General features: G+C 38.9%; 1 protein-coding gene and 1 pseudogene across 2 annotated transcripts; one reads left to right on the top strand and one right to left on the bottom strand.

Moving 5' to 3' along the window:
• The first annotated feature begins 12,755 nt into the window (after positions 1-12,755).
• On the top strand, positions 12,756-51,438 carry LOC138156595 (protein disulfide-isomerase A4-like). 2 transcript variants are annotated; one of them, XM_069081989.1, is made up of 10 exons: positions 12,756-13,053; positions 27,066-27,243; positions 32,263-32,468; positions 34,445-34,583; positions 35,895-36,100; positions 36,310-36,468; positions 38,961-39,112; positions 47,686-47,842; positions 48,685-48,918; positions 50,658-51,438. In XM_069081989.1, exons 1-10 carry the CDS (start codon positions 12,972-12,974, stop codon positions 51,071-51,073), a joined length of 1,929 nt encoding a protein of 642 aa, XP_068938090.1. In that variant the 5' UTR covers positions 12,756-12,971; the 3' UTR covers positions 51,074-51,438. The 2 variants fall into 2 exon arrangements, with proteins under 2 accessions (XP_068938090.1, XP_068938082.1); XM_069081981.1 differs by having other exon boundaries at positions 12,764-13,059.
• Positions 44,643-46,391, bottom strand: LOC138156603 (14-3-3 protein zeta/delta pseudogene; annotated as a pseudogene).
• Positions 51,439-72,089: the final 20,651 nt, after the last annotated feature.

Below are 72,089 nucleotides of genomic sequence, written 5' to 3'. Positions count from 1 at the left end.
AAAAGGAGGGAGGAATGGAATAATGTGTTCCAAAGAGCACTAGAATTCAGGATACAGCCCAGGGTTACCTATCCTGCAAATCTGAGCTTAACCATACAGTACCAAAAATGTATATTCAATAACAAAGAAAGGTCTGAAACATTTTTAGAAAGAAAACCAGAACTGAAGACATTATTCACCTCTTGAACACACCAAATAACAAATGCAGGAGGGGTGAATAAATGCAACTGACAATAACAGCAAGAGAGTGACAAAAGAGAGATCTGTAAGAGACATCTTTCTAAATGTACACAAGGAGGCAGAGGTGAAGGTAGAAATCCAGTAGAGGTAACAGTGAAGAAGGAGACTGGGTATTATTGATAGAACCTGGTAACACTCCCTAGAGGTGAATGTTTCTTTTGTGGGACTACATTACAACACGGGAGGATACATAAAAGTACATCAGGGGAACAAGGGAAGAGGAATGAGTGGTGCACTGGGGTCAAACCAAGGGTTAGCAGTGAGGAGAAGGTATCCTCTGTGTACAAAGAAAGAGAACAGCCTAGAAAGGAATAGGTGAGGAGGAAGGGGGAAAGGTTGAAAAGGGAAGGAAAAGAAGGAGGCCTTTTTTTGGAGGTGAGATGAGGTTCCAATGATGAATGCTCCTGTTAGTGAAGAGAGATGCTCAGTGAGGAAGATGAAGACTGGGAGATTTGGTGCTTAAAAAGTCTACTTGCCCTGTATCAAATCTGAAAACAATCAAAAAGTCAAGGGGTTATGTAACCACTGTTAACTCTAAAAATACCAAAGAGTTCACACAGGTTACCACAATCCGGTAACTCTAAGAAATAAAAAAAAAATTAAAAGAAAAAAACAAGATAAACACAGGAGCTAACAGTGGTCATAAATGAAAAGCTTTCTTTATTCTGTTGGAGGAGAGAAACTAGACACATGTGTCAGGGCCCCTCTAGGAGGCTATCTGCTTTAGTGAGGTCAAATCTTAATATATATAGCAATGGCTACACAGTGAACTGTACCCCTGCAATGAGGGGGAGCAGCAAAAATGAGACAAGTATGATTCATATCAGGGATTTATGACCAGAACATGAATTAATTTTTTTGACTAGGTAAAGAGGCCATTCCCTGCCTCATTTCTTATTAAATCTTAATCACTGAATGGTCATTGCCTCAGTTAAATTGAGACTTATTAAAGACTTTACCTTAAAAAAACCAAAGTTCCCCACTGCATTATGGGCCATCTCCAGCTAGACTGATCTATATCTGGCCACTGGACCCAGATGGCTCTGGAGGAGAGAGTGAGGCCTCACTTAAATCCAGTTTATTTGCATGTCATGGCATCACTTCCCTCTTGCTATGGTCGTCTTCGAGAACAAAGGACAAACCACCACCACCACCCAGCCAGACAGGCCTGGCCCCCTCCTGACCCAGTGCCTTTGCATTGCTCCCCCACATCACGAAGAATACTCTCTTTTGGATGATAGAATCTCTCTCTTCCTTCAGGGCCGTGCTGAAGAATACCTTCTACATGAAGCCTTCTTTGCACCCCTCCACTGCTTGTGCCCCACCTCTCACACTATCGTGGACTTACCTACTTCATATTTATCCTCTTTATATTTATTCCATATTTACTTCTATATGTACTTATCTCTTGTCTTAGAAGATAAGCTGCTTGTGAGTAGGGGTTGATTTATTAATTGTAATAATAACAGCTGACATTTATATAGTGCTTTGAGGTTTCTAAAGTGCTTTACAAATATTTTATACAAATAAAAATACCTCATTTTATCCTCACAATAACCCTGGGAGGTAAGTGCTACCATTGTCTCCATTTTGTAGATAGAACCTGAGGCAGACATAAGTTAAGTGACTTACTCAGGGTCACACAGCTAAAAAGTGTTTGAGGTCAGATCTTGCTGACCCCCAAGTCCAGAACTTTACCCACTCTGCACCACACTGTCTCATAAATTATATTTGTTTCTTCAGCACCTAGCCCAATGCTTGGCACATAGGTAGCACTTAAAAAATATTTGCGGACTGATTGACCCTCTTCTACTACCCCTACCTCTAACCTAGAAGAGCTACTGCTAAGAAGACTAAGGCCCAGCACTCCTACCCTTGATCCTAGAACACTATGGAGATATCCTACTATCCTAGAACCACATGGAGATCATGACGAACAAATCTCACATTTAAGAGTTAAGAAGGTTTTAGAGGAGCCCAAATCCCTCCCACATACCCCACCAAATATCCAAAGAGAACTCCAAGCAGAAGAATAGGGAAGAAAACTAAAAAGGATCCTTTCCAGGTAGGCACCTCTACTCTATCTAGAATTGCATAAACACCATGAAGAAATTCAGTGGATTAAGAGGGGCCCAAGAGGTAAACTCCACAATAGGTACCATTACAGCTTCTGAGAAAAAAAATGGCTTGACCTGAGTTCAGGTAAAAATCCTTTTGGGGTCTTTGCTGTACTGTGGCAAGAGTCCTCTAAATGGAGTCAGAGGTTCAAATAAAACCCTGTTCTGTCACTCACTACCTCTATCATGTTAGGTATGTCACTCAGCCTCCCTGGGCCTCACTTTCCCCATCCATAAAATAAGGATGTTGGATCAGATGACTTCTCAGGTTCCTTTAAACTCTTGATCTATATGTGATACTATGATCCTGACCCACAGCCACAAGAGCCATAGCTGGGCTCATCTATCAAACTGCCTAACTCTTAGCCCCTCAGCACCCTCGCTGATGAGAAGCAGATGAAACAAGTGTGTACAGTCACCTTGGACAACATTAGAATTCACCTTAGGCTGCAGAATCTTTGTGTTTTTCAGCACATCCAGCAAGTCTGAGTTCGTAGATAGAGGTATTTTCCCAGCGTAACTTCTGGTCACAGAATTTCTAATGATGCTGTCATTAGCCAAGGAGCAAGAATCTTTCTTACACTAACAGTGGTGTTTATATCATACAGGTGAAGGTCTAAGTGAAATGTGCACTGTCCTTTAGGACACTTGTCAGTTTAAATGAGGCCATAAACTGGGCCACGATGAACTGTGTCTGCAAAGCTGCAAAGAACTTCATGTCACCTAAGTCACCACGAAAAATGCCAGCTTGGCCTTTGTCGCAATGGAAGGCTTTACCTGTAAACAGATTTTCCTTCTTTTAACTCACATCAAGGTTGGCTGGCAAAGTATCAGACTGAGCCAGGAGATTGGAGGTTTAGTCCCTACTCTACCACTAAGCAGCCCTGTGACCTTAGGCAGTCACATGACTGGTGAGTCAATTCTCTTATCTGCAATTCTTAAAGGGGGGAAGAGGGGAAGCAGCACCAAAAGAGAAATACACATAAGGCATTCTGAAAGCTTAAAGTACACGTAAAATGTATTTTTCATCATTAGTATTACACTGTTTGATTAGTAATGAGGTTGATGTCTGAAAAATGAGTAAAAAAATGAGGGCAGAAGCTCTGTTAAATGTTTAGCAAAAAATGAATAAAGCAGATGAACTTAATGTTCTATTTAGACTGCTAATCACCACACCCGTTCCAAATAGTTATTAGTAGCATCAAGTTCTATACTTCTAGCCATGTAAGGAGGCATCTGATGCCAGCTCTATGCTATGTTCTTGCCTGACTAGGCATGTCTCCAACCCTTTGCTCAAAAGATGAAGAGTTTTAAAAACTACTGCCTCTACCTAGGTGCTTTTACCTATCACCTCCAGTGGAATATATTACCATTCTAAAAGTAAAAACTAAACTAATAGCTAAACCTCTATCAATGGATCATAAATCTTTATTAAGAGTTCTCACAATCCTTAAAGCAAGACAGGTAATGAAAAGAAAGTCCCTCCATTCCACTTCTACCACTTAAAGCTTTTCTAGTCCAGGTTCCATTCACAGCCATTAAATGAGTTGGGCTGGTGGGAGGGCCAGGGACAAAACTTCAGTCTCTGAAAAGGGTGGAGAAGGCATACTAATACTGAAGCAAATGGGATACCAGGTAGCTACCTACGCATGGAGCAGGGTGTGTGTGGGGGTGGGGTGGGGAGGGCAGAGAAAGTAGGACCCAGTTTCTATACAACTTGATATCAATAGTACACCACAGCAGCTCAGCTATTTAAGCCAGGCTATGGTTAGCAAGGCTGACTTGATGCTTTGCTGGTGAATTACTCGTCTGTGGCTCTTTACAAATTCCCTATAAGATAAAGTCTGGGAAATTAAGGTAGATAACCATTTTGGGGCCAAACTCCTGTGAGAAGTTATTGGGATCTTCACTGCACCCATGACTTCTTCCCATGGAAGACACTCCTATGACTTCTTCCCATTTTAATATGGAGGCTGCCAAAAGAAAAGACTCCCTAAAATCAATCTGGGTTTAATTTGTAGCCATTGTCTCACCCTGGGGTCTGGGAAGCTTCCTTTGACAATGAAGAGCAGGAAGAGAACAAGAAAAGTACAAAGCTTACTTTGCAGATCAGAAAGCTGGGGCTTAGAAAGACTAAAAGATTTGTCCAGGATCACATAGCTAGTAAGTGTCTGACCTGGGTTTCAAACCCAGGTCTCTCTTGACTCCAAGGTCATTAGTCTTTTCCCCACCCCATGTTGTCCCTCTCCACAATAACCAGTATGTTAAAGAAGCATGGATCAGTTGTCCCGAGGTGCCCCAGCTATAGAGAATCATTACTTCAGGAGGTATCATTCAGATGCAGCTGTCTCTGGCCTTGTCACAACGGTATCATCATCGCCCTGAGATTTTTGCTTTCTTTGTAAGACTTCAGACAGTTCTTCACACAGCCCAGTGCACAAGACTTTCCCCAGAGACTCAGATACAGACATATGAGGAAACCAGACTTCCCCTCTGCTTGCCACAAGGCCTCACTTAGCTCTCTTGGCCTCTTTACTATTTTTAAAAACTTGTTTCATTATTAACTAAAAAAATCATCACCTAACATTTGCATATACAAAAAGTCAGGAAAATAGTATTTATATGACAATGTCAATCTATTACATATAGCTTGGTTTTTAGGAATATGTATTAAATTTAACATGGTAGTTTGTATTGCCCTGCTTGATCTTGTCCCCTTTTGAATTTCCTTCTGCTCTCTTTTGTGTATTTTAAAATAATTTCAATGACCCTTTAAAAAAAATTTTAATTTGAATGACTATTACTAATCTTTCACTTCTATCCTAACTCAGATAAAAGCTCTCCCTTGTAACAAAGAAGAATTGTTAAGTACAACAAATTTGAAATAGGTGTGCCTGACTATTCTGTAGGTATATTCTAAACCAATTATCTAAATTGGAAAAAAGACATGAAGAATAACATAATAATAGTAGGAGACTAATGTTCCTTTCTCAGAAAAACTGTGACAGAGATAAACAAAAGGAAAAATATAGAATTGAACAATTTGTTGGAGAAATTATAGCTAAAAGATTTATTGTACCTTCTGAACATACCAGTAAAGAATATACATATTTCTCAGCAGCATATCTCAATTTTACAAAAATTGTAAATTTTTGTATGAGGGTGCAGAGAAATTGTAACTAAATACAAAAAGGCAGAAATGCTAAACATATCCTTATGGCAATATGACAATATAAGCATAAGGAAATAAAATAATAATGAGTTCTGGTGAATACAAACAAAAGACATAGACCCAAATGGAAACAATAATGAAATTCTAAATAATAAGAGGGTCAAATAATAAATCATAGAAACAATTCATAATTATGAGACAAAATAGCTACATTTCTGGAATGTATTATAGTTCTCAGAGGAATTAATTATATTCCTAGGAATATACATTAACAAAATGTATGAGGATCAATTAATTGAAGATGAATTTTTAAAAATTAGCCAATAGACACAAAAGAAGAAATCTTGAAAATTAGAGTTGAAATGGTTAAATTAGAAACCAAAAACATTACAGAACTGACCAACAAAATTTAAAGCTGGCTGTCTGAAAAGACTAACAAAACTTTAGTCAACGTGATTAAAAAGAGGGCAAAAAAACCAAATCAAATAAGTAAAAAAATAAACAAGGAGACATATCAGCTCATATACTTCAACCATTTATATGTCAAGGAATGTCCCTTATTTTTATATATTTGTATTTATTCTATAATATATATATATATATCTTTGAGTACCAGGTATTTATTGGAGAAATTTGTTGCAGATTTTTTTCCAGTTAACTATTTCCTTTCTAATCGTAACTGCATTGTTTTTGTTTGTACAAAACCTTTTCAAATTTGTATAATAAAATTGTCCATTCAGTCTCTTGCGATTCTCTTTGTCCCTGCCTCCCTTTCATTCTAAGAAATAGTTCCACCAACAGTATATTATCAACCTAAACATCAGCCCAGAAGTCCAGGCTCTCCCTACTTTAATCTACTAAGGCCCACAGATAACCTGAGAATGAGAAAGAGGCTGATATCCCATACTCCAGCTATTGACAATGAAATGCTCCAAATAAGCCCTCTCTTTTACACTACTGTTATAAGGGTGTAGTAATCTTTAATGTACCATATACTAATTTATCTTTGTTCCTAATATTTTGTGGGTTTATCATCCTAATTTAATACTTGAGGATACAGAGACATTTGTTCAATGGAATACTACTGCAATATGGAACACTTGCTATAGAATACTGATGCTACCAAATTAAAGAAATTGTAATTAGAAAAGAAATTTCCCACCACACCCTAAGAAACAGAGGTGGGAGGTATCAAAAGGCAAAGCCCCAGGGACAGCTGAGTCCCTAAGAATAAGCCAGTATAGCTTTATTTAAAACATATTCTTCATGTGTGAAATTTTTAGTGTTTATTGATATTCCCCCCCCTCATCTACCAATCACTGCTTCTCTTTCACCCCAACCTTCTCTTAAAACAAAGAAAAACAAAGAAGTGATGTATTAATATGATATAGTAGAATAAATAAGGTTATCTGAAGTCAGATAACCTTAGAACAAATCCAGCTTCCAATATTTATTCTGTGTGACCTTGAGCAGGTCACTGACATTCTCTGGGTTCTAGTTTCCTCATCAGTAAAAAATGAGGAAACTGGATTAGAACCATTATAGCACTGAATTCATAATACTATTGAGTTAAGCAAAACAAACTGACCCCTCCTCAGCAGTGTTATTGGGTCAAAGGGTATGAATAACTTTTTCTCAAATAATTTCAAATCCATTTCCAGGGATGTTGGACCAGCTTCCAGTATATTCATGACACTGACTTCCCACAACACATTTTTTTACCTTTGCTAATTTGACAGGTATAAGGTAAAACCTCAGTTGTCAATATGTATTCCTTATTACTTGGGGCATTTTTGCAAATTGTTACCAGTAGTTTTTATTTTATCTTCTGAAAATTATTCCTGTCATTCACTTATCTGCTGAAGCATGGCTCTTCATCTTATATATTTATATCAATTCCCTATATATCTTGGACATCAATCAAAGATGTTTGATGAAAAAATTTTCCCCTATTGGTCATTGCAAGCATCTTAAAAAGAGGCTTGGCTCCTCATGAGGCTAGGTTATAAAATGAAAGGCCCATCTACCAGGTGGGATATACTCTAAGCAAGGGAGTGAGTAGAACAGGCAGATACCATGTAGAAAAGGAAGGACAATTATGGTTACCTCCATGGTGAGTCAGGTCAGAGGCCTGTGATAGAGTATGCAGGAGCTGGTGGTTCCTAAGAATAGACACGGTTAAGAAATTGAAAGTTAGCAATAGTTTGTAAGAGGAGGTGGTGTTCAGTGAAAATTGTCACAAAGACCTTCACAAACAAGCTTCCTTTGGTGAAATTGGCTTGGGTTTTTAGTGGGCTATGAACTCAATATGAGTTAACTGTGCTAGGGTAGTAAAAATTTTCCTGTAACTTTAGGTTACATTGAGAGAGAAAGAGTTTTCAGGACCCCAGAGTGATATATACTCTGTCTCAGCCAGATCAGATCTCAAGTACTGTGTTCAATTCTAGATGCCACATTTTAGGAAGATCATTGATAAGTTTGATGGACAACATATAAAAATATAAGCATATAACAATCTGTTGAAGAGAATATTTGCAAGGAAAATCCAAGATTAAGGGGAGTAGGATAGCTATCTTCAAATAATTGAAGAGTTTTTAGAAGGAAGGATTGATCTATTTGACTCTGGGCAATGAGTAGAAGTTGTAGAAGGGTGCTTTAATCTGTTGTAAGGGAAAAACTTAACAATTAGAGATATCCAAGAATGGAATGAGCACCCCCTCATTCGAGGCTTTTGAGTAAAGGCTGAAGGTTATAGGGAAGGTTATAGAAGAGTTATAGAGGCTTTTCAGGTCCTTCTCAATGCTATGATTCTTCCAATTAATTCATCTCTTAAGACATGGGACTAGGAGGCCTGAAAAAGTTCTAAGATGATTCCAGAATTGGAGCTGGATAAAGGCCGTTTTTTAAAGTGCCTTTTAATTGCTATTCTGTTTTTACATCATCTACATTTCCCATTATATTCCTTCCTTCTTCACTGCCCAAAAAAGGGGAAAAAAAGTTTAGCAAAAGTAATGTATACAAGTCCCTGCCTTTGCAAAGAAAGGGAAGTGAAAAGCAGTAACTTTTAAAGAAACATGCTATATGCCTGGCACATAGTTAAGTACTTGATATACTCCCCTATATTTGTATTTTTTTGCACCTTACTCTAATTGAAATATATAAAATTCAACCCATCCTGGGGGTACTTGCTGTGTCTTCCACAACAATGTGGAGAGATGAGCTTATACTTAGGAGTCAGAAAGCCAGAGTTTTTTAAGTTCTGGTTATCACTCAGTAGCTGTGTAATTTTGGATAAGTCAGTCTTTTTTGAGCCTCAGTTTCCTCTTCTATAAAATGAGTTGTGAAGATCAAGTAAGCAAATACACTGCAAAACACATTACTGATAAGGAAGCATCATATAGTGGAAAGGGTCAAGTCCAGGTTCTCACACTTATGAGCTATGAGACAAGTCAAATTCTCTTTAGTTTCCCTATCTGAAAAAATGGGAAAAATCGTACTGGTACACCCCCTAATTTGTCAGGGCTATAAGGAAGCACTCTTAATTATGTTACTCATAACTGTTCTTAACTGTGGATACCAGCTGCTTTTTTACATTTTAAAACACGATTTAATCAGAGTTCCCTATAGAAATAGAGTGTTGTGTTGTACTTGTTTGAGATGTTGCTCTCCCTTCTTTCCTAACTTCCTCAGTTTCTGGCTACATTGTATTTTGTGGAGACATCATTCTTTTATTTTTTTGCTTTTTGGAGAGCAATTGGGGTTAAGCGACTTGCCCAAGGTCGAACGGCTAGTAAGTGTTAAGTGTCTGAGGCTGGATTTGAACTCTGATCCTCCAGACTCCCGGGCCAGTGCTCTATTCACTGAGCCACCTAGCCATCCCTGAGACGTCATTCTTTTAGAGCCATCATCTCTAGTCCGTAGGATCATATCAAGTCTATAATTTCTCTGAATTTTTGAAATCTGCTTCCCTAAAGTCTGGGGGGGGGGGCTTTCTTAACCTTGAGACAAAGAAATTTTTTAAGAAATTTAACTATTTCAATATCATTTGTTTCCTTTGCAATTCTATTTGTTTAAAAACATTCTGGGAAGATCTTACCACATTGTAAAAAGGGTCCATGACATAAAAAAGGCTAACCCCTGGTCTAAGGTATGTGTATGATAATGCTCAGCCTTCCTACAAAACTTGTCTAAGATGACACTAATTTTGAAGTTCTGTGACCATACTATTTTTTTTTCCAAAGGTTCCTCTATCACCCACTAATTCTTGTTTTTCAGAATTTAGTCCATTTACTTCCTCAGTCTTCTCTAAGTCAGCTATGTGTACCAGGAATTTAACACATCCTATTTATTTTTTTTTAGCAGACTAAGACTTCTTGGAGCTGGTTAGATAGCTGAAGGCCTCCCAGGGTTCCAATGGCTTGCCCTCTCTAACAGTATTGTGACTTATACTGGAATAATTCCTCTACTTCTCTTGGCAAAAACAGATAAAATAGAGGGAAACATTTCATAACTTCACACTATTTAAAGATGGCTTTATATGGTTCACAAGTCATCATAGGGAAGGAAAGGGAGGGGAGAGGAAGAGGGAATCTTATTAAAGTTTATTCTTTAAAGAGTAACACTTGATAGAACATTCCTCCCACAATGTATCTGACATCTTTCCCTTCTCATAGCCAATTAACAAGTACTGTCATTCTTCCTTGGCAGTGTCTCATGAATCTTCCATTTCCTTTCAATTCCCATTGTGCTATTTTGTTTAAGCCTTATATCACTTCATACAGGGACAAATTAAATAGCTACATATAGTTTTCCTGTTTATAGTCCTTTTTGCCTGTACTACAACGAACACCATCAGCAGTTTTATCTTCCTTAAAGACTGATTTCATCACTTCACTCCCAGTGATACCAAATAAAATCCTAACTCCTCAACTTTCATCTCAAGCTATTTTTCAGCTTTTCAAAAAAAAAAAAATCCTCATTCCCATATACCCTTTGCTCCATACTGGTCTCTTATACCCCTGGAAATATGCCTTGCTCTTGTCCTCCTTAAAATGCTGTTCCCTGCCCCCCTCTAAATCTTACTTCCTCCTTGACACTTTTCCCTGAGACAGCCCTCCTGCCCCTCTTCATCCTTTTAACAACTACAGCACTTTGTGTCTCGATCACTTTGTGTTCGATCAACTCTCCTCGGCCAGAGGCTGCACTTGATTCATCTTAGTATTCCTTCCCCAGCATCTAGCATAATTCTTTAACCACTATTGGTGCTCAATAAACATCTGTTGATTGCTTTCTTAGCTGTCTTTAGGTTCCCTCCAGAGACTTGATATTCTGGTCCAAAAATGAAAACTTCAAATGCTGCCTTAAGGTCATATGGACTTCTCTCCACCAAGATTGCTTTTTCAGTCATGTGCCATATTCTATAGTATTATGACCCTAGTTGGTGGCATTTTCAGGCTGTCCTAAGACTTAGCATTGGAGTCAGAGGATCAGGGTTCAAAAATTTTGGTTGTTATTGCCTAACTTTGGACAAGCCAATTAATCTTTCTGGGTACCAGTTTCTTCATCCCTTAAATAAGGTGTCTGGACCAGATCTTTCTCCAAAATCCGTACCAGCTCTGAATTCTCTGGGATCTGGGAATCTTCAGGGAATAGTACAAGTTCCACCCCTTATACTGATCTTCCCTGATGAAATATTAAGATGACTAAAGTTTAAATTTCCTCCAAGGAGGGAAAAAAAATAACCTATATTTAGAAAGTTAACTATCTCCCACCACTTGCACTGAAAACTACAGCTGAAAATTCTCCAAAGGAGATTCATCAAAATAGGCTAAAGTCGCACAAATACCTCAGGTCGGAATCTCTAATTCTAGAGGCCAACGCTGTTTATTTCCTTCCTCTTACTTAGTACTTGGCACAAAATGGCATTATTTGTTCGTAATACAGTTCTTAGCATTGCTGCGTTACACAGCTCCTTAAGGTCAAGAATCCTCACTGGCACATTCCTTCGGCTAATACATGCTAGCATCTATTGAGCTCCAGTTACTATTTGCTAGGCCCTGCATTAAGTGCTGGGGATACAAAGAAAGACCAAAAAACTCACACATACACACACTCAACCCACCCCCAAGTCCCAGCTCTCACGGAATTCATGGCACTAACCTAACTATGAAATTCTGGATAACGTTTCTGCAGTCTTTCTATAAAGGAGTTTAAACCACTAGTTAGTTGCCAAACTAGTCTGCCCTGGGGGCGGGTAACTCCCTAGAAGCCACGTGCGCGTGGCTGGACCAAAGTGGGCTTGGTTATTTCTGAAATTCTCTACGGCTGGCTCTTCTCCGCCACATCTTCACCTCTACGAAGCCTTCCTCCGGCCCAGGGTCAGCCCTCTCCCCTCCACCACGGTAGGTAATTAAAAAACCCCTTTCTTCCGTAGCAGAAGGTAAAAGGAATGCCCACTTTGCGACATCGAAGCCGCTCTAAAGGTCGCTCGCGCCCGCGGTTTCATTTCCCTAATGCCTCTGGGGTGAGCTATCCGGCCATCTCCCCACGGCTTTGCCGCGAGGCCGAACGCAGGAAGGCTGCAAGATCAGCGGATCCTGGAGCGCGTACACGCGTTATTCGCGCATAGGGCCAGGCCTCAGGCTGGGAAGCCCCGCGATCCGGCAGCCCGGCCCCCAGCCCTGCCCCCCAGTCTGGCCAATGGCCACCTGAGGAGTAGCCTAGTCCCGCGCGGCGCGAGCTGAACGGCCTGGGGCAAGCGGAAGCAACAGCCTTCGCCGCTCGCCGCCGTCACCCCACCCCCAGCGCCCCTAGTCCCGCTTTGTTCTCTCCTCACTCCTCCTCGCGGACTCTCGAAGAGAACCGAGTGGCAGCCGCTGATTGGTAGCCACCAGGCAGCCAATCAGAGAGAGGCACCTCAGAGCAGGCTCGGGGCTTTTAAATACCCTCGTTTCGCCCTGGGATGGAGACAAGGGGAGGGGCGTGTACAAAACAGGAAAAGGAGTTGGGCCCGAGGGGCGGGGAGAGGAAGGAAGGAAACCCCGAAGGCGACTCTTTAAAGCGGTGGCGCAAGTGCTGATCTAGCGGATTCGTGGAGTTGCGGGGTTGGCTCCTACGAGTGGCTGAACTGAAGGGAGGGGAAAAGGTGGGCGTGGACCTTTTAAAAGGACTTCACCACGCGCCGTTTCAACGGACGCTCGGCTGGGATTGGCTGAGCTGCCGGAGCTTCCTTCCCCTGCTGGCCAATCCCCGAGGAGAACTTCCTAGAGGCTTTTTCTCTTTCTCCTCCACGCTTTTATCACTCCAGTAGGGCAGGGGAGAGGCGGAGGCGCGCCTGAGCGCTGGGAGCTAGAGCCAGAAGCTGCAGAGCCAGAAAGAGAGCGAGAAGGAGGAGCAGTCAGGAGAAGTGACCGCATCTGGGCCGGTTGGCAGCAGCTTCCCCAATGAGGCTCCGCAAACCCTGCCTGCTGGTCCTCCTCTTGGGACTGGCCCAGCTGTTGGTGCTGGCGAGCGCCCATGAAGCGGGTGAGGGTGAGTTTGCGGCGGGGACCCGAGGCCTGCCAGCCCTGTTGCGTGGGACGGGGCCTCGTCCAAGGGGGTGGGTTGGAACCCAGGTGAGCGACGGTTCCTTGGAGTCAATTCCGAGCTGCGCCCAGCTTGGTATTGAGGGGAAGGGAGATGTTTGTCGGGAGCTACAGCCTCCCTTCTTTCCCAACCGTGGCCTCTGACCCCACCTTTCTACCTCTGTGGATCTTGGGGCCGACCAGGGAAGGAGGAGGCACCCTAAGACTTTCAGGCGTTTTAACTGTGGAAGATGGAGTAACTAACTGATCCCTTAAGAGGCTGGGAAGAAAGATTCGGACATTTTCCTTCTCTCCGGAGCTGCTGCGCCCCCCCACCCCTTTTGCTGCAGGCACAAGGGACATTAAACTTGGAAGAAATTCCCATCCCTTGTTCTTCTTGCCTGCTCTGTCCCAGTCCGTGCCCCTGCTGGAGTCCCAAATTCCTTCGTTCCCCGAGAAGCTGACAAGATTTCTTTTGCAGAGAGAGGGAGGGGATCGCTGTGTTAAAAAGCCAGGGTGTTTTAAAGAGCATCAGCGAGGGAAAGCGGGACAAGCGAAGCAGGAATTGCTAACTCGAGAAAGGTTAACGGGAAAGAAATGAGAATTATTTTTTATCTTGTAATTGTGTTAGAGGTGCGAATGGTTAACCCGCGGCTCTTAGTTTAAAGTGAGAATTGGAGAGACTAGTTTGTTTGGTTTTTTTTTTTTGGAAGGAAGGTAATTAGAGATCTATTAGTTGCATAAGACAGACATGTGAAAGTACTTTTTCTAATAGAAGCATTGTATAAATGTAAGAACACAAGTATTGCTTTTCATAATAATTGTTAGGTAAAATCAAAATCTTTTATCAGCACTCTGAGAAACCTTTTCAATCTAAAACTCCCCAGTGGAAGTTGCTGCAGTGCAAATAAAAATCCAAGCATTCTACTCACTATTATAGCTGTATAGTGGAATTGTGTACTTCACTCTCTTTCAGACATAGAGCTATCTTGATCACAGACTCAAGGTAGTCTTTGTCTAGATTGAAAATGATCTCAAAATGGACTTTTTAAGCGTTGAATTACATGATACTTTTTTAAGCTTAAGAGATGGGTATCATCTTTGTGAGATTTTAAGTTGCATTTTTAGGAAAGTTAGCTTAGCCCTATATGGACCATCTCATAGTCCCTATGGGCCTGGTGGCTAGTGGGGTAAGCAAATAATGCAGATGGTCTGAGTATGTCTGACTACCCTATCGAGATAGTTTAATTTACTTTTTTACATTTGACAAATTAAGTGTCCAAACGCCAGAAACAATTCTCTGCCTTTGCAGAAATTAGGGTCATACAACATACAGGGTCTCTATGAAAGAGGTAACTCAGATTAGTCTACTTTCACTTAATCCTTATGATCTAAATTTTAGTAGAGGAAATTAATAGAGTTAACTTTTGGGTGGTTCTCAGGTTCACTCTAGACTAGAGCAGCAAAGGTTCATCTTAAACTTAGTGTAGTGGACTCCTATGATTTCTTGGTGACAGGTGAAGCCTGTGGACCCTAACTCAGAATAAGTTTTATAAGTACATACCATAAAATAAGAAAGCCAGTTGTATTGAAAGTTATTCGAAAATTTTTTTCAAGTTCACAGACCCCAGGGTAAGAATACCTGCTCAGTGTTAACTTAGTCTCTTACTACTTATCTTGAACCACCCCATTTCAGAAAGTAGTTTTTCAAACTCCAGTTTCAGGGAATTTTTTTTAAATGCTTTCTTTTTCCTAGATCTCCTTTCCACCAACCAGGTTAGAGTAAAGTGTTTATTTTCCCTTTAAACTTTATTTTTAAACATCTGATGTATCTTGAGGTCCAGATATCTAAATGCCCCAAATATAATCACCAGATTTCTGCTTTATACTGTGTTCAAAGTTACATATTAGGGGTGGCTAGGTGGTGCAGTGACTAGAGCGCTGGCCTCAGAGTCAGGAGGACCTGAGTTTGGATCTGGTTTCAGACACTACACAAAACATGACTTTGGGCAAGTTACTTAACCCTAATCGCCTCCAAAAAGCAAAAAGAAAAGTTACATATTAAATGTCTTAGATTAGAAGATAACTATCACTGGGGACTTTTTTTTTATTCTGCTAGACAAATAGTAAAGGGGAAAAAACCCAAGACCTTGTTAAAGTTGGACAAATACTGTTTTATTTGATATTTAATTTATTCTTAAAAATGCATAGGTCTTGAAAGTGCCAAGAGAACATTAAGTACTTTTTTTTCTTGAAGTGGTACCTTTAGCAGCCAAAAAATTGATGTCTAAGCAAACATTTTTTAGGCACCTACTATTTATCTGAAAGGAGCTAGCTAGGCACAGAGGATACAGAAGGAAAAACATAACACTCCTCCCTGATCTTAAAATAGGTGATATTCTACATGAAACTGAACTTTTCGTAGTTATGAGTAATACCTGATTTGCATTTGGCCTAAGAATGAACTAGAGAGGCGCAGTGAATAGAGCATGGGCCTTGGAATCAAGGAGGACCTGAGTTCAAATGAGGCCTCAGACACTTAATACTTACGTGTGAGCTTGGGCAAGTCATTTAACCCCAATTGCCCTCCAAAAAAAAAAAAGCAAAAAGAATGAACTAGAGAATATTCAGCTTTATCCAAGCCAACAGTTTCTTTTATGTGTTTGAATTTAAATTTTCAGGCATTTCTGTAAGGAAAGACAACATTGCATTCATCTCACAAATGGAAGTATAATCTGGGAAATAGATTGAAATAATTTGGAATCATTTTTGAGAATTGATTTTAGAATGATTATCTACTCCAAAAAGACCCCTAAATCTGTTTCTTCACTTGTCACACAGGGCTAATACAACACCTGTTTTATGGTTGTTGTGAAAAAAGTGCTTTTTAAAGCTGACAGGTCTGTAAATCTGAATATATTAATTAATCCTAAACAGATTTACATTCTAAAAAGACCTACTATGGTTCGTTGGGTTTATAGATGAGGGATCAAAGTTGAGAGAAAGAATAATGTTTCACTGGGAAAACAGTGTAGAACTCAACAAGTTGCTTCTTGATTGTGGTATAGCCTCTGTTAAAGTATAGGAATTGGTTTTCTGATCTTAGGGAATTTACTGTCTCTTTAGGGAGTGTTGCTTACCTCTGTTTACACAAGCTGCCTGTTCCCTATCTCTGCGCCCTTCTTGCAGGAACACCCCCTGGAAACTTTTATGCTTAAAATTTTCTGGAATATAAACTTCTAGTTTTCAATATGATTGGTATTCTCTCTACCTCTGACCTCAGGGGTTAGAAACTAAAAAGAGTCATCTTACCAGGACTTTTCCCCATCCTGGAGTTGATCTGACTGTGGAACTGCCAGCTGCCCTGAGCCCTCATGGAGCTAATTGTTCCCCCAAAGCATGGATTCAAGCCCATCCTGCTGTTGTCTGAAGACCATTTTGCCATTGGATCCTTGACAGTATCCTTGTTTGTAGCCCTTCCCAGTCCTGTTTTGGAGGTCTTCTTTGTTAGAAGGCACCATTGTCAACCATTGTGAGGGAGTTGATAAGCAGCCCTTAATTCAGAGGTGTAAGTTCTGGCTCCAGGTAAGCACTTTTTTGGGGATCTTCCTTTAAATACAAAAATAAAAAGCCAATTCCTTTTTAACTTTTATTGGTTTAACTAATTCTTCTGTGAAGCTCTTTTAGACCCAGCATGGTATCGTGATGTGAAATTAAGACATGCTTGTGAATCTGCTGTTCAAAGTTTAAGTGTTCTGTGGAAAGGGTACACAAGCAATATATTTTGTATCATTATTAGCAAACTGTGGTTTAGATGGTAGGTGCTATATTCCAGTGGAAGAACAGCCACCAAGAACTGGAGTAATGAGAGAAGGAAGAAAAGAATTAGGACTTGAGCTGTGTTCTAAAGAATTGGTCTGACTTAGGAAAGAACATATTCCAGGTTGTGAGTTGTCTTTTTGGAAGATAGAATGGACTTTGGTATGTTTGGAAGGAAAAGAATAAATAAATATAGACATACATATGTACACCGATACATACATACGATATGGTTTGTATTAGCTTAGTAATAATGATAGCTAGCATTAATATAATACCTACTATATGCCAATTACTATGCTACGCACTTCACAAATGTTATCCTCATTTGATTCTCATAACCTTGTGAGGTAGATGCTATTATTATTTCCATTTTACAGAAGAGGAAACTGAGGCAAACAAATTAAGTTACTTCCCAACTGTGTGAGTCTAGATTTGAGCTTGGGTTTTCCTGACTTTAGGTTTGCCTCTGCCCACTGCTCCACTTCTCACTCCCCCCAAGGGAGAAGGAATATCTCCCTTTAAGGCTATAGGAAAGAAGGAAAACAAAGAAAGAGGTAAAGGAAGTCAATAATACCCATTTATAAAGTGCTTTAATGTTTACAAAACTTTCTTCTCATAACAACCTATGAAGTAAGTATTGCAAGTATTATCTCTCTTTTACAATGAAGAAATTAAAGATAAGACTTGGTTACACAAGCAGTAGTACTGGCACCAAGTTTTAAACCCAGATCTCCTAACTCCAAGTCGTAGTGTTCAAGTTTCTTAAGGGCAGGACTGTCTTTTCGCCCTTTTTATATCCCCAGTATGTATCATAGTGCTTGGCATATGAGTGGGTGCTTAGTAAATGTTATTGATTGCTACCAGACATTCTCCAAAACCTTTTATCAGAGTAGGTTGTGAGATTATCTGTCAGGAGTGGGGAAGTTGGGCTTGGTAACCTGAACATAGATAGAACTTAGAAAAAGTTGCTTACTGGGGAAATAACAAAGAGGGCTGTATTTTGTTTGTTTTTTAATTAATCAGCAGTAGGAAGGAATACATCATACTGAAAAACACAAGCCAGTCTATACCATTGTGGGTCTTTCTCCAATGATGTTCTGTGGTTTGGAAGCAGGAGGGAAGAAAGCAGAGAGGAAGAGTGATTCAGGAACTTCAGCAATCTGTGAGCATGTTATTCAGGTCGTTGATTGGGAAAGTAGGCACTAATGATGAAAAATGCTTTCTACCTCCAGAGAAAGTACTGATGGAGTTAGACTGCAGATTGAAGCACACTTTTTTCACATTATTATTTTTTGGACTGTTTTCTTTCATGATATGACTAATAAGGAAAGAAAGATGTCTTATATGATTCTGCCTATGTCAAATTGCTTGCTGTCTGGGGGCAGGAGGAAGAGAGAGGGAAGGAGAGAATTTGGCGCTCAAAATTTAAAAAAAAGAATGTTAAGGTTATCTTTATATATAATTGGAAAAAATATTATTAAAAAAAACCCAACAAGATCTATTTTGTAAAGGAGGGATTAAGAGATGGGAGGCCCTAGCTCCAAAGGTAAATAACAGATTCAGTAAGTGTGGAAGAACTAATGGATAAGGAGAGATAGGGTGTTGTTTTAATATGCATTTCTCTAATCAATAATGATTTAGAGTATTGTTTCATATGACTGTAGATAGCTTTGATTTCTTCATCTGAAGACTTCCTGTTCATATCCTTTGACCATTATCAGTTGGGAAATGACTTGTAAGTCTTAGAAACTTGGCTCTATTCTCTCTATATTTGAGAAATGAGACCTTTATCAGAAACAGTGTTAAAAAATTATTTCCCATCTTTCTGCTTTTCTTCTAATCTTGGTTGCATTGGTTTTGTTTGTGCGAAAACCTTTTAATTTAATGTAATCAAAATTAACCATTTTGCATTTCATGATGTTCACTATCTCTTGTTTGGTCATAAATTCTTCTCTTCTCCATAGATCTAATAGGTAAACTATTCCTTGTTCTCCTAATTTGCTTATGGTATCATCCTTTATGTCTAAATCAGGTACCCATTTTGACCTTATCTTGGTATATGCTGATGTACGATCTGTGCTTAGTTTCTTCCATACTAGTTTCCAGTTTTCCCAGCAGTTTTTGTAAAATAATGAGTTTTTATCCCAGAAGCTTGAATCTTTGGATTTGTCAAACAGATTACTATATTCATGTACTCCTGTGTCTTGTTTACCTAATCTGTTCCACTGATCCACCTCTCTATTTCTTAGCCAGTACCAAATAGTTTTTGATGATTGCTGCTTTATAATATAGTTTTAGGTCTGGTACATCCAGGTTTACCTTCCTTTGCATTTAAAAAAAATTAATTCCTTTGATATTCTTGACCTTTTGTTCTTCGAGATAAATTTTCTTATTTTTCTAACTCTGTAAAATAAATTTTTGGTAGTTTGGTATGGCATTGAATAAGTAAATTAATTTAGGTAGAATTGTCATTTTTATTAAGTTAACTTGGCATACCCATGAGCAGTTGATATTTTTCCAGTTGTTTAGATTTGACTTCACACATATAGTGAAATGTTTGGTAATTGTGTTTATGTATTTCCTGGATTTGTCTTGGAAAGTAGACTTCCAAATATTTTATATTGTCTACAGTTATTTTAGATGGAATTTTCCTATTTCTTTCTGTTGGGCTTTGTTGGTTTGTTAGAATTGCTGATTATTTATATGAGTTTATTTTATGTTAATTATTTTAAAGTAGTTTTGTTAGTTGATGCTCTAGGATTCTCTATCATTTCATTTGCAAAGAGGTAGTTTTGTTTCCCCACTGCCTAGTCTAATTCTGTCAATTTCCTTTTTTTTTTTTTTTTAAGCAATCAGGGTTAAGTAACTTGCTCAAGGTTACACGGCCAGGTGTTTCTGGGTGGGTGCTAAGTGTCTGAGCCCGGGATTCGATCTCCAGGTCTTCTCAACATTGGAGCCGCTGCTCTTATTAGCTGTGCTACCTGGCCGCCCTAAAGCTAACATTTTTAGAACAGTATTGAATAATGGTGATAATGGGCATTTGTTTCACGCTGATCTTATTGGAAATGCTTTTATCTTATGCCCATTACAGATAATGCATACAGATGGTTTTAGATAGATACTACTTATAATTTTAAAGAAAGTTCCATTTATTCTTAGTCTCTCTAGTGTTCTTAATAGGAATGGATATGTATTTTGTTAAAAGCTTTTTCTGCATCTGTTGAGATAATCATAATTTCTGTTGGTTTTGTTATTAATATGATGAATTATGCTAATAGTTTCCTAATATTAAGCCAACCCTGCATTCCTGGTATAAATCCCACCTGGTCATAGTTTATTATCTTGGTGATAAATTGCTGTAATCTTACACTAATATTTTGCTTAAAATTTTTGCATCAGTATTAATTAGAGAAATTGGGCTATAATTTTCTTTTTCTGTTTTGGCTCTTTCTGATTTAGGTATCAGTACCATATTTGTGACATAAAAGGAATTTGGTAGGACTCCTTCATAGTTTATGGAGTATTACAATTAATTGTTCTTTAAATATTTGGTAGAATTCACTTTTTAATCCATCTGACCCTGGAGAGTTTTTCTTAGGGTGTTCATTGATGGCTTGTTTAGTTCCTCTTTTTTTTTTTTTAATAGGGTCATTTAAGTATTTTATCTCCTCTTCTTCTAATTTGGGCAGTTTATATTTTTGTAAATATTTATTTTGCTTAGATTGTCAAATTAATTGGCATACTGTTGGGCAAAATAGCTCCTAATTATTGCTTTAATTTCCTCTTCATTTGTGGTGACTTTACCCTTATTTACCCTTAATTTTATACTGGTAATTTGGTTTTCTTCTTTTTTTTAAATCAAATTAACCAAAGGTTTATTTTATTTTTTCATAAAACCAGCTCTTAGTTTTATTTATTAGTTCAATAGTTTTCTTACTTTAAATTTTATTAATCTCTCCTTTGATTTTCAGAATTTCTAATTTGGTGTTTAATTGGGGATTTTTAATATGTTCTTTTTCTATCTTTTTCAATTACATGCCCAGTTCATTGATTTGTTTTTCTCTGTTTAATTAATGTAAGCATTTAGACATATAAAATTTCCCCTAAGTACCATTTTGGCTACATGTCATAAATTTTGGTATATTGTCTCATTATTGTCATTCTCTTTGATGAAATTAATTGTTTCAATGATTTGTTGTTTTGACCCACTCATTTTTTAGGATTAGATTGTATAGTTTCCAATTAATTTTTAGTCCATGTTTCCATCGCCCTTTATTACATATAACTTTTATTGCATCATCTGAAAAAGATGCGTTTAATATTTCTGCTTTTCTCTTTGCCATCTTGGCTCCACCCCTTCTCTTTTTTTTCCCCACTTCTCAGATGGACCCCAAATTAAATTTTTCCCCACTTAACAAGTCCTTATTTTCTCTCTCACTTCATCCTCCCTCAAAAAAGGAAAAAAGACAAAATCCTAGTAACAAATTTCCATATTCTTAATTCAAAAATCCATGTGTCATTCTGCATCTTGTATCCATTGCCTTTCATTTGGGGAGGTGAAGCAACATACTTCATTGGTAAGATGGAACCTTGTTCAGTCATTGTGTTGATTGGAATTCAGAATTTAGTGTCTTTTAAAGTTCACATCTTTCTTAATTCTTTTCCAAAGTCTTTGAGAATTTTTGTAGTGTTGGATATATTGTGATTCTGCTTACTTCACTCAGTATCCATTGATATAGATTTTCCCAGATTTCCCTGAAATAATCTCTTTCATCTTTTCTAATGGCATGATGATATTGCATTACATTTATGTCCCATTATTTGTTCATCCACACCCTATATTTTATGGGCAGTACTTTAGTTTCCAATTCTTTGGCACTACAAAAAGAGCTGCTTATAAATATTTTTGTACATATATGGGTGCTTTTCTCTCTTTGACTTCTTCTAATGAGTGGGATCATTGACTCCAAAGGTCACCCAGTTTAGTGACTTTTTATGGACCTAGTTCTAAATTGCATTCCAGAGCGGGTAATTGTTAGAATAGTTAAGTCCATCAGTGCATCCATGTGTCTGTTTTCCTGAAGTCCCTTCAGCATTTGTCATTTTCTTTTTTTGTCAGCTTTGTCAGTCTGTTGGTTGTGAAGTAGAAACTCAAGAGTTGCTTTAATTTGTGTTTCTTTCATTATTAGGGATTTGGAGTATTTTTAATATAGCTTTTCATAACTTGGATCTCTTCCTTTTGAAAATCATCCGATCATATCCTTTGACCATTTATCAGTTGGAGAATGGTTCTTATTCTTATAAATCTGAATTAATTCTTTATATGTAGGAAATAAAATCTTTTAATAGAGAAACTTGCTGCAAAGATTCCCTCCCCTCAATTGTTTCCCTTCTCGTTTTAGCTGCATTCGTTTTTGGTGTGAATTCATTCTTAAATGAATAATTGTAGCAGACATTTATATAGTGCTTTAAGGTTTTCAAGGAGCTTTTTACACATATTATCTCATTTGATCCTCACTACAACCCTGGGGGTTAGGTACTGTTATTCCCATTTCACAGATGAGGAAACTGAAGTAGAAAGAAGTAATAAGACATTCAAGATCTTACAGCTAATACATATTTGAATTCAGTTCTTCCCAACTCCAAGTTCAATACTGTATTATTCATTGTGCCACCTAGCTGCCCAATTCTCAGGATATTAGAGATCATATAATTTAATCCTCATGGGTGAGGAAACTAGAATTATGTTAATAGATGTATTAGAAGGGCTCCTCTGATTGGCAAATGACTACTTTTTTTCTTTTTGGAATTCATTATTTCAACAGAAACAAAAAATAATCCATTTCTATGGTTTTTAAATTTTATTTTAAAATTTTTTTAATTTTTAGTTTCAAATTCTCTTCCTTCCCCCATTGAAAAGGCAAAAAAAAAAAATGCTACCCATTATTATAGTTTTTCTTTTCAATGTTCTCATTTGTTTCTCACTACAAAATCATAAAAATCTACAGCATTTCTATATTGATCAGCAAGTATTAATTGCCTATACTCAGCACTGTGCTAAGTGGGGGGAGGGAGATACTAAGTGCACACAGAAAAACTTCTTACTTTGGAGGAGTTTCCATTCTAATATGGGAGATGAGTACATATATACACACATATAGTATAGTATTATAAAATGCATAAACACAGATAACTAGAAAGTAATTTGGGCAGGAGGGCACCAGCAGTCAGAAGGATCTAGGAAGGGCTTTCTACGTAAGATTGGTGCCTGAAATGAGGGACCCTAGGCCTCAAAGAGATAAACAAGAGAATGTGACCCAGGAATGTGGGGCAGCTGGTACAGAGGAACAGAGGCAGGAAATAGACTGCCCTGTGTAGTGAATAGAAATAAATCCATTTTGACTGGAAAGATAAGTTTGGGCTAGGCTGTGTAGGGCTTTAAAAAATAAAGAGAAGTTTTTGTTGTATCCTAGAAGTGTTTGGAGCCTGGTAGAGTTTGAATAGACTAATGACATGATTTGATCATTGCTTAAAGAACATTTCTTTGGTAGCAAGCATGTAGGCTGGACTGGAGCAAGAAAAGACTTGAGGCAGGGAGATCTTACCTATCAGGATCCTTGTAATTTTCTAAGCAAGAGGTATGAACTAAGGTTGTAGTTGTGTGAGTGGAGGGATGTTGTGTGAAGGTTGAAGTGTCAGTGACTGTAATTGGCTATGTGGGGTGAGATAGAGGAGGGAGTCCAGAATGATTCTAAAGTTGGAATAACAAAATCAAGGACTCTGTAATAGCAAGAGTAACTTGTAAAATGCATGAAATATCTGGAAGTCAGCCTACCAAAGCACTCATAATAACCTGCATGGATGCAGTTGGATGCAGTTACAAAGCCTTCTTTAAGGAAATAAAGAGCAACTTGAATAACTGGAGAAATATTTAGTCCTCACAGCTGGGCTCTGCTACTTAAATAAAAACGACAATGCTAATGAAATTAATTTTACAGGTTTAGTGCTGTGCCAGTCAAATCAAGGTGATACCTTATAAAGCTATACAAAATTATAAAAAAATTCATTTGAAGGAAAAAAATCTAAGATATCAAGGGAAAGAGTTATTAAGCACAGATAGTCAGTGAATTTATTTTAAATAACACTTTCATAAGTTGAAAAACTGTTCCTTCTGACAGTTATGTCACATTCTGGCCCCGAGGTTCTGTGAAGTCCTCCGATAATTTTGGAAGGAAATGTGTGGCTCCTCATAGGATGAAACTCGCAGAAATGAAATCTTATCTTCCCAAACATTCTTGTGGCAGATATTAGCAAGGATATCGCCTTTAATTCTTTTGATAACTCTGACTTCTGTATGTGGCTTATAAATGAAGGGAGGAAATGGCACTTCTAGATTTCAAATTGTAGTATAAAACAGTCATCAAAGTCATTTGGTACTGATTAAAAAAAAAAACTGGATCAGTAGAACAGACAAGGAGGAATCCAAAATAATTGAATTTTAAAGCTCAGGTTCAATAAACAAAAATGTGGATTTCACAGGAAAGTACTCAATGTCCATAGACAATTTCTGGGAACACTGGAAAATAATCTGGCAGAAGTTAGGTTTAGACCAATAATTTAGGCCATATACCAAAATTCAAAATGTATGTGTGACTAGAATGCTAAAGTTCTTACCATTTATTTAAAAACAAATTCAGGACCTGAAAAGAACCAAATCATTTGTTAACCTTTGACAACATCTTGAGGGCAGATTTTTAATCCATCCGGGAATGACAATGATTGAACAAGATAAATAATTTTGATTGCACAAAACCATAAAGCTTTTGCATGAATAAGATTAATGCAGCCTTATAAGATAAGAAGATATCTAGTCCTCTGGGAATCTTGTCAGAATCTTTGATAAGGATCTGGTCTTCCAGAGATACAGGGTGTCCCAAAAACCATTGTGCAGTTTCAAGCTTTCCTGTATTGACAGTTAACAGAAATATAAAATCCAAATCCATTCTCCTGTAGATAAAGCAGTCACAGAATACAGCTCTGTGACACATGTACTATGATTATCCACGTTTTACTAAAGAAGGTGGTGAAGATCTCAAGTGTCTTGCCTAGATTTACTAAGTGAATGTTAATATTTTGTATGTGAATAAAATCACATATAAACTTATAATTTGCTTTTTTTAATAAAGATGACTTTAAGTAAATTTTGACATATTAATATATGTTCTGTCAGTTTCTAGTTTTTTTCTCTGTGTACTTACACAGATTTTGCTATTATTTTCTTTTTTGTGTGTGAATTTATTGACTCCTAATAAGAAAGCTTCCTCTGCCAGTGTAGATTGTCACCTCTGTACTCTCTGTCCTTGAGAATTGTCAGGGACATTGAGAGGTTGAGTGACTTGCCCAGGACCATAAAGGGAATGTGTATCAAAGGTGAGACTTAAAGCCAGGTCTTCTGGCCAGTGTGGTGTCCATCTCTTTAGGCCAGTCTGCGTTGGTGTCTCTTAAGTTAGTTTTCCCCAGTGTGCTCCAAAGGTGTATCGTTTGAAGTTTGTATTGGATTTCGGAATACAGAAATAAGACACTTGATTTGAGAACATGTTGCTCTTTGGTACTGCATGTGGTATTCTTTGCTCTTCAGAGTATTCCTGTTAAAAACAAAAAACCAAAACAACCAAAAAACTAAACGTTGTCAAGTTTAATTTATAACAGTGTAAATTCAACCTGGTTTCATTTGTCTGTGGAGCCTAAGGTGTATTTGGAAGGATGGGTCCATTTAAGAATAATACCTAATGTTCTACTTTCTCAGCCTCTTGTTTGCTCTATATTTTTGCATTTTGCCTGAGCACAAATAGTCAATGCATTTATTTTAAATAACACTTCATAAGTTGAAAAACTGTTTCTTCTGACAGTTAATGGCACATTCTGGCCCAGAGGTTCTGTGAAGTCCACTGATAATTTTGGAAGGAATGTGTGGCTCCTAATAGGATGAAACTCACAGAAACAAAATCTTATCTTCCCAAACACTCTTGTGGCAGATATTAACAGGGATATCTCCTTTAATTCTTCTAATACCTCTGACTTCTTTATGTGGCTTTTAACTAACCTGGTAATGCTCTTACTTTTTAGGGTTCCTCATGCTTATGTAGCCCAGTTAATTTAAAGCAAATCAGAATTTTTGTCCTTTGTATACCCTTTTGTTATAACAAAAAGAGAATGCACTTTCATTAATATTTTTCAAGGGGAGGGGGTAGATAGTATGATGAAGTGTCTAGAAAGCAGACCTTGAAGCCAAGAAGATGTGGGTGAGCCTCTTAACTCTGTGTTAAACTGGGCAATGGGTGTTATCCCTATTTGACGGCTAAGGAACCTGAGCCTAAGGTTAAGTAACTTTCCCAAGGGCATGGCTGGATATGCTGAGTCCATAGTTAGGTAAAAACCAGGTTTTTCTGATTCCTGCACCCATGTACCTTCCACTCCTTCAATAGTGTTACTAATTCTCTCAGAAAAAAAAAAAAAACATTATTTGCTGATAGAACAAAAGTGAAGGCATGTGGGCCTGCAGTGGCCACCGAAATTAATTGGCTTTGCAGATTAATGATCAAGACTATAAAGATCACTGAGGTACCAAATTTAGGCATGCTTCTTTGAGTGAAAAAGTCTACATCTGAGCTCAAAGTTTTCCCTTAAAGATTTGTAAATCTCTTTTTTCCACTTGTTATGAGAAACAAAATCCAGTTTCTTAAATTTAAAAAAAAAATGCCTGAGGGGCAGCAAGGTGGCGCTGTGAATAGAGCACCAGCCCTGGAGTCAGGAGGACCTGAGTTCAAATGTGGCCTCAGACACTTGACACACTAGCCGTGTGGCTTTGGGCAAGTCACTTAACCCCAATTGCTCTCCAAAAAGCAAAAAAAAAAAAATGCCTGGATTAAAAAGCAGAGATTAAATGCTTGGTGTTGCCTTCTTTTTTCAGATTCTCCTGAAATTGAAACATAGTATATACACTTAATAAAAATGATTTTTTTTTTTGGTTCTCTTGTTGTTTTTCCTTAGAATCTGTTAGACTAGTGACTAGTGACTCTTTAAAATTGCTAATCTTTAAATTTGTAATATATTAGGTAATTTTCCTAAAATGTATGCGGTTTTATTTTCTAGGTTCTTTTATTAAAGATGATGCCATTGATGAAGAAGAGGAGGAGGAGGAAGATTATGATGAAGATGAAGATGATTCTGAAGTGAAAGAAGACAATGGGGTCCTAGTCCTGAATGACGACAACTTTGACACCTTTGTGGCTGACAAAGACACTGTATTGCTGGAATTCTATGCTCCGTGGTTAGTATACTTTGGCATTACATGAGTATACTGTATATACTGTAGCCTGTTGTCCAAGGATACACCTACCCAGTTTTGGAGGGTCATCACATTGGCTAAAGAGCTGTGAATTTTTTAGTCTTAACAACTCATGAATATCATTTCTTAAGTATCTTAGGTTGCATTTTATGTCTCTGGAAGGCTATAGATCACTTCATTATAGTATTTATTTTTAATTCTGCTAGCTCTAACAAGTTTCTTCTGTCCATTGTCCATACTTATTGACTTCAGACCTTATGTTTCTTTTCAGACTTACCAAGGTCTCTTGAGCCCTTTGGAGGAAAGTGTAAACATTTTTATTTAACCAACATTTTAAAATATTTTAATTTTATGCTGTGCTTTTCATGGAGCTCGGTGCTGTGAATACAGAGGTGAACAATGACATCATCCCTGCACTCAAGGAGTTTAAAGTCTGTTAGGAGTAGAGATATAGACTAATAAGTCTAATATAAATTAAAAGCAGCTTCATAGACACCACCTAACGCGCATGACTGATATATCAAAAGGAAATAAAATCTCTAGTTTGGAAGAGCAGGGAATTGGAGAAAGCTTTGTGGAAGAAGGGCCATGTAAGTTAGAGCTTGGAATAGATTTTAATAGAAAAAGATGTTGGGAAGCCTATTCTAAGATGCCTGAGGGTAGGACTAGATCAGGGAATCAGAGCAGTTTAGCTGGAGCATTAATGAGAAAGACATGTAGAATAAGCCTGGAAAAGAGGACTTAAGATGAACCATGTATTAATTACCTCCTGACAGAGAAGTAATAGATTTCAGATGCAGAATAAGATGTGCATTTTTGGACATGGGCAATATGGGAGTTTGTTTTTCTTAACTATACATTTATTAGAAGGGGATTTTCCCCCTTCTTTTTGCCCTTAAATTGGGTGTGTAGTTAGTGGGGAGGAGTAAGTAAATACTTGTTACTTAGGGAGTAAAACAGAAATAAACCTGGAAATATAAGGTGAAGCTGGATTGTAAATGCCAGACTAAATTAGGACATACATTTTATTCACTGGGCACTGAGAGGTCACTGAAAGTTTTTTCAGCAGAGTAGTTCAAATCCATGTAAACAATGGATTGAAGAAGGAAGGTGCTGGAGACTGAAGTAGGTCATTATGACAATTTAGGTGTGAAGTAAGAAAGCTATGAACCAGACTGGAAATTGAAAGGATGAGATTTTTTCTAGAGAGAAAATTAAAAGGACAAGAGATAGGTGTATGAGAAAGACTTTAAGCATTAGTATCTGTATTCTTCGCCCGGGTTGTCTTTTTTAAAAAATAAGCTAATTTATTTTTAGTTTTCAGCATTCACTTCCATAAGTTTTAAATTTTCTCCCTCTCCCCTCCCTCTTTCGAAGACAACTTGTAATCCTATATAGGCTCTACATATACATTCCTATTAAGCATTGGTCGTCTTATAACACAACAATATTTCCACACTATAATTTATTCTGCCACTTCCCAGTTCCTAGTCATGCATGTGGTTTTTTTCATATATGTAGAGCCTTTTCCCCTTTAGTAGCCTTAAAATATTTAGTCCCAGTAGTCAGTTCATTGTTAACAAGATTAATTAACTTTTTCTAGGTGGTTATCAAAAATTTCATTTTTTCTTGGAAATGTATTCAAGGCCATTTCTACTTTGGAAAATAAATATTGCCCTTGAATTTCTGTCAGTTCCATATAGATACTGAATGTCAAGTCTTTAATTACACATAATTTCCATCTAGATCTCCTTTTTTATTTTGGAAACATCGCTTTTTGTCATGCATAATCCTTTTATTTTGTCTAATCCAATCTATACATTTTCTAATAATTTACCCTACAGATAAAAATATTTCTCCTCTAAAGTGGAAATCAAGGCATATCAAAGCTGGAAGGGACCTTAGAGGGTGTCTAGCTGAGCCTATGACTGAGTGAGGGGGTAATTTCTGAGAGTCCCTCAGACCTACTTTGTGCCTCTGCCGCTTTCACCCGTGGATCTTAGCTTTGCCTTCTGAAGCCAGGCAATAGAAGTTTTTCTACATGACAGTCCTTCAGACACTTGGAAGACACATACCATGTCCTCCAGCCCTATTTGAGATTTTTCTTTTCCAGGCTAAATCCCCCCAGTGCCTTCATATGACTTTCATAGGACAAATCCTGTCTAGTCACCCTCCTCTGGATACTCTCCAACTTGTTGCCATCCCTAAAGTGTGACATTCAGAACTGAGTACTGTCCTCTAGGTCGGTGGTATGGAGGTCACCAGATGAGGGCCCACATATTGATTTAGAAAATCACATAGTATTATTTATTGTATTTTTATTTATTGAGTTAAATATTTCCCAATTCTATTTTAATCTGGTTCAGCCTGCAGTGTTTGATTCCTGCTCTACAGGTCTAGGATGGCATATAGTGGAACAGCTCTTCCCTAGTCATGGATATGATCCCTTGCTTAATGCAACCCAAGATTTCCTTAGCCTTCTTAGTTCTTATTTCACTACAGCTCATTGATCTCACAGGCCAGTAAAACTCTCAGATCTTTAATCAAGAAGCTATTTCCAATTCAAAACACATGACTTGAAAGTTGTCCCATATAAAACACCCATGTGCACATTAGTCCTTTCTTTTATATTTATGAAGTTGATTTCTTTCTTTTTTTTTTTTTTGCGCTTTTTGGAGGGCAATTGGGGTTAAGCAACTTGCCTAAGGTCACACGGCTAGTTTATTTATTTATTTTAAATTTTTGGAGGGGGGAAGGCAAGGTAATTGGGGTTAAATGACTTGCCCAAGGTCACACAGCTAGTGAGTGTGTCAAGTGTCTGAGGCCGGATTTGAACTCAGGTCCTCCTGACTCCAGGGCCAGGGCTCTATTCACTGTGCCACCTAGCTGCCCCCCGAAGTTGATTTCTTTTAAAAATCTTAGTAAGACATTACATATGTCCCTATTGCATTTCATCTTATTAGATTTGGTTCAGGGTTCTAACTTGTCAGCTGTCATCCAGTGTGTAGCTGTCCTTTTCTCAGCTTTGTGTCATTGGGATGTTTGATAAGCTTGCCAACTTTTCCTTTATCCAAGTCATCAATAAAAATATTAGCAGCACAGGGCCAAAAGCATAGAACTTTAAAATATTTCATTAGAGGTCAACTTTCTGGTTGACATCAAAAAAATTAATGTTTACCCTTTGCTTTAGCTAAAACCAAAAAGTAAGTATCATATGCATATTGCTTTAGAGTCTTTCCCAATAAAAATGGGGATAAAGCAAGTGTGCTCACTCTGCCACTGTTATTTGATATAGTTCTAGAAATGCTAGCAATAGCAAATAAGATGAGAAAGAAATTTAAGTAAAGATAAAGAGGCAATAAAATTTGCTGATGCTGTAATGTAATGTAAAAGAAAATTCTAGGGAATAAGCAAAGATGCTAATTGAGACAATAGATTCAGCTGAATTGCAGGCTACAAAATAAACCATCAAAAATTAAGAATATTTCTGTATAATAACAAAATCCAAGAGAACCTACTAATAGAAAGGTGAATATCATTCCAAATTCTTGGCATCTGATGATTTAACCTAAAACTCATCTTTTTCATAAGACTTAACATAAGAAACTTTGTCAAATCCTTTATCAAAATCTAGATAAGCAATATAGCCTTTACTTGACCTGCCGAAGTAGTGTAACCCTATCACAAAAGAAAAAGATATTTATTATTGATGAAGCCACACTGGCACTTTGTGATCACTGCTTCTTTTGCTTACTAACCCTGTATTTAATGGTATGTTTTAGATGAGTTAGATTTTATTAGGATACATTCAACATAATTTAATTTTTTTAAATGTTCTTGGTCCTTTTGGAAAGGAAGAGAGTTCTGGTAGAACCTGGCAAGCAGTGATACCTTGTATAGGTTCTGTAGAGGTGAAGTTATATTGAAGTGCAGTTATTAGAATATTTTTCCATTCAAGTTGATTGTACTCTTCCTTCCCCCTCTTTGCAGTGTGAAATCTATCCACAGACTTGGTTAAAACTACAGGCCCAAAGCCTCTTTTATCCCCTAGACTTCACATAAATTTAATTTTGCTATTCTATAATACTTATGTAATATTGTATGTTTAGTTAACTGTTGAGATGTTAACCTTTACCATGTCTTAAATTCTTTGACAGGTTTTTAATCTGTAGTCCATGAACTTGTTTTTTTTAATATTTTGATAGCTATTTGAACATAATTGCTGTCCTTTTTAGTCCAGTGTACTTGTTTTTATGCATAGAAAAACATTATTCTGAGTTGGCGTGCATAAGTTTCGCCAGACAAGCCAAGGGGCCCACAACCTTAAAAAAAAGGTTGCTCTATGAGAACAGAGACTTTATTTGCTCTAAACTTAATATCTCAAAATTCCTAATATGGTGGTGTCTCCACAGAAGGGACTTGTTAAATATTCCTTTTTTTCTTTTTTTTGGAGGGGGGAAGGTAGGGCAGTTGGGATTAAGTGACTTGCTCAAGGTCACACAGCTAGTTTTTGTGTTAAGTGTCTGAGGCTAGATTTGAACTCAGGTCCTCCTGACTCCAGGGCTGGTGCTCTATACACTGAGCCATCTAGCTGCCCCCTTGTTAAATATTCTTGACTGTTCAGTCAATAAACAGTGAAAACTGTTGGCTAGCGTAGGGACCATCTAATCCATTTTCTTCCTTACGCCTTCTGAACCTCCTGCTTGGGAAGCACTGGGGAAGGAGACTACCATGCGTTCAAACTGTGTTCCTCTCCCTTCTTTCCTGTATTTTTTTTAAACTGCTTTTATAGTTCAGTTAATTTTCTCTCAGGGTCACACAGAAAGAACTTCTGCAACCTTGAAAATCCTTCTTGCCCAGTTTGTGAATCAAAAAAGAGTTGAGATTCCTGACTTAATTGCAATTATAGTATTAAAGATCTTACTTTTGTAGGTTTTTTTATTTGATGAAATCTTTAAATTTATATATTTTTTTTCATTCCCCCCAAATCTTATCTCCCAGGTGCGGTCACTGTAAGCAGTTTGCTCCAGTATATGAAAAAATAGCTAAGACCCTTCAAGAAAATGACCCTCCTATCCCTGTTGCCAAAATTGATGCAACAGCAGCATCTACATTAGCAAGCCGGTATGATGTGGGAGGCTATCCCACCATCAAAATCCTGAAGAAGGGGCAGGCAGTGGACTATGATGGCCCAAGAACAGAAGATGGTAAGCTGCTCATTTGGTTTGCTTAGAGCCTAAGTCCGTGACCTTGCTCATAGATGGGTGCTCTGAGATGTTTGGCTGAGTGCTAGAGAGAAGCCATTTTAGGGATCTAGAGCCACAGGCTGCCCCTTCTCTCTCTTTTTTTTTTTTTTTGAGGGGGGAAGGAAGGGCAGTTGGGGTTAAGTGACTTGCCCAAGGTCACAAGGCTAGTAAGTGTTAAGTGTCTGAGGCTGAATTTGAACTCAGGTCCTCCCAACTCCAGGGCTGGTGCTCTATTCACTGTGCCGCCTAGCCACCCCCTCCTCCTTCCCTTTCAAGGGTCTTTTAGTTGACCTAGAACTATATGTTATCTTAGGAATCTTTGTTTCTCTTTTTTAATAACCCAAGTTTGTATAGTGCTTTTAAAGCAATGTAGTCAAAAGCAAACAGATCCCTAATGGCTGCATATTGACTTAGAAAACCACAAATTGGGGCAGCTAGGCAGTGAATAGAGCACTGGCCCTGGAGTCAGGAGGACCTGAGTTCAGATCCAGCCTCAGACACTTGACACATTTACTAGCTGTGTGACTTCAGGCAGGTCACAACCCCAATTGCCCTTAAAAAGAAAGAAAGAAAGAAAACCACAAATTAACTTATTTTTTTAATTGTGTAAAGTTGTAAAAAAAAAACATTGTAATAAAACTATTGTAAAAGTTATATAAAACAGTACCTATGTTTTTGTTTATTCTGTTAAACATTTCACACTTTTATTTTAATCTGTTTGAGCTTCACAAGGCAGTTTTTCTGGGAAGAGTTTGACACCTCAGCTATAAAGTATACAAAATGTTTCCCTCATAATTTTCTAAAGTGGCTGAGGCCACTGACCTATTCACATTTGGGACTGGAATTCAGATCTTTAGATTCATTCTTACTCTTTTTTCATCTTTTGGATTTGTGAAAACTGAAGCCTAGAAGATGAATAGTGAGTGGAACCCCTCAGCCTAAGAACTGATGTGGGCCAAAATTGTGGCATCTCTCTCCTTACACAAGGAGGTAGAATTGAGGTTGTGTCCACCAGTATGTGTAATAATAATAGCTAATATTTATCAGTCTTTAAGTTTACAAAGTGCTTTACATACTTTAATTCATTTGGTCCCCACAACAGCCCTGAAAAGTAAGTACTGTTATTCCCTTTTTACAAGTTGAGCAAACTGAGTCTGATAGAGAAGTTAAATAAATGTCCAAAGTAGGATTTGAATTAATCTTCCTTATTCCAAGTCCTACATTATCTGTTAGGTCACCCATCTAGTCACATCTCAAAGAATAAGACAATGTATTCCTTGAAACAGCTGTGTGGAAGTCCAGACTTTCATTTATATATTCCTTTATGCCACATGGCATCAAACTTGGGAGGGAGCTTATCAGAAGCAGAACCAGATTTCCTGGTTCTTTGTTGTATAATCATCCATTTAAAAAGTCCGTATGAGAAATGTGAAGAAAAAAAGATTTAAGAAATATGGCTGTATGATATCTCTGGGCCTAAGGGAATGTGGTTAAATTCCTCCTGGGGCCATGTAAGCAGGTGATTTAAGGGTCATTTAGGGGCAATTAACAGAACCCAAGGGACATGACGCTCTTGGCTAAAAGCTTTGATTGGCTAAAGTAAATAAGGTGTGGAAGTTAGTAGTCAGATCTGAGGCTGAGGGTAGGAAAAGTAGTCAGTAGTGGAAGCAGTACAAAGCCAGGGAATTTAAAGACAACACATTGAGAAGGGATTTGTCTCATTCCTTTGGCCCCCTCACATAGCCATTTTCTAAGGCAGATATTTCTGTTATATCTGGCCTTAGGTTTGCCATCTCCTAGTCCCATTTTTTGGTCCTTTTCAGAAGGTTCTAAGACTCCTGTGACATGGAACCTATTTATTCTCCTCAAAGGGATTCTTCAGTGGTGTCAAAGAAAGTAACTGAGAAATTTAATCATTCTCATCTGGATTCTTTCAGACATTGTTGCTAAAGTCAAAGAGGTTTCTCAACCCAGCTGGACTCCTCCACCTGAAGTCACCCTGGTGCTTACTAAAGATAACTTCGATGAAGTAGTGAATGATGCAGATATCATCTTGGTGGAGTTCTATGCTCCTTGGTAAGATGAACATCACCTTGGTAACTTGGGACTGGTTTGCTGTTAAATAATTATTAAGTACCCTCACCTTGCCTAGACCCGAGTTAGATACAGTGGGGATGAAGTTCTGAAAGAAAGTGTAGCTCACAGATTCATTGGGAAAAGAAGATGCACAATAATGAGGAAAAAAAATAAATGAACAAAGCAGTATAAATATTGGTAAAAATCGGAGGAGGTGGTTATTGTAAAGTTGGTGTAGGAATGGTGAGCATCAGCTAAGTCTTAGAATAAATTTACAGTTTGGAGTTAATTGTAATCTTTCTTTTTTTAATATAGTAGGCTCTCTCCTTTGAAAATTCTTATTGATAGTATAAATTAATATTATAAACCAGATAACCAGAGAATGTTTTAAGTACTTCAGAGAATTAATGCCTATTTGCATGCAAACATTTTGCTACCCCACTGATTTGAGGAATAAATCTTCTGGTCATGACCTCTTCTAGGCAACAAGCATTGCTTAATGTACGCAATAGAAACTAATGAAACTTATCTTTTGTTTAAAAAAAAAAACTCTGTAAGGTTTTCTGCTAATTCAGAATGTCTTCAACTAATCAATTGGTAATGTTTTTATCATACATTAATTCTTATATATAAAGCAACATGATTATATACAGCAGCCTTAAATATAGGTACATCAGGCATCTCTGATGACCAGTAAATTTTTTTTTTGGACCAGATTCATGATTTCATTGGACTAGGAAGATCTTGATGAGGAAGTTTCTTTTGATGCAGCTGGGCAGCTGTAAAGATGAATGGATAATCTCTAGAGACTCAGTTACTTTAGGTACAGACTAGGTTCAGTGACTTCCAGGATCACACAACCAATATGTGTAAGAGCAAAAAAATGCCTATTCTTAATTGTAGTTGATTAAGATAAATTCAGTATCCATTATTTCCTTGAATAATTAGGTCTTGATGCATTGATCTGAATTGCTAGGTAAAGGAGTCAGATCTTCTCTTTGGGAAAACAGTCAGAACTTCACATGTTAAAGAAATACAAATTATCTTCATTTTCCCACCTGCCTTAACAATGCAGTGCTGAATGTTTAATTCAGTTTGACTTTAAGGGTAGCAGTCAGGATAAATCCTAAACAGCATAGGTGCTGTGAATGAAGGATTAGTTTTCTCATGCAATGAGTTAGCTTAATTTTTAAGGTTTTTGGTGAGGATTCCTTTCCTGATATAGGGTGTCTCTGAAGTCCCTTCTGAAATTCTCTGATTCTGTACATCCTTGTTGTTGTTTACTTGAAAAATATGCTTCTCTTTTGACAGGTGTGGACACTGCAAGAAACTTGCTCCAGAGTATGAGAAAGCTGCAAAAGAACTCAATAAGCGTTCTCCACCCATTCCCTTGGCTAAAATAGATGCCATTGAAGAAAGTGACCTGGCCAAGAGGTTCGATGTCACTGGATACCCAACTCTGAAGATCTTTCGCAAGGGGAAAGCTTTTGATTACAATGGCCCACGAGAAAAATATGGTATTGGCCTTTTTGCTAAGATTATGCTGGAGGGGAATAGCACCATGATTTGGGAGTTGTCAGCAAGAGAAATAGGAGTAAAAACCTGCTTCTAAGATACACTTGAAGCAGGGATTGGCCTGTACAGAGGCTGAATCTGTCAGTCTGGAAAGCAATAGTTGATCTGTTTGAGCTGAGTTACTCTTCTTAGACCTATTCTTTGGTTCTAGGTATTGTGGACTACATGATTGAACAGTCTGAACCTCCATCCAAAGAAATTCTGGCTGTGAAACAAGTCCAGGAATTCCTGAAAGATGGAAATGATGTCATTATCATTGGCATCTTCAACAGTGCTGACGACCAAGCTTACCAGCTCTATCAGGAAACTGGTAAGTTGTGTTTCCATGAATGAGTGAGTGAGAAAGAGAATGACAAGTATAGTGCTCTGGGGTTTGCTGCCCTAGGGCATTTGTCCAAATTAATTATGTTTTCCCCCCCTTAAACCTTAGAATTCCTTTATCTGGTCCTTTGAGTTTGAACAAATGCTTTCCCCCACAAAAGCCCTGTGAGGTAAGAAATACAGATCTCTTAGAAAATGATCGAAGCCATCCTACTTTTATAATGAAATGGTCCCCAGAAATAAAGTGACTTTTCTAAGTGTAAGCAGGTACAAAGTCATAGGGTAGGAATTTGAACGGAGATCATATAATTCCAAATTCATTGTTATTTCCATTATGTCAGACCCATTTGAATCAAATCACTATCACTTTTTTTGTTGTCGATTTAAAATACTGCACCATAAGAAGTCAATGAGAACCCTAAGCACAGTTTTGTCAGGGTGATGTCCCATGTCAATTTTGTTCCCCCTCTTGATGTTTCCTCTTTAACCCTTGTGTGCCCAGAATCGTCCTGGCTCTGCGACTGATGCCCTGACTGCAATGCCTTCTTCAGGCCTGCTTTCCCTGTTCCCATGATTAGGATTTCTTAGTGTACCTTCTCTTAAATTCCTATTCCTTCAGTACATTTCAGATTCTTAAAAAAAAACAGTCTGAGATGATTTACATTTCAGATGCTTAAAAAAAAACTGAGATAATTCACAAAGGTGTGACTAGTGTTTCTCCTCTCCTTTAAGCATCCACTGTTGTTTTTGCAATAATGATAGAAAATTCTGTTCATGTATGCTTAGAACTCAGATTGGTTCTTGTCACAACCTGAAAAGAAAATCAGATTTGATCTTAACCCTGAAAGAACCAGTAATTAAAAATCTAAAGAAAGAAACACAGTATTTTTATTTGGGGGAAGGAACTATCCAGACATAGGATTTTGTCAGTTCCTCTTTTCCAATTTAGATTCTTAGTTGTGCTGGGGCCACTGAGGGATTAAGTCATGCACTTGTGGTGATATATGGCTAGTAGGGTGTGTAGGTGAGATTTGTACCCAAGAGGTCCCAGCTTTAAGTCCAGCTCTGTCTTCTATCCCAAACTGCTTTTCAGAAGACTCATGGTGCTAACAAAAGAACAGATAGGTTGGCAGGTAAATTTATAGACAATTATAATTAATTGTGTTTAACTTGAGTTATACATGAGTTATTTGTGTTCCAAGTAGGGCTGTGAGTGGCAGCTGATACATACTGCTTACTCCCAGGAAGCCATTCTTTGTGCTTAAAGGGGAGAGGGACAGGTTTGGGCAGAAGGAAACACAGAAAGTGCCAAAAATGTGTACCTATTTAAAGACTTGAAGGTCAAGAGGAGAGCAACATAAATGTGTAGGTGAAGGAGATCTGTGTTAACAAACAGCCAGGGATGAGATCTTTGAGGTAGCTCTGCACCTCAGATTATAGCAAGTAATATTAAAATAATTGGAGGTATCTGGAGATGTGGTACATTTAATTTCCTGCTAATTCAGATATCCATTTAACTTTTTACAAAAATGTGTAAGAGCTACCAGTTATAGAGTGCCTCAAGTTTTGCAAAGCACTCTTATCTCATTTGATTTTCATAGTAACCTTGTGGGGTACGGGCTGCTATTATCCCTATTTTACAGATGAAGAAACTGAGGCTGAGAATGCTTAGCCCAGAGTCACACAGCTAGAAAGGACCCAAGGCAGGATTTTAACTGCTTGTTCCTCCTGTGCTGCCCATTTAACTTCTTGTAAAGCCTGTATATGGAAGAACTAAGTTAATACAAATATTTGCCACCAAGTTTATAGAGATCTGGTAGAGTCATATTAAAGTGAACTTCTCTGATTACTCTTCCCTGGTCTGGGCTCTGTCAGGTTATGATAGGGTTTCATTACTGGGAAGGCCTCTTTAGAATAAAAAGTATATATATATGAATGGAATAGAAGTCTAAACTGTGCTTTGAAAAAAGGTTCCCCACCATCACAAGAGAGATGACTCAAAGCCAGAATTTGTAGGCTTAACAACAGAACAGATATCAAATACAGCTTTTATTTCATTTTACATAACAGAGGGACAAGTTGCTTGTAAATTACTTCCCATCCACTTGCTTTCTTATTTATTTCCATTTACCATTGATTGTTGGTAATAGCTAATACTTTTTCTTTTTTTGGCTTTTTGGAGGGGGAGGGCGGTAGGGCAATTGGGGTTAAGTGACTCGCCCAAGGTCACGTGGTTAGTTTTGTGTTAAGTGTCTGAGGCTGGATTTGAACTCAGGTACTCCTAACTCCAGGGCTGGTGCTCTATTTACTGCACCACCTAGCCGCCCCATAGCTAATACTTTTTAAGTTTAAGTTTCTCTTTTGTGGGAAAGATTCTCTTATGTTTTACAAGTTCCAATACTTAGGGTCTAAATAGTTTGGTTGACTTTAGTAATACATTTCAGAGATTCTTACTTGTCCCCTTCTTCCTTCATTTCCCAGCGAACAACATGAGGGAAGATTACAAATTTCACCATACTTTCAACAATGAAGTTGCAAAATTCCTGAAAGTCTCTTCTGGAAAGTTGGTTGTGATGCAGCCAGAAAAATTTCATTCTAAGTATGAACAAAAAATCAGTGTTTTAGACATTAAGGTGAGTGATATTTCCTAGGCATCTGATGGAATTGAAAATTCATTCATTGTTGAGTAAAACACCGATTATTGGGCAGTTCACTTTAATGGTCTGGCTTTTTTCTGTTTAAAACATTTCTTTCCCTGGCATGACATCAGAACCACATTTACTAGTCTGTGTTCCAGCAGTAAAAGCCAAAACTCAAAAATATCCTTGATTTCAGAATTGCTTGAGCTAATAAAACACAAACATTGCCTATCAATTAATTTTTATTGTTTACTGGAAGACTTGGTGTTAGGTTATTGATCTGAATTGTGTGCGTACGTGTTGAGTCTCTGGCTTCCTCTGGCGGAATGACAAAATCCCAGAGGGTGTGTCAGGCACCCCAGGGTAGCTGGCAAGACTACAGCTAAGCCAGCCAAAATTAATAATTATCTTTTCCTGCCCTTCACACTAGTAGGGGAAAGTGTTGCCTTCTGTCACCCATTCTGCTGTGACATTTCTTAGGTTTTTTTTTTTATTTAACTGTGAGGAATTTTTTTTCCTAGCTTAAAACTCAAATACCATGCTGCACTTTGCTAGCGATAACTCATATTTTTGCGGTACTGTACTATATAAAGTACTTTCCTCGTGTAGGTAGTTCTCTGTACACGTCAGTGTCGATAATCCCTCCACTTGGGTCGCTCACAGTCCTACCATCTCCTAAATAGATAAAGTCTGGTGCCAGTCTTGCGGTGAGTGTCTTCACTTTGAGAGAAGCCAGTCTTCACCTAGCCTACTCAGAGTCTGCTGGAATAGCCTTTAAAAACCCAGGGTCATCTCCTTGCTGTAACTAGGCATGTGAGGAAGACTTGAATGGAGGTGGAATGGCACAAGGCCAAATAGAGTCATTGTATTTTGTGTGCTAAGAGGCCTTTCTATATATCATCCAGTAGGTGAAGGTAAGTGAATTGTCTTCTAATTGAACTTTTTCTCACTATTGACTTACCTGTTTTTGAATGAAACACAAGTTAGGAATCTCTTCTAAATCTAGAGTGGCATTGTGACCTTGAAGCTTCAAATGAATCCTCCTTCGGATACTTATTAGCTGTGTAATCATGATTCCTTCTGGTAAAATTATGGGAGGATGTGGGCAGAGGTTTAGTAGGATGACGGTTATGATCTGCTTTGTTGGAGGGAACTTCTGAAGAAGGTCACAGATTCGTCTGAGTACCTACCTCACAGGCTCAAGTGAGATAATGTATATATAAAAAAAACTTTGTTTTTCAGTCATTTTTAGTTGTGTCTGAGTCTTTGTGACCCCATTTGGGGTTTTCTTGGCTGAGGAACTGGAGGGGTTTGCCATTTCCTTCCCCAGCTCATTTTACAGATGAGGTAACTGAGGCAAACAGGGTTAAGTGACTTGGCCTGGGTCACACAGCTAGTAAATGTCTGAGGCTGGATTTGGATTTGGGTCTTCCTGACTCTAGGCCTGTTGCTCTAACATTCACTGTACCACCTTGCTGCCCATATAAAAAGCCATTAGCAAATCTCAAGCTCTGTGTAAATGTTAGTTCTTATTATCTTATTTATCCCACAGTTTTCCATGGGGTTCAAATAGAAACTGGACAAGTCACTATCCTGCTATTCTCTAGATTCAGTATTCTACAGATAATTACATAGGTCGATTAAATTGATACTTTTGATAGTTGAATAAGCATATTAGGATATAAACTCATTCTTAAAGGCTCATTTAAAAGCATCTATATTAAAATTCTAATGCCAGATGTGACAACAAGGTTGGTAGGTCCCCAATCCTGTTCCCATGTTATTTTCCTATCTTTGTCCAGGTCTTTCTACTTAGATCTTAGAGACTATGAGCATTTGGGGTAGTGACATCTATTAAAAACATTGTTCTTGAATTTTTCTGAATCATTGGGTCATTATGGGCTACATTTCTTCCATAATGGTCCAGTTCCAATACAATTTATTGATTAAGTTCTCTGGGATATTTTGACATCTGTATTTGTTACCTTTCAGTGATGAAAGATGGCCAAAATTAGCCATCAGGTGATGCCTTGCTAAGTATTTGGTAGGTACTAAATTTTTATAGCCTGAATTAGTAGATAATCTTCATTGCTCATTTTTCAGGATAAACTTTCTGTAGTTTTTGGCAGCAGTGACCTGGTGCCAAATTCCAATGAAAATTTTCCCCTTTTCCACAAACAACTCCTTTGACTCAGCCATTTTTTCCCTACATTTCTTTAAAAGTATATTGTTACACCTGGCTGTGTAACCTTGAGCAAGTTACTTAACCACGATTGCTTAGGGGCGGCCAGGTGGCTCAGCGAGTAAGAGCACCGGCTCCAGTGTCAGGATGACCTGGATCAAATCCGGGCTCAGATACTCAGCACCACACCCAGAAATAATAACTGGCCGTGTAACCTTGAGCAAGTTACTTAACCCCAATTGCTTAAAAAATAAATAAATAAATAAATAAAAGTATATTGTTGACCAACTTCTTTAATAGCATCATCATCCATGGAGGACATCCATTCCATTCTTGATTTTATTGCATTTGATAAGTCCAATAGCACATACCTCTTAGCAGCCTTGACATTTGCTCCATGAAGTGATGTCTACTTACTCCAAAAGTATTTCTTTACATTTTTTTTTGCCTTTTTTTTTGGAGGGGGCAATACAGGACAATTGGGGTTAAGTGACTTGCCCCAGGTCACGCGGCTAGTAAGTGTTAAGTGTCTGAGGTCAGATTTGAACTCATGTCCTCCTGACTCCAGGTCTGGTACTCTATTCACTGCACCCTCTAGGTTTTTTTTTTTTTAACTGCTTATCATCTACTCTAAGAATGTCTGTCTTCTTATATTTCTTTAGCTGCCTTAAAGTGATAGGGTGATGTGCTATGTGTTTTATTAATATCATACAAGATTTTTGCTGAGATGCCACCTAAGTATTTAATTTTACAGGTTTTACCTTTTACAGTTCCCAGAGTGTGTTAGGAGGAATGTAATATCTTAACCCCTCTCCCTCAAGCAAGTTAGGCCATTTTTCCTTAAAAGTTATTTAGACCATCCTGTGGTCTTGATTGAGGCTATTGACCTCACGGTTAGGTTACTGAATACAAAGCAGCCAGGAGGAGCTTCAGGTGGCCTTGGATGCTTGGCTGGTGGATGCATTGTGATGGGCAGCTTGAGCAAAGGCAGCTTTGCGAAGCTAAATTAAATCACGTTCTCTTCAATGCCTGCTCTTATTGAAGATCCTTTTCTTGCTGTGGCTTAGTATATCTGTTTCTGGTAACTGTTATTCCAGTAGCAAACCTAAACTAAAAGGGACTAGACTGAGTCAAGTCCAGCCCCCACCAAAGGTGTGCCCGTTAAAACTGGCATTGTGTAGGTGTTAATTGCTTTAAGCTTATTCAGCCTGAATTTCAAAATGCTAGTAAGGTTGGTTTTGTTTTTATTTTTTTGATGTATCCACCAATGGCAACCTTCTTGATTTTTTGCCCAGAGAAAACCAAGGTGTCTGTACATATCATGTTAAGTCTCTTATCTTTCTTTAATGTATGTTAAGAATTTTATACTCATTAAATCAAAATGACATTTTTCTATCATTGGGGGGAAAATTCCACAGATTGAAGAAGCTGTTTTTTGTGTGTGTGACCAGCTAACTTGATATGATCCATATACAGTCATTAAAAGGTATTTTGGTTCATTTCCTTTAATTTGGAAGTCATACTTGGCTCCTTTTAGGAGAGAGATAATGTATTTAAGGGTATGCATGTCTGTAATGGACTTAAATGGTGTCCCTGAAAAAAATACCTTTTAAAAAATGAATTATTTTTAATATTGTGTGGGAATGTTTTAAATAGATAACATTTTTTCATGTGGACATCAATTCTTTATCATTCTCCATTAAACTTGAGTCCTTTTTATTAGATTTATAGTACATGAAAAAATCATGAATAAGGAACTGAGCTAATGACTTTGCCTTACCAAAGGTGGCATGCATGTTGTGGCACTTTCTGAGCAGCTGGTTCAGTAATTACAGAATTAGAAAGCTACTCTTGGGGAAGCTAGGTGGCACAGTGAATAGAACACTGGCCCTGGAGTTAGGAGGACCTGAGTTCAAATGTGGCCTCGGACACTTAACACCAGCTGTGTGACCTTGGACAAGTCACTTAACCCCAATTGCCCTGCCTTCCCCCCTCTCCCCCCCCAAAAAAGCTGCTCTCTAAAACCATTTGGACTTTTTGGTACATTCAGGAGTCTTCTGGAGCCAACTTGAAAGAGCTCAGGACATCAGATTGTTAAATTTTCAGTGTGAAAAATTTATAGCTAAGAAATCAACAATTGCTACAAATCCCAGTTTGATTTGTTTTTTTTGTTTTGTTTTGTTTTTTTAATAAAGCAATTGGGGTTAAGTAGCTTGCTGAAGATTACACAGCCAGTTATTTCTGGGTGTGGTGCTAAGTATCTGAGCCCGGATTCGATCCCCAGGTCATCCCAACTATGGGGCCGGTGCTCTTACTTGCTGTGCTACCTGGCCGCCCCTGATTTATTGTTTTTGTAATTGTTTAGGCTTGAGAAAGTGTTAATGTAGATTAAGTTTTTTTTCCCCCAAAGAATCTGGTTCTTGAATATTTGCTAGAATATCCCTGTTGCTCTATAGACAGTGCTTGAGCTCTGCAGTGCAGCTCAGGGAATGAAGTCATCACCAGACAGGAGGCCTGGTGACTGGAAGCTAATTAATAACAGGGAAAATAACTGGCATTTCTAAAGGGCTTGAAGGTTTGCAAAGTGCTTTTGTATATATCATCTCATTTGAGCCCAGCAGCACTCCTGGGCACACTCCTATTACTCCTTAGCCAGTGTGTCCTTTTGTGTCATAGAAGTTGTGAATGCTTTGTATAAAATTTACAAACACATAATTGACCTACAGATAAGGGGCTGTGAATTTTCTAGTCCTTTGATAATAGAGATGCACTGCCTTCTTTTAAGAAAAGTAAAATTGCGCTATATGCCTGCTAAAATGCCTTGCTGCCAATTCATGTACATTGTGAAACATTTAGGCCGATTTTTAGGGACCTTACCTGGCTACTTTGTGGTTTTTCAGAGAAGCTAACAAGGCTTTCAGTCACCTCTGGGATGATAACTTTTTTCATTGATTATATTAACAGTGTTCAAGCTTTCTGTTTCTTGTTTGACCCAACTGTATAGATGACCAGAAAGGTTCCACATCCTTCTTCAGGGATTTTCTCTTGCCCCTGATTTCTTTGCTGCTTTTTTTTTTTTTAGGTGGAACATATGATTTTATTCAGACTACCACCTTTTGTTTTAAAAGAGTAACTGAAAATCAGGGTGGTGGAGAGGGGAGCAGTGTTTGGAGCAATATGAAACACATGGAACTCTTGCCATTTGATAATTTTACACTTAAACTTTTTTTAAGCCCATAATATAGCTACCAGTGGGAAGTAAATCTTCAAAATGTACAGTTTCCTTTAGAGAAGTTTCAGAACTAAAGATCTGATTTACATGAAAAGTTGTAGAGCAAGTAGTTGAAAAGTCCATTCATAAAACCTTTATTCCACTTACATCAACTTAATACACATGTTCTTAACAATTATGCTTGGATTGTTCATGAAAATTTCATGAGACATTAAACAAAGCTAGCCATCATCTCAAGTTATTTCCCTGTTAACTCTTTTTACAGCACATGCATGTTAGGCAAGTATCCAAAATATCACAAAAGCAAAAAACCTTAAAAAAGTTAAATACATGGGTTTTTTGTTTTACTGCTGTGCTTGATATACAGTGACTTTATGAATATCAAGCAATTCATTTTTACTGCATCTTTACTTGTACATTTGTTCTTAGGTTGCCTAAACCATTTAAATACAAATAAAATGAGTGTAGCAAAAATGATAAAAGCGAACAGCAGGTAACTTTACAAATAATGGAATGTGAACCGTTTCTGCCCTTCTCCAGAGTAAATTGACTGGGTTAAAATTTTGTCTTAAGGAACACTTTTGCAACTGCAATCATAAAGGTGTACATGTTGAGACTGTGTATTCCACAGATACACATGGAATGACATGTAATATCTATGGGACATCTGTTTCTACCATAGCCATGAGTGCTCCAACCCTAAAGTACCCACAATAACTACACCTGTGGCTGGAACCAATTATCCCTTTAACCCCCCCCCCCCCATGACAGACCAATATGTAGGCAGTTTTCTTTGCTGTTTTAATACTGGCCTTGTGAAACCACAACATACCAAAAGTACTATGCCAAACATGTAAAACACGTATAAAAATTCCATATCCCCATATTGGCCACCTCAGATGAAAACAGATAACTCCCCAAATGTTAACTGGCTCTACTCCCCTAATATTAAACATAAAAACCACATGGGAAATATAGAAATCCAAATAGAAGTAACATAAACCTGTCATAAATCTTAAACAAAAACTATTTGTGGGACAGCATGGATGACAGATGGTCTACTGTGTAAATTTTAGAATGAGGCAGACAAAAGTTGGAAGGCTGGTTAATTCTCCCCTCCTTCTCCTGCTTCAGCTTCATCTCCTTGGGTGTCTGATGTCCACAATGTCAAGTTGTCTCTCAGTAATTGCATTATTAGTGTGCTGTCTTTGTATGATTCTTCACTTAATGTATCAAGTTCAGCAATGGCTTCATCAAAAGCTGTCTTTGCAAGGGAGCAGGCTTTCTCTGGAGAGTTCAGGATCTCATAATAGAACACAGAGAAGTTCAAGGCCAGACCCAGTCTTATAGGATGCGTTGGTTGCATCTCCTTTTTGCTGATTTCAAATGCTTCTTGATATGCCTGTTGTGATTGATCCCACTATTCCTTTCTTGTCATCACCAGCAGCAACCTCAGCCAAATAACGGTAGTAGTCTCCCTTAATTGTCAAATAGAAAACTTTGCTTTCTGCTTGTGAGGCATTAGGAATCAAGAACTTTTCCAATAGAGACAGTACATCATTGCAAATATCTCTTAGTTCGGTCTCAATTTTCTCTCTGTATTCTCGGGCCATCTGCTGTTTTTTCTCAGCACCTTCCGTCTTTTGCTCAATACTTGAAACAACCCTCCAAGATGACCTTCGGGCCCCTACGACATTTTTGTAAGCAACAGAGAGAAGATTCCTCTCCTCATTGGATAATTCAGCTCCTTGCTCAGTTACAGATTTCATGCAGGCTGCCATGTCATCATCTCTCTCAGCCTGCTCAGTCACTTTGGCCTTCTGCACCAGCTCATTTTTATCCATGACTGAATGTTCTGTGCCTGGAGTGAGTGGCGGCAGCAGACGGACGGACAAGGGGTTCAGCAGTCTCTGGGCGGTGGCAGTGGCCAATTTCTTTGCTTCTTGATGTTAAATAGTTGATTTTGTTCTTTGTGCTGCTTTGACTTTTTGTGTTGACTGGACCTTTGTTTTAAGTTTTGCTGATTAAAGAAATCAATGATTTCTTATTACACTTTTGTTTTCTGGATTTTTTTCTACATGTTTACTTTTTGTTGCCTTTTATTGGACAACATACATTCAAATTTTCTGCTATATGTACTAGCTAGATAATTGATGTGACCAATTGTAATTTTTGTAGTATAGCTGTAATCGCCTAGTGTGTCCTTAGATCTTCTGTAGCTTTCTGTAAGTTGCTTCTGTCATGGTGTGATGTCTGTCATGGTGGTGTTTGATGCTTGTCCTTGACAGTATTTGTTGATAGTTCCATATTTCCTCCTACGGTTCTTACTGTGGCAGTAGCCAACCCATATATTGCTGTGTGCAAGACTGAAATGTTTTTGTACCTTTATGTCAGATATTGTGGGAGAATGTATCTGTTCATTGTACTTATACATTTTTAGACATTCTCTTGGTTCAATTGGTCTAGTGGTTGGAGTCATGCCATTAAACTCAAAAAGGGCTTTTTGTAATTCCAGTATAAGTATAGCCAGATGCTTTTCAAAATTCGATATTTCTGTGCCATTTTTGTTAACTTTTTCTTCTTTGGTATATAATTCCTGGAGTTTGTATGAAGTAATACTTTATGAACTGTGGGGTCTTTAACTTTTTCCCGTTTAGAGTTTAGTAGTTCCTCTATTTGATCTTTTATTTTGGACATAAATGAATTATTATGATGATAAAATAAATACCTGGTGTTACTAATAAAAATAGCTTGGATCTCCCCATCTAAGGAATTTTAGCATATTCCCATAGAGTAACATCAAAATTCTAGAGATGAAAAAGACTTTCTTTAGCCATCATGTTTTAAAAGATCATTTTTCTTTGTACAATGCCTTTCTTGACTTTTCCTCTTTCAGTAAGGGCAGATGGTATCCAACTTTGTATTCTTATTTTAACCTGGTAATATTGCTGTTATAAGCATGGTCACTGCTTTGGGGTAATTTTTCTAGCAGTAAAGTCTTTTAAAGTAAGCAACTTTCTATCACATCATGCCTCTCTCTGTCCTTTGTTAGCTGAGAACTCTACTAATGATGAAATCTGAGTGTTCATTTCAGACATAGCTCCCCTTCTCTGTTGTATTGTACTTCATATCAGTCATATATGTTTGAAACAGGAATCCACTGAAGGAGCTGCCATCAGGGACCATGTGGTGAAGCATGCTGTGCCATTAGTTGGTCATCGCACAACTTCCAATGATGCCAAGAGATATGCTAAACGTCCTCTGGTCGTTGTCTATTACACTGTGGACTTCAGTTTTGACTATAGAGTTGGTAAGCAAGGATATTTGTCCAGCAGATCACTCATGTAATTACTTTAAATCTTTCTTCAGAGGTCTTTGAAGGTTAATGACTTTTGTGGGAGTGACTGAGGCCACAACTTTTGCACCAGATACATGTTTTTTGTTGTGATATTTCCACACCTTCAGAATCATTCTTCATTATGCTTCTATTCTGGATAACCATTTGTTTTAGTCTCCCCAGAAATCGTCTGGCATAGACTAGGATCAGAATCATATTGCTGGAAAGCACCATAGGAATTTTTTGCAAATGAGGAAACTTCACCCCTTCAAAGTAACTTGCAGCATTGAACTAGAGCTAGTGGCAGAAAACCTGAATTAGAAGGCAGGTCCCCAGCATCTAGCTCCCCCCAGTATGTTTTAATACATGCATAGTTCTCACCAGACTTATTCGATGTGAATTTACTTCCCTCCATTGAAAAGTTTGGGTTTTTTAAATTATGAACTTAAAAATCACCTACAAATCAAAATATTCTACTATACAAAGAAAGAATCAGAGGATTATATATGAAACCATGAACTTTGTTATACATAATTTGTTTTTTAAAGGCATATATTAAATTTAACAATTGACTTTTCTGTCCCCTTCTGATTTTTCTTCTATGTATTTTTAATGCTTTTTTGGGGTCTCTTTTGGGGTATACTTTCAAAAGTATAGTTAAACTTTTTTTGTCTAGACATTGTAGAGAAAACTCAGAATTTCTGCCTCATTGGTATATATTCTAAGCAGAACCTTAAACATCTTGTGAAACTTGAGCTAGAAACCTTCAGTGCAGGTTTTTTCACTAATTGTCATGTATTCCATTTGGTTTTTAGCCACGCAGTATTGGAGGAACAAGGTCTTGGAAGTTGCTAAGGACTTCCCTGAATATACCTTTGCCATTGCTGATGAGGATGACTACTCTTCTGAAGTGAAGGACTTGGGACTTAGTGACAGTGGTGAAGAGATCAACGTAGCTATCCTAGCTGAGGGTGGCAAGAAGTATGCCATGGAACCAGAGGAATTTGATTCCGATACTCTCAGAGACTTTGTGATGGCATTCAAAAAAGGTGAATTAACAGGGATGACAAAATTATGTCAGGAGGGCTTGCATAGGTGAAATTTTGGAGGCCACTAAAGTCTTTAAAGGCGGCTAGACCACCATTAATTCTTGATCTGTTCTGCATGAAGTGGAATCTCAGATCTTTGGTTCTTATTATTTTGAGTGTGCTGCTAGTCCCAGCCTCTTCTTTTTGAAAAAGTTCTAACAAACTTAAACTTCCTCTCACCTACCCCTTACTCCCTTTTTTCTTCCTATGATCACAGACCTGAGGCAGCACCTTCATTTCCTTGCAGAAGGAAGGAGATGAGTATGATCTCAGGTTCCCCTGAGTATGGAGAACAAAACTAAAGAAGAAAACAGCAACAATTAAAACAAAACCATCTGTGTAGCCTCTAGCAAGTGCTTAGCACATAATACAGTAGGGCTTAATAAATGTTTATTGAATTATGTGATAGGTTCCTAAGCTTTTCCTCAAGGAATACTGTAATCAAGGACTGATTATAGTCTCTGTTATATTTTTCCCTTTGGTAATGCATATGCATTAGTCTCTTCCTGATCTTGCTTTAAAATGTAATATTCATTATCCATTTTACAGTTACAATTACTCATGCATAGAATGACTGTTCAGGCAATCTCAGCTATCCAATAAATAGTCCAAAAGGAAATAAGCAAAACAGGTCCTAGAGCAGACCAAACAGGCGTCATAAAAGCAAACAATAAGAACGAGATAAAACAAAAACACCTATGTGCTTTATTTTTTTAAATTTTTTTTGTTACTCAACCTCATAAACATGAACACACAAAGAACAAAAAAGGGATTATATCTGAAACCATGAGTTTCTATTATATACAACTTGTTTTCATGCACTTTACTCATTGAAAAGTCCCTTAGCCCCTCACTTAGTCTTTTTACTCTTGTTTAATCTTGTTTAGAATGGTATGTGATTTGCTGTTGTCTGTGGGGGCAGGATTCGGTATAGAGGCAGGAATATCTTTTCTTCTGTTAGCTGGCACTTGTCAGTGACAAATTAAAATAAGCAAAAAATAGCAGTAATTCCCTAAGAAGACCAGGTGTGATACATTTTTTAAAGACTTGAGTTCCTTGGATCCATCCGAAATTTTAAAAAATAGAACATATTTTGTTGTTCATACATGCTTTGAAAACTCAATGTGGAACATCCCTACCCCCCCACTATAGTTCCTAATAGAACTGGATAAATGAAATGTCACATGGTATTCTATCTCTTTGATACCAAATCAAGAAGCACTTTTTCTGTCAAATAGATCTATTCCAAACAGCTCTGTTGGAGCAGTCAGTTTCCAGGTTATCTTCAATGCCTTCATGTTAGTCTTTTCCACTCCCCAAGCCCCCTTCAGGCCCTTCTTAATAACAAGTTATCAGTCCTGGTCCATATGTGAACCAGCTGTCTTCTAATTCAGATGTTAGAGCTAGTCTGACAATTTATTTTTAAGGAGTTAAAGAGATACCTTTCTAAGGTATATTTGCATTTTAAAGGGGAGGGGTGGGTGGTTAAAGCCTTGTCCCAGCAGTTCTGGCACCAGATTTTAGGGTGGGCTTATGGGAGCTCTGGGTTGGAAAGGAATATCAGAAGCAATCATACTGCAGAGTCTTGGCTGAGCAATAAGTAAACCTAGTCATGCTTGACAGGTTGAGAAGCTGCTCCATTTGGTGCCGTTGCAGTGGGATGTGTAGAATACTGATCACTTCTCTCCTTTTCCCTATAGGAAAACTAAAGGCAATCATCAAATCCCAACCTGTGCCCAAAAATAACAAAGGGCCAGTAACGATTGTGGTGGGTAAGACATTTGACTCTCTGGTGATGGACCCCAAGTCAGATGTCCTCATTGAGTTCTATGCCCCATGGTGTGGACACTGTAAGCAGCTAGAACCCATCTACACTGAATTGGGGAAGAAGTACAAGCATCAGAAAAACCTGGTCATAGCGAAGATGGATGCCACTGCCAACGATGTGACCAGTGATCACTACAAGGTGGAAGGATTTCCTACCATCTACTTTGCTCCTCGCACTGACAAAAATAGCCCTATTAAATTTGAAAATGAGAAGAGAGATTTGGAGTCCTTGAGTGCATTTATAGAAGAGCACAGCACAAAACTGAGCAGGACCAAAGAAGAGCTTTAAAGGCCAAGAGGAGGAAGGGAAAGGCCATGAATACACTGTAGTTTTCCAATGAAAGGTTGTGGAATGGGGAACCAAATGAGCCTTGTGGGCAAAAGGGGGTTGGGTGTTAAAGCAGTTGCAGTATCTGATTTTTTTTTTTATTTCACATTGTGTTACAGACATGGAACTGACATAAATGCCTCGTAATAGTATGGTTCAGATATTTAAGGAAAATACATCTATTTTTGTCATTATTTGGGCTTGATTACTTTCATTTTTTAACCTACTCTTTTTAATACTTCACCAACCCTCAAGCAGTAAGTCTCTTTGTGTGAATGTTTTTTTAATTTAAATTTTAAAAAAGAAAAAAAACCTTTGCCAAATCACTTCGATATTTTGACTTTTTATTTTTAATCGTCTGAAGTGTTAGAGTTTACATTGAACTTAATTGTTACTTTTTTATTTTTGTTGTCTTGTTTCAAAGAAGCCTGACCATATCAAATTTTGTCTGTTAGGTGCAAAAGGCTGCAGGTCAGAGCCATCACAACAACTGATACCCAGTCACCCAAGGATAACAGTATTTGCCAGTTCCTTTTCTGCCCAAGCCATCTTAAGGATAGGTATACAGAGTGACCACGGGTAGATGTGACTTCTGTGGTACCTGGGTGTTTATAATTGTTGACCGTGTTTGGAGGAACAGTAATTGTAGCATCTATGATCCAATGCCTTCATATATTTATAGCTGAGGAAACTAATGCCCCAAACCAAAGCTTAAATGACTTATCCAGAGTCACACCAGCTGGTAAATAGTAATAGAGCCAAGATGTAACATCTGGGTTCATATCCAGTATGCTAGCCACTGCACTACAACGTTTTTCTCTCAGGTTTCTCCTCTCCTTTAATGCTTCCCTTCTACTCCATCCAAAAAAAAAAAAGACAGCACTTTACAGGATATATCATCTCTCTTCACCAAAAGAAATATGATATACACTTGGGAACTTTATTAACAGAGGTAAAAAAAATCCATATAGTCTGTAGTGATGGAGACATGTTGGACATATATGCAGCAGGGACTGGGGACTGTGCTATGAAAATAACAGGTTGCTGGAAAACATCTGCATCTGAGAGATTTGACAAAGTTATTGGGAAGAGAATTTCCTGGTGAAGTGGAAAAATGCTAAATTAGGACACCTGGGACCTGCCATTATCTGGGAGACTTTTGGTAAGACACAACCTAAAGAAGGGTGTTTGCCTGAGGTCCCTGCCAGTCCAAAATTCAGTGAGGGAAGGTGGAGGTAGCATAATAACCTTCCTAGATTTCCGCTAAGAAAACTCCAGGTACCAAGGGAAAGCTCTTTCCTACTTCAAGTCTATGAGATACAGGTGCTCTTTTCTTGGAGATAAGAAACACAGGCTCCTCACTCCCCCTGGAGCTGAAGTTCTGAGTTCTCTAGGGAACAGAGGGCCTTCTGAGCATTGTAGTTTCAAACCTGTTCCCCCATATCACCTTCCCTCAAGCATATAAATGAGTTATTTTCCTGTTTTGAAAGGAAGGAGAGGGTGAAAAAATAGGGTACTTGGATACCTAATATGCACATTGGAATCAACCATCTGAGGGCCTGCCCTGTGTAAGGAAAGGGCACAGAAAGAAGATGTTGAAACAGTACAGCCTTGGCTGTAGCTGATCTTATTTACCTCCTAAGCCAGTAGAAGTAGAATGTAAGATCCTCAAGGACCTGGAAGGTCTCATTTTGGAACCTGGCAGCATCAGAATTGGTCGGCTTGTTGGTTGATTGCTAAAAATCTTGCCGTGGAAGCCTTTCTGACCTGTTAATCCAAACACATTAATTACACAATTTTTGTAAGTTTTTTACTTTTTTAGAACCATGAATGTCCTTATGACACCTTTTCAGAACCATCATCAATTCAGCAATGAATATTGAGTATATGTGTTGGTGGGGGGTGTCATATGCTTTGCTAGACACTGGGTATCATTCACTGGACTTTGTAGAAGTCAATCAAAGGGCATCCCAGCTGACTGAATTTGGAAGGTGAGGGGGAGCCCAGATTCTTCAGTCAGTAGCAGCTATTGTAGAGGGGCCTGCTGCCACTCCATGGCCCCAGCAAGAAAAGAAAGCAGCCAATTATGATCCTGAATCTGAAATGAGCTGTGTGACTGTGGGTAAGTTTGAGGTTAGGGGAGGGAAGAGATGGTACCCTCTGACCTCTCAGGATGGCTCTGTGGAAAACTTTGTCTTAAAACTTTCAATAAGTCAAAGATTCGTGATTTTACTCACATGGAGGGCCATTCTGTTTCTTAGCAGGTGTTCTTGAATTCCTGTGGCCAACCCTTAGGCGATTTCTAGTTCTGAACTATACCTGTGGTTTTCCAATGATGGGAAGGTTGTCCTGATCCCACCCTCACTCTGATAGCCAATTAAGGGATGTTGTCTCCCAGCAACCACATCTCCACCATTCTATCTCCCATAGTTATGTAAGCTCCTAGCCTGTCTTCCTTACCGAGAGTCTTCAGGATAAACTTAACCAGAGTACCCCTGGCAGTACCTGTGTGGGTACCATTGGGAAAAATCCTTTCCTGTCCCTGCAGAAGCCAGAAGCCATCTGTCACTGATGGGAGTGTGGTCAAAATTTTGGAAATCATTGGTGCTGAGAACTCCCTAGGAGGAAATCCTCGATCAGTGGAGTTCTGTGACTTGTCTCAGGCACTGAGGGTAAGTACTTAGGCTTGCTTAGGGTCACACAGCTAGTATAGCACAAGGCTTCATCCCAGGTCTTTCTGACTCCAAGGCCAGGACTCCGATTTTTATTTTTTATTGTTATAAGAGTATATACGATCTCTTTTCCTAGATTAGTGGAAAGGGTATCTGATGCCAGGTTTAAACTCTGGCCTTTCCTACTCTAGGCCCAGCATTCAGCACTGTGGCACCCCCTAGAGGCCCAGTAAACTACTGTGGAACAGGGTTGGGAAGTGGGGAGGGTTGTGAAGTTTGAATTACCTTTAAACATTTGGTCTTCATAAAGTAAGCTGTAAACTGATCATTAATACCCATTGAGCAGAAGAAGAAACTGACACAGCTCAAACCAATTCAGTTTGGTTGCAACCATTTTTTCAGTCCCATATATCATCATTTGTGTGATTTCACTTAATACTTTCTGGTGATTCTGTCCAAATATCAGAGCCAGCTGGAGCACATTTGTGGGTAAATGTATCCCCAGGGGCTGAGGAAGTACTACAAAATCCATTCTGTAAATCAGCAACAAATCTCCAGCTTCTGCTTTGCACAAGTTCCAGGTTTTGTGATTTTTATTTATATTAGGGAGTACATTTTATGATCACAAGGATTTTATCCTTGGAGTTCTAGTACCCACCCTACAGCAATACTGGTTGGCTTCCTTTCCTTTGGTGTGAATTAGTTTTCCAGGCCTACTAAACTGGGATTGACCAGGTACAGATCACTTTCTCTGGGGTCACTCCAGATTTTAGTAGGTCAGTGAACCTAGCCCATTGGTTATCTACCCAGGTTGGGTCAGAACTGGAGTTTGAAGATTTGCCTCTCAGCAAAACTGTTCAATGTAGGCTATTTTGTTTGAAGAGTATTTTAAAATAGGATCCCCTGTTTCAGGGTGGCACCTGTTGCTTTGTGTATAAAAACCTGACTCCCTAGCAAAGACCTTACTTCTGGAGCCAGACTGCCTTTCCCCTTACCCTCACCTCTTTCAAGGCATCTGTAACATTTATTCTCAGAGAATTGCCTAGATCACTAACACTTTGTATGTATTGAGGGGTGAAGGAAACAACATGCATCTGTCACGTATATTGTCAGAGCTGCCTAGAACACTGAGATTAAGAGATACAGCAGCATGTAATCTAAGGTGGTGGAGGAGAGAACAACTGTGTGCATACAAGACATATATAGTATGAATGGAAGGTAATCTCAGAAAGAAGGGGGTGGGTTGGGGACAGTGAGCCTCCTGCAGGTGGTAGGATTTGAGCAGAGCCATAAAGCCAAGAAAGCTGAGGCCTAGGTGAGGAGAGAGAGGGCCTTCTAGGGGGTCAGCCAAGTGCAAAGCTGCAGTCTAGAAATGGAGTATCCTGTATAAGAGTCACTAATGTAGCTGAATTTAGAGGGTGTTGTGGGAAGTTGAATGGAAAAAGTCTGGGAAGATGAGCATCAGGCAAAAAGAGAACTCCCAGAGGCTCCCCAGTCTAGTTACCTTGTCATTCATTTGCTGCATCTTTATCATCATCTTCATCGAGTTGGTTAATAGACCAAACAGAGGGCTTGCAGAATTGGAAATGGGATATGGGGGCAGCCCAGTAGAGTTCTCAGAGAGAAGGAAAGGGGAGAGAAAGGTGGGGAAGTGAGCCCTCATTTGGAGGGGTGAGTGAGGCATTTGGATCACTTAGCCCATTACATGTTTTATAGTTCTCTGGGTTTGTCTCGTTTCTGTACCTTCCCCCATCCCTGCAGACTGGAAGCTTCTTGAGGGGAGGGAGTTTGTCTTCTAAAGACATTGTGCCTCCCCATCAACCAGGAGAGCACTGCATGCCAGTGTAGTAAGCATGTGTTTTTATAAGTGGGGAGGAGACAAGGCACCCCTATTTTATTAGGGGATGGGAAGTCAGCATTTCTAGTGCCCTCCACTCTCCCAATGAGGCAAGACCAGGTGGTGGAGAGCTTTCAGCATCCTACAGCTTGTCACGCTGAACAGCTGCTTGTCTCATGCTTTCTTTTGCTAGCTACAGTGCTGTCTTTTCTCATTGCTCCTACATTCCCAATGTAAAAATAAATCTGGTTCCCTCATGTACATCTAACTTTGTAATTGTGTAAGCTTAGGTTACAGAGGCACCATTAGAAGGGAAAGGAGGACCACCTGTTAGATTCCAAAAAAGCTCCTCACACAAGGGTGAGAGTGGGAGAAGAGAGGAGGCAGCAAATGGTCCTTTTATATGGGCAGAGAAAGTGATGGCAGGACCAGAGATGGTGAAGGGGCTCATGATGAAAGTTCACTTGTGGGTCCCTTCTGATGAAATGTATTCATCTGTTTTCTAACTCAAAAACATCTGCTGAATAGGGTCTATCATATCCCCCAAAAACCTTTCTCCATTAATCAACCACATTAGTTAACAGGTAGTAGATTGCACTTTAGTATAAGGAAAAACTTCCTTTAAAAAACAAAACAGCTGCCTAAGAACAGAATTAAGTTATCTGGGTAATGGAGGCCTTTAGGTAGATGTTCATGAGTCAGGTACATCACAGATCAGGTGGTATCAAACTCAAAAGACAAACGGGACACCACACCGTATCTAAAGATCCCTGTGGGCTGCATGTTAACTTAGTTTCAAAATATAATATTATCTGTGTTTCATTGTATTTTTTTTTACTGATTTTGTTAAATATTTCCCAATGGGGAGCATTGAGGGATATTGTGGGCCAGACAGCCACATCTTTAATTCTTTTTGTTGTAGAGGACATTCCAGTTCAAGTAGGGACCAGGCTGAATGACCTTGGAGATTCTGTGTGTCTGTTAATAAAACAGGTTCCTCCATCTCTTCTGTATTCAGAGATAATGGATCTAAGTGCAAAGAGCCCTGAATTGGGAATCCGGAGATCCCTAAGGGGTCCGGGTACTTTCCTATCATGGTCTGTGACCCTTAGCAAATCACAGCCTCTCTGGACTGCTGTTTCCTCAGTTATTAAAAATAAGAATTGGACCAGATGATACGCAAAACCTTTCAGATTCCATGACATTCTGTCTGTCTCTCCATCCCTGCTGTTTCTGTGTGTGTGTCCTCTGTCTCTGTCTCTCTGTCTCTCTCTGTCTCTTGGCACTGTGGTACCATATAACTATTTTTGTTGATCTATTGCTATTTTCCCTTGTATGTCTCTAGCAGAGATTTCTGGGTTGAGGTTCTTCTGTCCAGAGTAGTTTTCTATCCTATGATATTAGAGCTAGGAGCACATCCCTGAGACGTTCAGATCCCCTGTTCTCTATCCTTTGCCTATTTGCTAATTCCAACATGATGTTTTCCCTGCTGGTGGTTCTTGGTTCTGAGGATGGTGGCTCTTGAGCTGGTTTTGTTTTTTTTTTTTTTAAGCAATCGGGGTTAAGTAATTTGCTCAAAGTTACACAGTCTGTTATTTTTGTGTGGGAGTTGAGTATCTGAGGCCGGAACCGATCCCAGGTTTCCCTATGCTGGGGCCGGCACTCTTACTCACTGCACCACCTGGCCACTCCCAACTCTTGAGCTTTTAAATTCCCTCTATTTAAACCTGACCATTGCAGCGTACCAAGACATAGTAGAGGGAGCCATGTGGGGGTCAAAAATGACTCCCTCTTTTCCTACCTGGCCCCAAGTGTTCACTATTAAAGTCTTGGTTGTGGACTGGAAAACAAGTGGTGATAGGAAGGGCAATATTATCTTTAGGAACCTATAATTAAAGAAACCCAATTATATAAAGAGTTCAGGTTACCTCCTGGGGGTTATTATACCTTTCAAGACTCTACACTTTCAGTATGTCCCCAGGTACAGCCCTAAATGAGATACATATCTGCAAGTGCCCACAGCTCAAGTGTTTCATCAACAGTTCTTCCATTACTACTCTTTGTTTTTAGCCCTTAGGCTATTAGATTATAAATGGAAAATTGGAAGGAAACAGAGGTCATTGGTCCAATCAACATATTTAACAGATGAGGAAACTGAGGCTCAGAACAGTCAAATGATTGACCTAAGGCCATACAAATAGTGCAGTACAGGTGGAATAGTGCAGTACCGGTGAATCTGAACACGGTTCTGACAGCAGTCATCACTTTCCATTGCTCTCCACTGCACCTCTTTAGGAGTGCCCCCTCCATACTCTATTTCTTGCCTTCTCAGTGGATGGATGGGGGGAGAAGGTGAAAGGAGGGAGAGAATCTGGAATTGAAAATATTTTTTAAAAAAATTCCTCCCAAAAGACCAATCAAGGGGAATAGGGTGGGGCAGGGGGAATGAGGGAGAAACAAATTCAGATGTATACATCTTGGTCAGTTAACACTATTAAAATCAAGAACACTTGAAAAGTAGGACTTTTCTGATAAGGAATGATACCAGAATCAGAGCTTTTCTCTTTATAAGCAAGAGAAGTTCATCTTCAAAAAGTGTGGCTGCTAAAGACTTTATCTGACAATGGATACAGATGTTTATATTGGCATGAAGAAGATTGGCAGAGGACCAACTTTACTGTTCATCCAAGTTTTGACTGTAACACATCCTTTAACAAACTCCATGGGATATATGCATACATACAGACAGATACTTGATGGAGGTCCCTCACAACAACACCCCTTCTTCACAGGTACCTTCTTTTTTGAGGGAGGGTCCTCTGCCTTATTGGGAACAGCTGGATGGTTGGGGGTAGGGTTATTCACAGTGTGTGTAAAGGAGAGAGCCCAAGTTTGGGAGAGTTACATGGCAATGAGACAAGGCACAGCTGGGGACTATGGAAGCATCTGGGAGCTAAGGGTACAAAACCAGCTTTCTCTTCACCCCCCACCCCTTCTCTTGATACCCCTCTTCCTACCTTCTTCCCCCCCCCCCCAGACTTCTCAACCAGGGAATGAAGAGAAATTAAAAGTAGCCATGACAATGGGCTCTCTAGTTGCCTCTAAAAAAGAATGGTTTTAAAAGTCATATGAAAAGCCATCCAAGTGAGGTGAGTACAAGGTGAACAGAAACATGATCCCAGCTTCCACTTATGTGAACACACTCAAGCACCCATCATTTTTCCTTTACCTGTCTTAGAAGAGAGACAAAAAAGAAGACAGTATCTTTCTGTCCTCTATTTCAGGTGATTGATAAAAGGCAGGGAGATACAGAAGGGGAAAAAGAGAGGAGGGAAAGGAGGACAAAGAAGGGAGGAGAGGGAAAGAGAAATAGGAGAGGACAGGTATTTTCAGTGACATACCATATGCACTTAGTAATTTAAGATGCTGAAAGTATGATAGCACAAAGCCTTTTTGAGGGACACATACACACACTAACCCTTGAAACAGATAAGGAAGAGAAGGCAGCAGTGTAAAAAAAAAAAAGGCAGAATTTGATCTAAGTTTTACAGGACGGGAAGGCAGGAGGCCTTGCTTTGGTTGGAAAGGGATGGGGTTGGAAGGAAGAGATGGCGAAAGACAGGTTTTTGGTTTGTGTTTTTGTTTGTTTTTTCCAATTCACCATTTTATTTCAAACTCTTCTAACCAAAGGGTTATAGACTGGTGGGTGGTCACTTCTCTGTGAAAAGCAGCCAGGAAGCGTCCCCTGCTGGTAAAATGAGGTGGGACAAGATGATAGAAATCTGGTTTCTATGGTGACCATTTAGTAGGTGCAGAGCCTGCGAGGCTTCTGGGTAGGGCTTTCCATTAAGAATATGGGAAGGGAGGGAGGTGCAGGTTTCTAGGCATGAATAATGATAAGCTTAAGCCGAAGGGAGGGTGAAAACAGTCAGTTGCTGCTGCTTCTCATTATTGCCAACATAATAATAAAAATGGGAGCCACCTTAGATACATAAAATTTCCAGGCATTTTAGAGCCAATTGTAAAAGGGTTATTTTTTTAAAGGTATATCCTTATTGTTATTGCCATTCTCCGCGCCCCCCCCCCCCATAAGGAAAAAAGGAAAATTCTGAAATTGTGGAAATGGAATATTTTTTGCAAAGTGTGGAAATAAAATGCCGTCTTGGAGCAGAAGAGACCTTAGAAATAAAAATAATCAAGTTGGTAAGATATATAATATTTGTAAAGTACTTGGCACGGTGCCTGACAGACAGGAGACCCCTAACAATAATGATAATAATAAAGCTGCTTTCCCTTCCTCCCCTCCGCAGTCCAGTCCCACAGTTTTAATAGTGCCTTGCAGTTGTAGCCCAATTGTCATTTTCAGGACCTTAGCTACCCTTAGTCACACTCTCCCAGTGAAGTAGCCAGATCCAAGCGTCCTGACTCACCCCACTCCAACACAAGCTGCCTCAATATGCAGTTTTTTTTTTTTGTGATTGTCTTTTTTTATGCGCCCTGTGAATCTGAAGGCCAGTTTATGTATAATTTGGTTTGTTCACAAGCACTAGCATAGACCCTTAGACTTGGAAGGGGCCTCAGAGATCCTGAAAAAAAAATGTGCTTGATCATTTAGTTTATTTTTTATCCTCCTATCTCCAAACTGTTAAGCCAAGGCAGGGCCAGCATGGGGCCCTGTGGCAGACCATGGAAGACCTCCCTCCAGGTTGAAACCAGTGTGTTTATCAACATTCTTTAGGTACAGTGTTCAACTAATTCCAAATATACCTAAATATTGCCATTTAATCCAACCCCTATCTCCCTCTTGTCCATAGAAATATTAGGAAAGACTCTTGTTTACTATTTTGGTAAAATCAAGACATAATAGTGACCCTATCACAAAGGGACATAGCGTTTGTTTGGCATGACTTTTTCTTAGTGAATTTGTCTCCAAGGGATTGCAGCTCTCCCCTCAAAATATCCCAAACCATCTTCTTATCTAATCTGTTCTGGAACTTGGCTGAGAACTAATACCTAGGGTTTCCAAAATCCATAATGTCCCCCCACTATTGAAAATTAGAGCAACATTTTTCAATGTTCAGATATCTTACATTTTACTCCTTCCTCATGATTTTGCAAAGGCACATCTGTGAATTCATTTCATTTTCTTGGTTACAGTTTGGACTGAGACACCTAAATTCATCCAGATCAGCTCTCAAACTGTCCTTTCACCTTTGTTTTTTACTTTAATTCCCTTAAAAAACAACTAAACAATATTTATTCTACAGTTTCAGATCATTGTCCTTAATATAAAATGGAAATTTAGTTGTTCTATTTTTTTGTCATTTGTTGTAATCTCCTCTGTTTGTTGCAAACAGCAAGCCTAACTCTCTTACTTGTTATTTTTCTTAATCTTAACATAGTTCATAATAGTATTTAATAATTTTAAAAGTTTTTTTCTTTCCTTAGATGTCATCTTGACCTGTTATTAGCCATTCTGATAATTACCCTTCCATGTCTTTTATAATCTTTTACATAGCATTCTCTTATATTCATCCTTGGTCATACGCCTCCTTGCTATTTTTTGTACCTATCTTTTCTTTCTTTTTTTTTGCTTTTTGGAGGGCAATTGGAGTTAAGTGACTTGCCCAAGGTCACACGACTAGTTTTGTGTTGTCTGAGGTCGCATTTGAGCTCAGAGCGGGTGCTCTATTCACTGCGCCACCTAGCCGCCGCTCTTGTACCTATCTTTAAAAAATCTGAGCTCCACACTCCACACTGAGCTCATACAAAATCTGTGATTCCACACTGGTTTTTGTTTTTTTTGGTTTTGGTATCCCCCTTTTCTTCCAGATGAGTTATTTGTGAATCAGAGTTGTCAGGAAGTTGGTCTCAGGCAAAGGGAATGCTTGGATTCCCTTGCATATCTTATTCCAGGGGCTACTGTGTCAGCTCTGGGTTAGAGATGGAAACAAGATTTAATCTGATGAGATGGACAAACAGCAACATGCAGTAGATTCTCCTGTTTCAACAGAGGATATGAAAAGATAAAAGGGAACGACAGCAGTGCCTGGATGGCCGGGGCAAACGATTCTGGCTGAGTGCCTTCCACACAATGCGCCCCAGGTCAGCCTGACCAGCTACTGTTTTTGCATGTTAATTTCCCGGCATGCTCTGCTACAGTTTTTGACTCTAATTCCTAATTCTAAAGAAATCTATTGTATTTCTAGCTAGGTAAATGTCTTCGTTAAGCTGAAAAGGCATATATGTTTATTAACAACAGTTTTCTAACCGATTCGTTCACAACCAAAGTAACACCATAATATAAAAATGATTCTATCTGTTCGGCTTTAAATAACGCAGAGCATCACGTCTAGCTTTGGCTGGTCCGAAGGTAGTGAGTTATCTCAATTGATTGTTCACAGTCAGTTACAGATCGATCTCCTTGTTCTCTCTTTCCCTCCCTTCTCACTACTGCACTCGACTAGTCTTTTGCTGTTGTCATGCATCAGTCAGTTTTCTAAGATTAGTTCAGAACAATAGTTCTTAACCTGGGAGGGATTGGGAAGGGGTGTCTTTGACTTCGTTCGAAAAATAGTTTGGTAAATTTCAGTGTAACTAGTTTCCCTTGTGATTTTGTGGGTGTGTGAATTTGAAGACATGATTCTGAGAAGGGGTCCATAGATTGCCAAAAGGGGACATGAGAATCACAAAAAAAGTTTGAGAATTCCTGATTTAGAAGTTTATAAATTTATAACCATTACCAATCATTTATTAAGCATGTGCTTTGTTGGTTCCTGGGCACTTGGAATGAAAAGTATAAAGAGACCCTATTCTGGTTTTCAAGTTAATGAGAATATTAAAAGAGTATTAAAAGAGAACTAACAGTCAACATACCATGCTATTCACTAAATGGGCAGTAGTTATGAAGAGGAGAGAGATCCAAGGAGGCTGGGAAATGGGACAAACAGTGGAGATTGGGGAGGAGAATGGGGGGAGGGGGGGACAGTGTTAAACAATGGAGTAGTTTTCAATTCAACTTTTTCAGGAACAATTTTTAAAAGAACATTTACAAAAGGATATGAAGGTAGCTAAAAGCATTTTTGGAAACCTGGGACTTGGGTCCAGACCATTTGGATTAGGCAGACTCCAAGGGAAGATTTGAAAGTTTAGGGTCTAGATAAGATAACTGTGAAGAAGGTAGCTGATAATTTGGTTCAGAAGTAGTGTAGTTTGCAGAGAGAGGGAGACATGGGATATGGGATAGAGAGAAGCCTAAGAGCTCAAATCCTAGAAGGGTAATTAATCAGACCCTAGAATGTTTATTAGGAAAACAGTAGAAACTTAATACTGAAAGGGAGGTTAGGAATCATCCAAGTTAAGCTCTTGTATTTGGAAATGAGGCAGAGGACTAGCTGTGTGACCATGTGAGTTGCTCTCTGAGTCTCAGTTTCATTATCTGTAAAATAATTTTAGTTTTTTTGTCTTGTGTCTCCGGTGCCTAGCCTGTGTCTGCCTGGAACATGGAAGATCCTAAATAAATATTTGTTGAATAAATGCATAAACTCCAACCCCACTGTAATGTTTTTAATATGTATTTTAAAATGTATTTAGCCCTTCACTACCAAAGATTTCAAAGCATCATTTCACAGCGTCTAATTTCTCTTAGTACATTCTTGGGACACATCTTATAAGTGACCCCACTGAAGCACAGAGATCAGACTGGTCCATGTGGAACAGCCCTTTGAAAAAACATAGAGCCATTCTCCAAGCTCTACCACTTAAAAGGAAGAGGGAGAAAGTACAGAGATGGCTCATGTGTAGGGAGGCTAACAGATGAGATTTCTATAGTGGTTGAAGGTTTGCAAAGCATTTAACATACATGATATTATCTGAGCCCCACAACAACCTAGATATCCTATCATCCCCACTTCACAGATCAAGGAACCTGGTACCCCAGAGAGTCAAGTGATTTACTCATGTTCACAGAGCTAGAAATGTGAGGAAGAATTTGAACTCAAGACTATAGTTGTATGTTCAGGACTCTGTCCTCTGCACCCCTGCTCCCTCATAATAGGAAATTGTCTTTGGAGGAACAGCCTTTAGGTAGATGAATTGACAACCTCCCTTAAGAAAGAGAGAGGTTGTCTATATAACAAATATAGGAACTCTGGTATTGTCTTTAGAAGCCAGAATAATTGTTGTTGTTCAGTTGTGTCCCACTCTTTGTGACCCCATTTGGGGTTCTCTTGGTGGAGATACTGGAGTGGTTTGCCATTCTTTCTTCAGCTCATTTTACAGATGAGGAAACTGAGGCAAAAAGGGTTAAGTGACTTGCCCAGGGTCACATAGCTAGGAAGTATCTGAGATCAGATTTGAACTCAGGTCTTCTGACTCCAGGCCCAGTACTCTACTGTGTCACCTAGCTGTCCCTAGACCCGTGTTCAAATCCAGCCTCAGACAGTTGTTAACTACATGACCCTGGGCAAGTTACTTACTATCCATTTGTCTCAGTTTCTTAGCCTATAGAAATGAAGATGGTAATAATAGCATCATATCTCTCAGTGTAATTATAAAGTAGCTTTTATATGATGCCATAGATCATTGTCACTATCATCATTATTATCATAATTATTCTGAGGAATATCTCCCTCCATCTTGCCTCAAATCCTACCAGTCAGACACTGGTTTTATCAGTTCTCTTTTGAACTGAAAATAGCCCAAGGCCCTGTTAGGTCACGAGGCTGGGAGGTGATTAGTCACCCATATTTAATTGTTAGTTAGATCAGTTAGAGAATCTTGGAATTGGGAGGAAACTGAGAAGTCGTCCAGTCCAACCTCAGGAGCAAAGTGCAGTAAACCCCTCTGCTCTGTTCCTAGCTGGTCATCCTCTAACCTAAGTTTCCAAGGGGCAGAAAGGCTATTCTCTATTCTTTTGTTGGACAGCTCCAATCCTTAAGAGAGTTGTTTGAGATAATATGTGTAAGTGTATGTATATTTGTTTTACAATATTAAAGTACCATACAAATGCCAACTAGTATTATTTTTATTGATGTTAAGCCTAAGTCTTTCTTCCCATAATCTCACCCACCAATTCTAATACTATTTCCTGGGGTTGAACAGATTATGTTGGTTTTCTCTTCCATACCACTGCCCTTCAAATATTTAAAGAAAACCAGACTGGTTTTGTGAGTATTTGTCCTTTGTTTTCCCACACTGGTTACTGCCCTTGGATTGTCCCACATTTTTTCTCCTTGGGGGTAAACATTTAAACAACCTTATCCTCCATGAACAATTTGAGCACATTTGTGGTCTGCCTTTAGCGAAAATGGATAAACTGTGTGGAAAATTTGAGGGTTGAAAGGAGAGGGAAAAATCTACACAAAGGGGTATTTAAGGGTATTAAGATATAAGGAAGAGAGGGTGCGGAAGGGATGGTCATGGGCAAATTCCAAGGCACAGTTCCAGTCTCTGGAGACTATGCATTTGATAGATGTTTGTTGTCTATACAGGATCCTAAAGAAATGTGCTCCAAGTCAATAATAAGAGAACTGCAACCCTGGGAGGGAGGTGTTGTTATCATCCCCATTTCACCATTATAGCACCTACCTCCCAGCCTTGTTGTGAGGATAAAACAAGATAATTGTGAAACTCTTAGCACAGTGCCTAAGATGTAGTAAGCACTGTTTTAATGTTAGTTATTATTATTATTGAGCAGCTAGGTGGTGAAGAGGATATAATACTGGCCTGGGAACTTCGAAGACTCCTCTTCCCGAGTTCAAATCTGGCCTCAGACACTTACTAGCTGTGTGACCCTGGGCAAGTCACTTCACCCTGTTTGCCTCAGTTTCCTCATCTGTAAAATGAGTTGGAAAAGGAAATGACAATCTACTCTAGTATCTGCCAAGAAGTTTGGGGTCAAGAAGAGCTGGGCATGACTGAACAACAACCACCCAATGAAAATGAAAAGTTCACTCAAAGGAAGTTGTACTGAGTATAACATATCTCTGCTGTAGTAACTGAAAAAAAAAACAATTTGCCTTTAAAAGACAATTTACCCTTGGGGTGGCTAGGTGGTGCAGTGAATAGACCACCGGCCCTAGAGTCAGGAGGACCTGAGTTCAAATGTGGCCTCAGACACTTAACACTAGCTGTGTGACTTTGGGCAAGTCACTTAACCCCAATTGCCCTAGCCTTCCCCCTCCAAAAAAAACAACTTACCCCAAATGAGTAGTGTATTTTAGCTTTTTTTTTGTTTACTCTTTCAAACATGAAATCTTAACATCAGTAATTTGTCCAAATTCCTCTGAGAACTGAATAGCTGCTGTTTTTCTATCTTATCTGATCACTGTCGGAAGTTATTTAGTCGGACTTAAAATCTTCCTGTAGCATGTCTGACAAGTTCATAAAATGAATAGAGTTGCATGGACCCACTTCACTATTAGATAAAATATGTTACTATCTTTGTAGTATAATTTCAGGGTTGCTGAGAAAACTCCTTATCTTAAAAACAGAACACCACTTTATTTGTCATCCTACTCCATACTCAACTTCAATCTTAGAAATTAATTCATTTTGCTTAAGACTAGATAAATCCCTGGGAGGGGTAATTAATTCATCCTTATCATTATATTATAACTCAATATAATTGGTTTGTCAGACCTTCCTGGCACAGGTTTTGGTAGTGAGGATTGTGAAAAAGGGAAAGGAAAAGGCAGCATGAGGACCCATAAATGGAAAAACAGAAACGGAGTGGGGAAAGGACTATGAAAAGCAGAAATTTAAGGTCATTGATGCCATAACTTCCCTTCTCCACAGTTTGACCTCAGACCAGCCCCAGCGGGGAGGAAATGTTTTGTAGGATGCAGCTGTTCTAAAATCAGTCTGAGAGAGTAGCATCAGGAGCAGCACATTTCATGGGACCTCACTGATTGACACCTACCTTTTTAATTCTTGTGGTTCAGTCCCGCCTCTAAGGAGGCACCCTTCTGTTCTTCCTGTGCTCCACATTCATGGTCCACAAAATTACCCTCTCCATATGGTCACTCCACTCCCTTCTTTGTAACTTCTCTTTGCCTGATGGCTCACTTCCCATGCCCCACAAACTTCTCTAAAGGGGGGAAAACCCTCAAAAAATAGTAAAACCCATTTAAAGATCTCTTTTTAAAATCAGTAGAGGCAGTGTGGTTGTAGTGGAAGATCTAGGTTCAAATTCTGGCTGTGGGGGAGATGGCAGAGAAGGGGAGATAGGGATAGAGTTTAAAAAATGAGAAAAAAAAATAGGCCAGAAGGAACCAGACTAGCAGGACAGCCTTGAAAGTCACATATGGAATTATTTAGATTTCTTTGGTTAGATATTTTAAAAGAAAAGCAAGCCCTACATATTGATAATGACCTACCATTTCATGTACAATCTCTCCCATGGTGTACTCCACAGTATATATGGAAATGCTTATTTGTCTTTTTTGTTAAGTAAAGAAAAACAAATGCTAGTATTGCTACTTACCATCTCTGTTACCGTGGGCAACCTCACTTACCCTCTTTGACCTCAGTTTTCTTATCTATAAAATGAGGAGGCTAGCTTCTATGACCCTTAAAGTCCCTTCCAGCTCTAAATAAATGGTTCTATAAATGTTAGTTGGGAGCCGTTAGCCCAAAATCATAGTGATAGGGTACCCATTGAGTTGCCCTTTCCCTTTTTTGAATCATGGAACCCCATGTCAGTATATCCACCCATCTGAGAATGTATGTGACTACTTCAATGGGGGAGAAAAAATATCTTTGCTTTCATTGCAACTAGGTGGCATCATAGATAGAATGCTGGCCTTGGAGTCAGGAAGACCTGAGTTTGAATCCTGCCTTAGATGCTTCCTGGTTTTGTGAATGATCCTGGCCTAATTCAGCCTTAGTTTCCTTATCTGTAAAATAACAGCACCTACATCACAGGATTAGCTTGAAGATCAAATGAAATCTTTGTTAAATTGCTTTGTAAATGCTAGCTATTTACATTGGGTTTCTAGCCCTCAGTACTTGATCACTCAGCAAAGGGAAAAAATATAAGAAAAGATTGCCAAAAAAATGTGCATAACTAACTCCTGTGGAGTGAAAATAAAGGAGTCCTCCATGCCAGCAATCATAACATGCAGGACACTGTATAAAATGACAGCTGGGTCCCCATGTGGCTGTTAGCCAACAGAAGTTTTCAGGCTAGTTTTAAATAAAAAATGCAGGGATAAAGCGCTGGGATGAATAAAAATTTGTCCTCAGTACTAACTTTTCTACCCTCCAGAGGATTCTGGATTATGGCTTTGAAAGATCAAATCATCTATTGATGTAGCCCTTAATGAACAGCCAGGAACATGCTGTTTTCATTATTGATTTACAAGACACATTGCCTTTCACATGGCCTGTGGCTTTGTATTCAACGACAGATGTACAGTCCATTGGCTTCTTTCCAGACCATTCATTACTTTCCATTTTCTCTGTTATTGCTTCTTTCTCAGTAAATCTTGGATATGAAGGGGAGAGTGAGTCCTGCAGCCTTTGGCAACAAGTGGCAAATATTCCCCTGCTGAGCTAAACACTAATGTACCCTTTGTTGTAGACAGAGGTTTAATATCTCATTAGCTTTCAGGCAGATTTAGAATGGAGTGACTTCCATTGTGCTACAACCTGGGTCATCAGTCAAGCATAGTGACCCAAGGGAACTTTAGCAGAACATAAGGTGCTCCAAAAACTCTCAAGCAATTCACAGGTCTGGTATGAGTAGAGATCCTGGAGTTAGGAATGACTGGCAGAAAAGTCTTCCTCTTGGGGAGCTGGCTTAGGGTTTCTTGCCTGAACCTAGATGCAATGAGGACAGCCCACTGAGGGTCTCTATAATCTTTCAATTCATTTGTGCCTTCCTTCCTTGCTCAACCTGTGGGTTTTTCCCACATCCTCCACTTCACTAGCCACACCTCTATTGCTGCAATAACGTCTTACTTGGTCTCCCTGCCTCAGGTGTTTACCCATCCCATGTGTGGTGCCACACCTTGGACACAACTTCCCTCCTTAATTTTCCTCCTCCTTCCCTTCATACGCTCCCATGTTACCCAAACATAACTTCTCCTTTATTCTCAGCTTTACTTCCCCCAAGTTGCTAATGCCAGTCCCTCTACCTCTGACACCCTTCCCTCTCCCTTCCCACCTTTAGGTGTGTCCATTTCCACTCCAGCCTTCAAAGCACAGGTCCAATAACTTCTCCAGGAAATCCATTTTTGCCACCACCAGCCAGAAGGCAACACTCCCTCTCTGTTACTGTGACCCACTCTTATTTTATTTTCCCCTTCTGCCTGGTATTTGTTTACATGTCTTTTTTTCCCCAACTAAAAAGAAAGCATGATCAAGACAAGAACAATGCTTTATTCACCTTTGCAGCCTCTTCATCATCCAGCACAGGGCTCAGTAACTAGATTGATGAATGAATGAATAAATGAAAGAATGAATGCTTTGGGCTGGTCTTGTTCTGTAATATGTAGTCTCTCCACTAGATACAGTGACGTCATTACTTATTTCATTATTGGTGTCAATGATAACATACATGCTCTCCACCCTCAAACGTTATCTTACCAATAAAATTATAGCCATGTCTCCAAGATCCTGTGGGGTTTATGAAGTCCCTTGGTAGAAATGAAAAGTCAGGAGATAGCCTGAATGCTGGGGCAAGCACAAGTTTATTACCAGCCCACCGTCTCAATGCAGAGTGCTCAAGGTAAGAGGGTCATGGCCACCTAGACAGATTTTTGTTTCTTTGGAGCATCATTCTTGTTTTTGCAGTGCTAATTACATGCCCCTTTAAATTTCCAAGAGCTCAGGAAGGTGTTGGTCTCTCAGACCCAGTGGAACTCCAGACCTCTGAAAGATGCCTCTGCCCGGGGGGATCTCAAAGACACCTTCACAAGGATCAAGAAAGGTTTGGAATCTTCCTGTAAAAAGTCCAAAAAATTCCTGAAATGGATAAAGTTGTACAGGCTCACTTTACCATTAGATAAAATAGGCAATTATTTCTGTAGTATATCAGAGGTGCTTAAAAAAAAGAAGGCCCCCTGCCTAAAAACACTACTTGCCATCCCTCCCTATACCTGAATTTTCACCATTAGAAATTCATTCCTTTCCTTTACTACCTGTTAGGCTATAAATCCTTAGGAAAGGGAACTCATTAATCTGTTTCATTATATTATATTTCAGTGTAAACTACTTTGTTAGAGCTACATTCCACATGCACCCTCAAGTTATAGTCTCCTATAATCATTTATGTGACTGTTTGAGTTACTCTAATCTTGGTGTCCAGGTCATAGGGCCAGATCCCAAGCATGCCACAGAGGCTAGTTTGGGGGGACTTGCCCTCCTATCAGACATTTCAGAAAGCAGGTGTACTCTGCATTTAGTAAGGTGCTGAATACTACACCAAACCATGAAGATGATAAAAAGTTGAATAAGATAAATTTTCTGCCTCAAAGGAGCTTCTTTCCTAGCAGGGGAAGAAAAGCTATGTAAACAATTAGCAGTGTATAAAGACCAGCAAAGTTCTTTCTAATATAGCTCGTGTACATACTCTGAGATGTCAGGAGTTTGGAAAAACCTGGAAAACCTGGGAAGGCCAGATGGCTCCATGGGATATTGTGCCTATCATAATATTTCAATCTCTGGTTCCATGAATGGCTCATTGGGCCATCAGAACACAAACTCGGTGTGTTGTGAGCTGTAATTGTCTTGGAGACAGATGGTCCTCACTAGTTTCAGGGCACCTGAGGCTTCCCAACACCTTGCAGATCAGGAATCACCCAACTACTGGTCACTTGTAATGGGATGAGCCCATCATTAGCCCTGTTAGGAAGCTATGTGTAGTCACTAGCACCACCCTGTGGCACAGAACCGTTAATGGTTCTCACTACAGCAGCAGGGCCTACATCATTTATATTTTGTCAGGGCAGAACTTGTGGCAGTGCCATTCAATTTTTTAAATTCAGCAAATATTGATGGATTGAGAGCTTCCCTTACATCTGAAAACAATGATAGCCACAATGAAAAATATGAACAAAGAGGAGCCCCACACACTGCTTGAGGAGACCAAGTCTTTTCAATGATTCAATAAATATTTAAGTATTTGTGGTCCATAAGGTTCCATGCTAAGCCCTGGAGATGCCAAGAAGAGAAAAGAAAAGTGGTGCCTACTCTCAAGGGGCTTCCATTCTGCTGGGAGATGCAATAAACAAACAAGTAAATAATCCAATAAATGAATAAATGGATAAAATCTTGGAAGGATAGATAAGTAGAGCATCTATTAAGTGATTGCTGTGTACCCAGCATTATGTTAAATGCTAGGGATAGAAAACAAGATGGTATCTACTCTCAAGGAACTTAAAGTAAGAGGAACTGGAGAGGAAAAGTGGGAAGCAAGGGGGAAAGTAACCATTTGAGGATAAGTCTGCTGTTGGAGAAGTATAGCCGCTGACCAGGGAATGAGCTGGAAGTGAAGTGAACACGGTAGCTGGGGATGTCTTTGAATATGTACCTTTGCTTTCTTATACTTTTCAAATTCAAGCTCATCAGAGAGATAACAGTAATAACAACACAGTAATATAATAATTATAAACATTCATATCATGCTTATTATGGGCCAGTTACTATGCTAAACACTTTATAATTATTAACTCCGTTTTACAGATGAGGAAACTGAGGAAAACAGGTTAAGTCACTTGCCTAGGTTTAAGGTCAAATTTGAACTGTTTTCTTGACTCCAGGCCTGGCACTCTATCCCCTGCACCATCTTGCTATAACCATGGTGTTCTCTTTAAACTCCCCCTTTTTCCTTGTCAAGGTAGTTTTTTTTTTTTTGGAAGGGGGAGGACAGGGCAATTGGGGTTAAGTGACTTGCCCAAAGTCACAAGGCTAGTAAGTGTTAAGTGTCTGAGGCCGAATTTGAATTCAGGTCCTCCTGACTCCAGGGCCGATGCTCTATTCACTGTGCCACCTAGCCATCCCTGTCAATGTAGTTCTTAACTGGGTTGTCAGTGTTTTGTTCTTAATCCAATTTCCATCTTAGAGTCGCAGGCTATAGAGTATACCAATCTCTTCTCTAAAATTTCCAAAGCTCCCCAGCATTCCCTCTTTTGCTGTGATGAGCTCAAAGAAGTCTGCTTCCATCCTTTTACCTTCTCCCATCAACCTTGTTGTAATAATCAGGTCTAGAAGAGATGTTTGCTTGACTTCTGAAGGATGAATTTTGCAAAGGCAAGTCAAGAAATGATCTGATACTCTGCTTTTAGCAGTGAGAGAACTCCAGTATCTCTCAGAGAACTTAAATTATAAATGAAGTAGAAGCACCAGAGATGTTAAACACTCTTACTACAACACTCCTGAACCAGATTAAAATGTAATGAGGAAATATTAAATAAGATAATAAATGATACAATAGAACATAGATATTGTTAATATGTAGTTTTCT

The sequence above is a fragment of the Petaurus breviceps genome, unplaced genomic scaffold, assembly GCF_028583685.1.
Source record: "Petaurus breviceps papuanus isolate PSGF00001 unplaced genomic scaffold, PetGlider_PUasm1.0 110, whole genome shotgun sequence".
NCBI classification, from domain to species: domain Eukaryota; kingdom Metazoa; phylum Chordata; class Mammalia; order Diprotodontia; family Petauridae; genus Petaurus; species Petaurus breviceps.
The sequence above is the reverse complement of the archived record's forward strand: the minus strand, read 5'-3'. Positions and strand labels throughout refer to the sequence as shown.

What these genes read in the sequence shown, in the direction of transcription:
- LOC138156595 (XM_069081981.1), top strand. Translation starts at nt 12,972, where the DNA reads ATGAGGCTCCGCAAACCCTGCCTGCTGGTCCTCCTCTTGGGACTGGCC. An exon ending in TGGCCCAAGAACAGAAGATG is followed by an intron (nt 32,469 to 34,444) that starts GTAAGCTGCTCA and finishes GGATTCTTTCAG; the next exon opens with ACATTGTTGCTAAAGTCAAA. An exon ending in TCAGTGTTTTAGACATTAAG is followed by an intron (nt 39,113 to 47,685) that starts GTGAGTGATATT and finishes TGTTTGAAACAG; the next exon opens with GAATCCACTGAAGGAGCTGC.